The sequence below is a fragment of the Vulpes lagopus genome, chromosome 4 (assembly GCF_018345385.1).
Source record: "Vulpes lagopus strain Blue_001 chromosome 4, ASM1834538v1, whole genome shotgun sequence".
Lineage (NCBI taxonomy): Eukaryota > Metazoa > Chordata > Mammalia > Carnivora > Canidae > Vulpes > Vulpes lagopus.
This window is the reverse complement of record NC_054827.1, coordinates 68846029-68918117: the sequence shown is the minus strand read 5'-3', so window position 1 is coordinate 68918117 and position 72089 is coordinate 68846029. Positions and strand designations below refer to the sequence as shown.

Below are 72089 nucleotides of genomic sequence, written 5' to 3'. Positions count from 1 at the left end.
ACCTTTCATTCCTCAGATAAATCCCTCATGATCATGGTACATCACTCTTTGATTTGCTATTTGTGTGTGAGAGAGAGAATGTTATAGCTATGTGCATGAGAGATACTGATGTGTAGTTTTGGTGTTTTTCTCTGGCTTTGGTATCAGTGAAATACTGGCTTCAGTGAATGTCTGGAGAAGTGTACTCAATTTTCTGAAAAATATATCTAAGTATTTAATGGAATTTCCCAGTAAAGCTATTTGGACTTAGGCTTTTATTTTCTTTAAATCACTAATTCAATATTTAATGACTAATTTCAATTGTTACAGGGTTTCAGAGTTTTAAAATTTTTTCTTGTGTAACCTTTGGCAGTTTTTGTCTCAATCGAGACATCTGTCCATTTTTATCTAAGTTATCTAGTTCATTGGCATAAAATTGCTTATGATATTCTCTTATAATCATTTTAGTTTCAGTTGGGCAAAAAATAATATTCGCTCTTTCATTCTTGATTTTGGTGAATTCTCTTCACTCTTTTTTTTGTCCTGATCAGTCTAACAGAAGATGTATCAATTTTATTGATTTTTTTTGGAAGAACTAATTTTAATTACACAGAGTTTTTCTAATGTCTTTCTGTTTTCCAGGGCATTGATATCTTCCCTAATCTTTAATTTTTCTTTTCTTCTTTCTTTCATTTTAGTTTGCTCTCCTTTTTCTAATTTCTCAAGAAGGGATTTTAGGTAATTGATTTTAGACATTTTTTCCTGATGTATTCATTTAAAACTATAGATTTTTCTTTGTTCTAGTCACATCTGATAAATATGATCATGGCATATTTTTGTTTATATTCAGTTTGAAAGTTTCCTAATTATCCTTGAAATTTCTTCTTTGTTTTATTTCTAATTTTGTGGGGTTCAAGAAATTTCTTTGTATAATTTCAATCCCATTTAATTTATTGAGCCTTGTTTTATGGCGTGTAGTATCTCTCCTGGAAAACATTCTACATGTGCTCGTGAAGGCTGTATATTCAGTTGTTGAGTGAAGTAGTCTATACTTAGGTCAATGTGGTTGATACTTGATTCATGACTACTGTATTCTTGTTGATTTTTTCTAATTGTTCTATCAATTATTTTTTTTGTTCTATCAATTATTAAGAATGATGTATTGAAATTTCTATTATCTTTGTCTATTCATTCAAATCTGTCAGTTTTTACTTCATTATATTTTAGGAATATGTGTTATATGTATATGCCTTTCTACTTTCAAAGATTTAACTAATCAATATGTCTTTCTTAATATTTAGTAATGTCCTCTAGATTTGTCCAATATATGTATTAATCTTATTACAAAAATATGCATAAATGAAATTAGTATATTCGCTATGATTATATTTTATCCAATAAATAAACTTTAAACATTCATATAAATTCTCCACTTACTTGACATTTAAATATCTAACACATTACATTCTATTGCCGAGTTAATATACCTTAAAATTCCACATACATTCCATCTGTGCCCAAAATAGTGTTTTTCAGTTAGAAACTACTCAATAATCTTTGACAGGTTAATTAATGTATTACTTTATAATATATTAAACAGCAAAATAAGCATGGAATTTTATATATGAATATACTATTAATTTGTTCAAATTTTTCTATTAGTCACGTATTCTTTTTTTTTTTTATCACAAAGGCAACATAACACAATTCAGATTGGGAGCCATATAAAAAGTAAAGTCAATGTTGCTTTACATTTGTTAGTACTGGCACAGGCTATGCAAAATAAGTATTATCTCTACAAACAACTTGAAATAAAGACAAAGGATATCATATTAAAAATATTTGCAAAAGGAGGATGAGAATATATTTATTCCTATTTGAGGCAAAATATTATAACTCAGTACTACAAAACAAGACCCACTGTAGGTTCACATGAATTCATAAAACGACAGAATGATGTAACTAGCTATTTCTTAGATGGTTAACCTAAGCTAGCTAACCTATGGTAATGAGCATAAGACATAGAAGATAACCAGTGGGTTTTTATTTCCATAGTCAACACACCTAGTTTAGTCTTTTTTACCTTTCACACAAAGGAGAAATACCCAGACAGAAAAAATGTTAGAATGAGGAGAAGCTTCTTCTTATTAGTTTTCTGTCAGTAAATAAATTATAACTATTCAGTGCTTCCTGTAATGTGAATTTCCTTTTCATTAATATGAATAAGGTTTATATTCTTGTTAGAATGCATACTTTGTTCCTATACATATTCTCATATTTCTAGAATGTAATAAACACAGCATATTAAAAAGGCTAAAAATAATTAAAAACAGCAAATGAAAACAGGGTTCCTATAGCATCCTTTGCACCTACAAGATTTTTCTTACCAGCATATTTGCAATGCACTTTGCCCATAATAAATCTGATAAGCATTTAATTTTAATATCCTTATACTTTTATATTAGTCATTCAAATAAGTAAAATAGCCCAGTGTGTTTTCATATGCAAAATAAAGAAAATAACTTCCCTTAGTGGAGTAATGGAGTTGACTCAAGATTATATACTCTGAGCAATAAGAAGCGATACTTGGCTGCCTTAAACGACATCATGGATTTACTGACTCATAGGTCTTAAAAGTCCAGCAGTGTTTAGGCTTCAGGTCAGGTAAATCAGGGAACTAGATCAATAGATTGCAATTTTCTTAACTCTCCCCTTTTTCGTGTATTGATTTTATTGTACTTTCATGGTCACAAGATGGCTGCTTGTAATAAATAGCAAGAGCTACATCTTTGTGCACACCTATTGGAGGGAACACTTCCTCCCACCATCTCAAAATGAATGTTCTCAGCTTCACCTTGCTTGCACTAGTAATATATACATTTTGGTCCCTGGGAGGTCAGTGAAATGTCATCCCAGATTGGCTTAGGCCTGGGTCAGTGATCATTAGTAACACATTTACAAACAGGGAAGACTCCTGATACCTGGTTAAGTTACTAGCACTCCAACAGCATTGCTGCCAACCAAAAGGGGAGATGATATCTGGAAAAACATTTGGCTGTTATTTGGAAGAGAAGGGAATGGATTCAGAGCAGCTAAGAAATAGTTTAGTTTCCCTTACTCTTCAAATGTGTCTTATGAAGATCACGCTGCCTTCCCTGCCTCCTTATTTGACTTCCTTCACTCTCACAGCAAGAATGACACACCATAACTGTACTTCTCTACTCCAAGACCTGTTTCAATTTTTAAATGACTATCCTCATATTAAAATCCCCAAGGCTAGAAATGCAAGAATCAACTTTTATTTTTGCCTTATCTCTCATGATCACTTGGTCACAAAGTACACTGATCTGCTAAATATTTCTTGAAGGGGCGCTTCCATTCTAAACTCTTTTGCTTCTTTTGACAGGTGCAATTTCTTCATATATTGCCTAAATTAGTGCAATGGCACCATTAATGTTTTTCCTCTGTTTTCTGAGTCATGAGCTGTCTTTGTTAATCTAATTCCTTTTGTAATTTTCCTTTTCATTTCTACTAAACATATTAGACTGAAATTTTTCATAGTATGACTTCTATTAACTGCTATGGGGGACGCCTGGGTGGCTCGGCGGTTTAGAGCCTGCCTTCGACTCAGGGCGTGATCCTGGAGACCCGGGATCAAGTCCCTCTTTGGACTTTCTGCGTGGAGCCTACTTCTCCCTCTGCCTGTGTCTCTGCCTCTCTCTCTCTCTCTCTCTGCATCTCTCATGAATAAATAAAATCTTAAAAAAAAACAAACTACTATGAAACTTACAGTTATATCCCAAACTATATTCTTTATACTGTTTCTTTGTATTTTTTTTTTGATCATTGCTGCCAGAGTTGGCTTAACTTAAAAATGTTTAAAATAATTGTATTTTAAAATTTCTTCCATTTGGTTTAATATTTGCTTCTTATTTTGGAAGGTTCCTTTAGCTTTTTCTACCTTACTAAATTGAAGTGTTAGTTTCTTTTTTATAATACATACATTTGAAGCTAAACAGAACCCTCCAAATACAACTGTAACCATAGTTCACAAATTTTATTGGCAGTTATAAATACATCAAGTATAGCTCAATATAAAGATTATTCAAAAGATTATTCATAAATGCCAAAAAATATTATTTAATTCTTATGAGGTTGTTTTCCTGCAAGTTTAAGAAATTTTCTTAAGGAACTTTACTTTCCTTGTCTTTTTTTTTTTGGTCTTCTTTTCTGCTTTGTTTGAATCAATTAATTGTTCCTACACTGTCCTATATTGTCTCTTCTACTATTACCAAATTAATATTTTATTTTATTTTATTTTTCAAATTAATATTTTAAAATTCAAGAGCAGACCCGATGGCTTCGCGGTTTAGCGCCGCCTTCAGCCCGGGGTGTGATTCCTGGGGATCCGGGATCCAGTCCCACATCGGGCTCCCTGCATGGAGCCTGCTTCTCCCTCTGCCTGTGTCTCTGTCTCTGTCTCTCTCTCTCTGTGTCTGTCATTAATAACTAATAATATTAATAATAATAAAAACTTAAAATTCAAGTTACTTTTCTGGTTAAAATCCTTCAAGAGCCTGTGTTTACCTGAAAAGATGAATTTACACATACTGAAAATTCTGCTCTTGGGCAGAATCATAACTCATGGCAATAAAATGCTTTCATTATGAAAGGATCATTTTAGGTTAGTAAAAGAAAACGGACTTAATAAAATTAATTTTCTTTAAACATCTCAAAAATTTGAAGGTATTCTCACTGATATTTATGGAGCTTAAATATGTTTTAAGCACAGCAACAGTTCTTGCTAGATAGAACTTTCCAAAGTTCAAATAAGAGCTGAGAAAAGAAGCAGCTCCTAAGAAATATATAATTTCCTTCTCCACGTGTATTCAAGTAACATTTAAGGCAGATTACCTTGATTTACATGAAACAAATTCCTGAATATACTGCACAAAGCATAAATGTACATCATGTTGTAAATACACAGTAGAGAAATATATAGTTTTCAGCAATAGTGTATCTACCTGAAAATTATGTTTAAAATGGATTTATTGTTCGTAGTATAGGCTATAGTGAGAAAGCAATTGCAAACTTATAAACCTTTATCTGTATTTTAAACTATGTAGAAGAGAACCCTTCGTAATATCTTCCAGCACTAAGTGTGTTGACTGGCCATGAGTCTTCTCGGTCTCATTTCATATTTTGTCATATTCGGAACCACAAAATTCAACTTCTTCAATACAAACACATATGGAGGAATGAAGAGGAGAATGAAGAGGGAAAGAAAGAAAGAAGTTGAAGGAAAAAAAGAAAAAAAGTCCAGCCTGCATGATTACAAATTAGTCCAAATCCCAGCAGCAATGCAAAGATCCCAATCATTATGGTTGTATGTCTGCCCATATGCACCCTTGTCCTCTCTTCAGGTTCAAGTAGACAATCACACAATAGGATTGCTTCTCATATTAATTATAAAACTGAGTATAATTTTGTTTCATGCTCTTGAACCCCCTTGGGCTCAAGAAGGTAAGTGATATACATTTTATTCAGCTTCTTCCATTTATCATGATCATAATCTCAAAGCACCAATTCTTATAGATGATCTTCAGTTTTCTAGAATTCGCTGGTTCACCCACATGTAATCTTCTCCCATCCAAAACATGGGCCTTGGACTCTCTACTTTTCCTAATATGATCCAGATGGACATATTTTGCTATTAGTTTATGATTACAACAAGATTAGTATTTAGGTTATCTCAGTATCTCTTTAAAAATGTATGCCATTTGATAATATGGAAGCATTTCTCTAACTTTATTTTATTTTTTAAGGGTTTTTATTTATTCAGGAGAGATGGAAAGAGAGGCAGAGACATAGGAAGAGGAAGAAGCAGGCTCCCCAGAGGGAGCCAAATGCAGGACTTGATCCCAGGACCTTGCAAAGACACCCTGAGCCAAAGGCAGAGGTGCAACCACTGAGCCACCCAGGCATCCCATCTAACTTTATTTTAAAGAGAAATATTAAATACCTCCACCCAAAAAGGGAAAACATTTGGTCTATCTATCTATCTATCTATCTACACACAATTTAAGGGCCTCCATTATTTCAAAATAAATTTAAGCCTTCATCAAATCCATTAACTTAATGGGAAATCAAATTGGAAATGCCATAATCATGTAAGAATTTAAGAGAAGAAAGGTCCAGGTTTTAAATAAGCAGTTTTACCAAATAGTATTTCCCAAGTTTTTATCATGAACAACATAAAAAAAAATCTTTTAGAGATAAAAAAATGAAACTGTGTTAGTGTGCAGTATATAGAAATGAGGAAATGTTCTGAAGAAAACGTTAGTGAAATGGTTACATAAGTGTGACACAAAAACAGAGATATTTATATTAAGATTTATTACCACAGTCTGTCGCTGGCTGGTTTATATAATATATGAACACTTCTGTGTAGGTGAGGGCTATTACCTTCCAGCGCTGCTCACTGTTCCATTCTTCTGGGAAAGAAACAATATACAGACAGATCTAAAGCACTATTTATCTCTAATATGTATAATGCCATTGCATTGCCTTAATTCACAGATGCTTCGGAAATATTCACAGAAAGGTCATAATGTACTTTCATCTCAAATGATAGAAAGAAATTCAAGTCAAAATACAAGTTTTAAAGGGATTGTTTTCTGCTTTTAATAAAATTGGTTATTCGAGTTGTTATGTTTGCCAGAGTTTAGTTTCTAAAGTTTAGGCTCCCTGTTTGTAGTAGATGGGTGATAGAAAGTAAAACTCAGGGACACTTGGGTGGCTCAGTGGTTGAGCCTCTGCCTCTGGCTCAGGGTGTGATCCTGGCCCAGGGATCGAGTCCCTCATCAGACTCCCTGTGAGGAGCCTGCTTTTCCCATGTCTCTGCCCCTCTCTGTGTGTCTTTCATGAATAAATAAATAAAATCTTAAAAAAAAAAAAGAAAGAAACTAGAAGTCAGCTCATTTTACTTTACACCAGCTCCATACATCCAAGTAGGATTTCATAAAATAAAGATAGGGTAGGGACACTTTCCATGAAAATGGTAGCGACACATGAAAATTCACTTTTTCTCTTTGTCTCTTTCCATGTATATATATATATATTACATCACACTTAATGATAGTGAAGTACATGTAATATAAATTAACCATTTTAACTATTTTAATGTATGACATTTAGCCTTAATGACCTTCGCAACCTGTGCATCTATCACTCCTATCTAGTTCCAGAACTTTTCAATTCCCCAAGAAGATACTCAGTACCTATTAAGCAATCTCTCCCCACTCCCCCGTCTACCAGCTCTGGCAACCACTAATTTGTTTTCTGACTCTAAAGAGTTGCTTATTCTAGATATTTCATATAAATGGAATCATATAAAACATGGCTATAGAACTGGTTTCTTTCACTTAGTATAATATTTCCAAGGCTCATCCACATTGGAGAATGAATCAGTTCTTCATTTCTTTAACTGACTGAATATTCCATTGCACCAATACGCCAGATGGTGTTCATCTGTTTAGCAATCGATAGACATTTGTTGGTTTCTACCTTTCTTTTGGCTGCTGTGAACAGTGCCAGGACCAAACACTGACAAAGATGATCATGGTCTTTCAGTTCCCAGTGAGGGAGGGAAGACTGTTCAAATTAAAAGAGTACAGAAATGATGTTCTGGGAACACAGGACAGAGACCCAACATCCACAGTTTGGTGGTCAAGGGTGAATCTCAGGTGAAAAACAAATGTGTTTGGATTTGAAGGAGAATTTAGTGAATTTTATGTGGGAATGTGAATCAGATTGAGGGTTTAGATCACAGTAAAGTCAAACTCTTGGGCCACAAACCAATGGCATTTATGTAAACCTAACAGAAGCAAAGCATCTATGTGTGGGAATTGCAAAAGGTACAAGGACTGGAAATACGCAGTATGGTAAGTCCATTTCCAAATACGGACTTTAACCTAAGAGAAAGGCAGATTCTGCATTCATCTAGAAAGGAGGACTGAAAAAGTCCTAACTCGCAATGTAACAGTGAGAAAAACTGAGATTATAACTTTCTTAAATTCATTAAATAACTGAGGTCACATGGCAACCAAGTAGTGTAATATCTAAGGAAAAATTTGTCCTTCCAAAAAGAGATTGGACATAATCTGGCTCATCTGAGGCAGGGCACAGGAAGAGACAAGTCAAAGTAGGAACTGAAGGAAATGTCTTCAAGCTGATAATGTACCTGCAGTAACAGCTAGCTTTATACTTAACATTATATTTAATGGTGAAACTCACCTCTTTCCCACAAACTTTAGGGAAAAGACAATGAAGCCTGCTCTCACCACTCCTATACATCATGGTGCCGGATTTTCTATCCTGAGTTGAATCGTAAGTAGAAAGCATATAGTTTCTAAAGAAAAAAAAAAAAGGAAATATCTCCATTTGAAGAACAACATAATTATTGCATAGAAAATTTTAAATAACTAGGAAAAAAATGCTAAAACTAGTAAGTCCAGCAAAACCTTTAGATGAAATATTTTAAAGCCATCTATATTTCTACAAACTAGCAAGAGGCAATGGAAAACACAACTAACAAAACCATGTGATAGTAGTAACAAAATCATGAAATACTCCCATATAAATCTAAAAATATGTTCAGCAACTGAGTGATTAAAACTATAAAACATTGATGAAAGAAGTGAAAGAAAATCCATACAAATAGAGATACAATGTATCTCTGAGAAGCAGACCAAATTCAACAGCACGTTAATAGGATCCTATACCAGGACCAAGTGGAATTTATATGTGGGATGCAAGGATGGCACAACATTCGCAAATAAATCAATGTGAAACATTATGTCAGCAGAATGAAGGATAAAAATCACATAATCATCTCAATAGATACAGAAAATATATTTGACTTTTAATACCTGTTCACAATAAAACCCTCAGCAAACCAGGAAGAGAAGGAAATACTATCAACATAATAAAGGTCTCATATGACAAACCCACAGTTAACAAGCTGCTCAGTGGTGAAAAGCTAAAAGCTTTTTCTCAAAGATCAGCAACAAGGCAAGAATGTTCACTCTCACCAGTTTTATTCAAAATAATACTGGAAGCCCTTAACCAGGGCAGTTAAGCAAGAAGAGAAATAAAAGGCACCCAAATCAGAAAAGAAGAAGGAAACTTATCTCTGTTTGCAGAAGGCATTAATATATGTAGAAATTCTAAATACTCCATTAAAGAGCTTTTAGAACAAATAAACAGGTTTAGAAAATTTGCAGATTGGGGATCCCTGGGTGGTGCAGCGGTTTGGCGTCTCTATCATAAATAAAAAAAATTTAAAAAAAAGAAAATTTGCAGATTATAAAATCAACATATAAAATCAGTCACCTGATGTGATGAGCACTGTGTATTATATGCAACTGATGAATTACTGAACTCTACATCTGAAACTAAAGATGTACTCCCTGTTGGCTAATTGAATTTAAATAATAAAATAAAATTAGTCATGTTTTTCTACACTAACAATTAATTATACAGAAAGGTAATTAAGAAAACAATCCTATTTACAACACCATGTAAAAATAAATTACTTAGGAATAAACTTAACCAAGGAGGTGAAAAGACTTAAACAATGAAAACTACAAAATCTTGACGAAAGAAATTAAGGAAGACATAAATAAATAGAAAGACATCCCATTCTCATGGACTGGTAGATTTGATATTGTTAAAATGCCCATGTTACCCAAAGTGATAACCAATTTAATGCAGCCCCTATCAAATTTCCAGTGGCTTCTTTCTTTTACAAAAATAGAAAAAACTATACTAAAATTCATGTGAAACCATGAAAGACCCTATATAGCCAAAGCAATCTTGAGAAAAAAGAACAACCTGGAGGCATCACATTTCCTGATTTCAAAATATATTACAAAGACACAGTATTATATCGTTATGGTTCTGGCATAAAAAGGGACATATAGACCAGTGGTACAGAATAGAGTGCTCAGAAATAAACCCATGCATATATAGCCAATGGGTGGTCTTTGAAAGAGTGACCAAGAATACACAATAAGGAAAAGTCTCTACAACAAATAGTTCTGTGAAAATTGGATATCCATACACACAATAATGAAATCGCCCCTGTATCTTCCATCTTTCGCAAAAATCAACTCAAAATGGATTAAAGACTTAAATGCAAGACTAGAAACAGTAAAACCCCATAGAAGAAAGCATAGAGGAAAAACTATATGGCATTGGTTTTGGCATTGTTTTCTCAACTATGACATCAAAGGTACAAACAAAGCAAGCAAAAATAGACAAATTACACCAAACTAAAATGTTCCTGTACAGCAAAGGGAACAGTCAACAAAATGAAAAAGCAATCTACAGAATGGGAAAGAAATTTGTAAATTATATATCTGATATGAGGTTAGTTTCCAAAATAACTAAGGAACTCACACACCTCGTAGTTAAAAAAAAAAAAAAAAAAAAACCTATAATTTAAACAATGACTTGATTGAAAAATAAAGTATTTGAATAGACATTTCTCTAAAGAAGACATACAAATTGGACAATAGATATGCAAAAATAGGATCCACATCATTTATCATCAGGGAAATGCACATCAAAACTACAATGGGATACCGCCTCATACCTGTCCAATGGCTATTAGTTTATCTAAGTAAACAAAAGATAACAAGCCTTGGGAAGCATGCTGAGAATTTTGAATTCTTGTGCACTGTTGATAGGAATGCAAAATGGTGCAGCCTTTATGGAGAGTAGCACAGAGATTTCTTTTAAAAAATTATAAATAAGATTATTATATTATCCAGCCATAATATTTCTGGGTATATATCCAAAAGAACGGAAACCACATCTCAAGGAAATACCTGCACTTTATTTCATCGAAGCACTGTTCACAATAGTCAAGATATGGAAACAACCTAAATGTCCATTAACAGAGGAGTTGGTAAAGAAATTGTGGCAATGCACATACAATGGAGTATTATCCAGCAAAAAGGAAATCCTTCCAAATCAGATCATATAGATTAACCTGGAGTGCATTTTGCTATGTAAAACATTTATATTTATATTTATATGGACAAAACCACATTTTGGTCAATATAGCAATTATATATAAAATTATATGTAATTATATATAAATTATGTATTTATTCAAATCTTATTTGTAAAATTAATTTTATTTTCTTGTCACCCTTTTCTCCCTGAGTCAGGGTATTCAGGTATTTTATGTCATTCTTTTGAGTGCGATAAAGGACAGTAATTGGTATCAAAGACAATTTGATTTATAGGATTCACCAGTCATAGTTTTTATTCTCATTTTATTTTTAATTTACTGGAGTCTTTGTGTTCCGTGATTGTCTGAGTTCCACTGATGTTTGTTTTATGTAGAATTCAAGGCCATGAGGAACTTTTTCTTTCACCTGTTGATTTTCGAGGGTCTTCATATGGTCACTGCAATTCATGAACAAACGTCTGTGGTGTTAAATTGGAAGTGTGATTGTTAAGGAATCTAGAGGTGATTGTGTTCTAGGGGAATGATTCTTATTAATAAAACCTCCGTAAAAAATGATGGAAAAGAAAAGGAATAATACAATGTAGTCTTCCATCAGTTAAAATCTTCGTACGGTTTTTGTTCTGTTTACTACCTATCTCTTGCTTTTTGCCCACCATTTCTTTTCATTTCTTTTCTTTACAGTGTCTCAATTTTCTGTGGCCTCCCTGCTATTCCTCACTGTGAATTGCTTTGTTTGCAGAGGAGCTATTTCTGTGTTCCAGACCCAAAAGTAAATAATTGACCCACACCTGGCCATTAATTTAATTTTCAGTAATTTTTCAGATTTTTATAGAGATTTACCACGTAAAAAGGAGCTTTTTGGTAATGAGGTTACATTGGTATATATAATAGACAAAGACACCAATCTCATAGAGCTTATATTCAAATGTAAAATCTGTGTGTCTATATTTCTAGACTCATTGGCAAGGATGGGAACATGATTCACTCTAGGCAAATCAGAAAAGAAATCTGATTCTTTACAAAATTATTTTATATCCTTGTTTCCAGAATTCCTGGGTGAGGGTTGAGAATTTTTCCTTTTTCCTTTTTTTTTTTTCCATCTTTTTGTTTTATTCAGTTTGCCTCAAGGGCAAAATCAATTGTAATAGGGATCACAAACGTTAATTTGATTGCCTCACAGCCTGATCAATAAAATCTAAAAAATGGAAAATGTTACACAAGTTGTGGAGAGAATACCTTGGAGTTTACTGACATAGCAAGTGGAAATAATATAAATACAACAGGTGTTAACATTCAAAACAATATTCATATTCTCTTTTCTAGACAATTCTGGGTCCCTGTTGCACACCCTTCATGCATCACTGGTGATTTCCTTGAAAATTCTCACCCCATACCCAGGAATTTATTTGTCCATAATAAAATGCACCAACAGACCAGTCCCAAATGAAGACCGTTTCTTATGAAATGAGGCACACTGAAATGGAATCTTAGCAGATGTTTGGAGATGCCCAGATTCACAGGATGAAAGAAGAATAACCCCAAATGCACATACATTTAGAGCATAATAAAATATCAACAATGTTTCTTTTCAATTATGATCCTGAAATCATATGTCTGGGAAATCGGAAGGGTATTCATATGTTTCTTAAGTCTGTTCCTGAGGAAAGTGTCTCCTTTGAGTACTTTTTTATCCACATAGAGTCTTTTATCAGAATAAATATGATAAAAAACCACCATGTTTATCAAGGGTCATTTTTCATTGGTATAATGAGAATCCAATTTTTCTGAAGTAGAGAAAGAGGAAAATTTTATTTTAGGAAGAGAAACTTACATTATATTGGAAGGAGGGGTATGATATTTAAATTTATGGTCTTGTCTTCAATTAAAATGAGAGGCTTGAAATACATTATTTACTAGAGAAAGAAATATAATACAACACTTAAAATATTTCTGAATTAATAAGTGGGCTTCTAAAGAATTGGTGAACCAGGATTATTATTTGTAGTAATATTATTATTAAAGGTTGACATGTAAGTTAGTATTTCTGTTGCCTGACAAGATTATTATTAAAAGGTCATGTATATGGGGATCCCTGGGTGGCTCAGCAGTTTAGTGCTGCCTTCGGCCCAGGGTGTGATCCTGGAGACCCGGAATCGAGTCCCATGTCGGGCTCCCTGCATGGAGCCTGCTTCTCCCTCTGCCTGTGTCTCTGCCTCTCTCTCTCTCTCTCTCTCATGAATAAATAAATAAATAAATCTTTTTAAAAAATTCTAAAAAAAGGTCATGTATATGGGTACAAAGGGAAATAATAAGATTAAAAACATTCTTTTGTGCAATAGGATTAATTTTTTTTATTAAGTAAGAGTATTAGGAAATAATTGTCCTAATAGTTTCTTATGCAAAATTTTAAAATGATTCATTTTCCTGGGATCCAATGATTTGAAATGTATTTTGGATACTCTAAAATAATAACCATTTATATCTGCTGTATCAATCCATTTCATATATCCTGTATCTGTCAGCATTTCTTATTTAACATGTGAGAACATGTAGTACAAAAAGAAAGTGCACTTCTTTGACACTTGCAAAGAATGAAAACTATGCAATTATTCGCAGCTTTGCCAATTTTATTTTTTTATTAGAACTTATCTTTCCTGTATTACCTTTTTATGTTATTTGTCCAATTAGAACTACCTGGGATTCTCACTCAGCACTTGCAGTGCAGGGTTAAGAGGGTCTGTTAGGCTAAAAGTTAGCATCTGTCTATGCTCAGAGAAACTAGATCAGTTGTTCTGAGTTTATTTTTTCTTCCTCAGTAGTCTTAGTTCTTTTTTTTTTTTCTTATAGCCTCTGCTGTTCATATTTCCTTCCCATGATGTTTGATCTGAAAAGTTAGGCTTCTCATTGAAGATTGGAACAAATATGCATATTTATGCCTGCTTTCTTCAAAATGCAACAAATATGACAATAAAAAGGAATTTAAGCTATAAATCCACAAGGACCAAAACACACACACACAATGACAATGATAGGAGAAATATTTGGAAGGTAGAGAGCAAAGTCTTAAGAGTATGTTACGATTGCAAATCTCTGAAATAGCAGTGAATTTCTCTGGTGTGCTGGGAAAGTAGTTAGGGATGGTGCGACGCATAAATTAAAGAGGGAAGCCATATGTCCGAATTCAAATCCTGATTCCACTATTTGCTATGTGGCCCTGGAGAAAACTGATTTTCCTCTTCTATTTCTCAGTTTCCTGAACCGTAGCATATAGCCAACTATACTAGTACCTACTTCACAAGGCTGTTTTCAGTATTACATCAACTAATTTGAGACTTTGTACAATGTCTGGAACATTGTTATGTCTCAAAATGCTGCCAGACTAGAGTTCCCATCTGAGAAATTCGACTTACTCAAATAAATTGCCGTTCTGTATTCAAGCCTCACCCCTTCTGCACATTTGCACAGCTGCTCCCAAATTCACCGATCAATACAACGTTGACTCACAAGCTTCCCTGGTCACTTGCCAACAAACTCCCTGAAGTTGTGGTATTCCAATCCTAGCATGGTGGGTTGGACCAGAATATACTATATGAGATGCTCTGCTCAAAGCTATGGACAGAGGGGATGGGACTCAGTCCTAGAGTTCCTAAAGACTTTAGGCAATGTTGATGTCTAAGGTCCCAGGATGTGAAACTGACCAATCTGAGGCCAAGTAGTGATCCCATCTGTGTAGCTTTAGGCAAGCTACTTAGTCTCCCTACCCATATACATATTTAATGTCCCACATACAGTTAAAAGCCACCTCATAGTGACACTATAAAGCACCCAGTACGTAGTGTGGCAGAGGAGACACACTCATAAAGAACAGCTAAGACAGTGTTTTAAGAATTTAGAAAGCTCTTGAGCATTTTTCAAGTATTCTCCAAGTTTCTGTGTTAGGGCTTACCTGAGTGACTCTTTACAAGTTTCCAAGGATACACAGCAACTCTCAGGTGATAGGATCCCCCTGTTCTCAGCAAGAGAACGTGGTTCATTCTCTCTAGAGCTGAGACAATGTACGCCTTTTATTTCTCTGTATCTGCTTCTTGTGGTATACCCACTGCGTGTATATAACAGATGAACACTGATTTTACCTAAATTTATAAATACCAGATTATGGTACTGAGAGTCTTAAGTCCATGAGTCCGTTTTGTTATTTCTTAAATTTCACTGCTTAAAACTACAAGAGGTGCTTGGAAACCATGTGAACATCATATATAGACAAGGAGAATCTTTAATAAATAAAAATTTCTGCCAATGATTTACATGTTTTGCTATTGGTCTTTAAATCTGGTCTATTCTATGAAATATTTGAGTTAAGTTACATAGAAATGTATGTGTATTTGAGTCTGGAGGAAGACAGCCAAAACAAAACAGTTTCTTTTCAATGAGTGGTACTGAGATCAAGTGAATTTAATGTATCTTTTTAAATGAATAAATTTCTTTTAATCAGAGGGACAATTTAAATAATGCTTATCATTATGTTTCTTAATGTAATAGAAGTATATATTAATTGTCAAAACCAAAAGGATAATAGAAATATGAAGTACTCCTGACACATGAAATAACCATCGTTAATTATTTGGTAAGTTCCTTTTAGTATTTTTCTTTGTAAATGCTCTACAATATTAAATTTTCAAATAGAATTATGCTATATAGGCTGTCTGTATCTTACTTTGTTTCACTTGGTATTTTAATTAAGAGAGGTTCACAGTTTATTAAATAATGTTAAAAAGCATGACTATTGATGGCTACATAAAAACTCATTTATGATTATATCATAATTTATCTCCTATTTCTAGAAATCTGCCTTCATAGCTAATATGAATTATTCTTCGTATAAGGTAGTTGTATTAGCTGTGAGTCGTAGAAACCTGCCCCAAGCTGGCTTAGAAAAAAAGGGTAATTTATTCAAAGAATACTAGTGTTCTTTGGGTAAATGAAAAAAGTGTTGAAAATCCAAACCACAGGCAGATGCAGTAACGCTTCAGAACTAAATTGAATGAGGAAATCATTCAAGTCTCTCTCTGTCTCTCTCTCTCTCAGGTATAGACATGAGAGTGTATGTGACCCGTCATGTCTGCTTTTCTCTGAATGTCAGCTTCAGTTGCTTCTTTCTTTGTGTTAACTTCATTTTCATGGAATGTACACTGTCTTCCACAACTTGGCAAGAAATGGCCACTGAAAACAACCAAGCCAAACTTCTCACAGCCTCTTACACATACACACTATGCACACAGTCTGTGTGTACGCACACATACACCTCGAATGTTTTCATTCAGTTGTAATTCAAAGTATATAAGTGAAGGGTTTTAATCGATCTGCCTTCAATTAGTTCACAATCCTTTGCCCAAGGATTGGAACTCAGGAATAATGGGCAGATCCACAACAATTATGTGGGTCTGAGCTACCACGGGAGCAGTTTCTAGAAGTAGGTTGTGCTCCACAGATTACTGTATAAATAACCATTTCATTTTGGGATGTGCACCTCTGTATGTGTATCTTTCTATACATCTATTAAGTATTTTGTGATAGATTTTGAGAACAGGAACGATATTTAAGAGGGAAAGAAAATAGGCTTTTGCCATATAGTCCCATTTGTACCTATGGAAATTGGTTACCAACTTGATAACCTTGAAAAGCTAATTTAGCTGAGATCTCACTAATACCATCTTAGCGTATTTTAGTAGATGTTATGTATCTATCATGTCGTTTACATTAAAAATATACTATGAGTCAAGATTCTTAATCTGGCATATCCAATCATTAGTTATGTGATCACGGACAGATCATCTATCTGTCTTAGTATACATTTCCAATGAAAAAAGTTCTGAATTGTATAATGCGTATTTTTTTTTTTTGTCAGTGAATGAGTACTTAATATCAGAAAATCTGAATATGCTGAAGGAAATTCCTAAACAGTATATGAATGCAGTTCTTTGTTTTCTAAAATTATATACCTGTTATCTTTGAATGTGTCTAAAGAACTGGGACTATTCATCCAAAGATGAGCACTTCCATCTCAACCTACTCTTAACAAATATATCTGGAAGATCTAAATTACTTGTGTCATTTGCTACAGTTCCAAAGAGTTTTTAAGACTAAAACTTGAAAATCACTTATATGCTGTAAGTGGCAAAAAACCTTTATCACAAAGGAAATCCTTTGGTCTGACTGGTCGTGAGCAGATTGAGAAGAGATTAATAAATTAGTCAATAAGTGAAGTAAAGTGGATGTCTCAGTTGCAGACATTGGGTAGGCATCATTTCATCACATGTCATATGAAGAATTAGGCAAGAAGATGAGTGATACTCATGACAAGGAGTCAAATACCTTGGTTAGTAGAAAAGAAAGCACCCCCTAATCCAGAGATGTAATGACCTTTCCAAGACAGATTCATTTAATATTTTATATATTGAGTAAAATCATTAAACTGTGACACTGAGAATTATATGAAACATGGAAATCTGTATCAAAGCATTATTTATGCATTGGAATAAATGCTTTTTTCAACAAAGAACTTGCATGAATTTTTTGAGTCTATCTTGACATGAAATGTACATAAGAATTTTTCTTTCACAAATATTAGTATATTTTGATCAAGTGTACACTGATGCCTTTGAATAATGGATATAGCCTTGATTGTAAATTTTTTAAGATTTTATTTATTTATTTGAGAGAGACAGGGAGAGAAAAGACAAGTGGAGAAGGGGCAGAAGGAGAGGGAGAAGCAGACTCCCTACTGAGCAGGGAATCCAATGTGAGGCTCAGTCCTAGGACCCTGGGATCATGACCTGAGCCAAAGGCAGACACTTAACTGACTGAGCCACCCAGGTGCCCCTCCTTGACTATAAACCTTAACAATGCTTCTGTCCCTCTGCCTTTGTTTGTGTTGCTGTTTGCGTATGGGCAATAAATATTTGCATTAACATTGGTTACATCTACTGAGAGAAAAAAAATACCAAAATATTGTCCTAAGATTATTGAAATATAAAAGCTCTATGACTTACTATCAAAATAATGTTTGCTGTTTAAATGAAGGAGGAACCTGTATGCTCTATAAATAGAAATGGGCTTGAGTAGACACGGTCGCTGATTGGCACCACATAAAGTCACATTTCCTTCAAATAGGGTTACTATGGCTGATAGTTTATATAAATGCAAATATTTCATGGGGTGTTACTTGCATAGCTATTTTATCCTCACATATCTGCACATCTTTGTAAGACTAATCTCCATGAAGAATGAACACAATACATGTGATGTTCCTTCAGTTTTCTCTGGTAAGATACACCTAGTTGAAATTTCTGTTGTATCCCAAATACCTTGATAAATATACTCTCTGTGGACTTTGAATCAAAAATTTGCTGTGCCTTACTTTAAATTGACTGCTGGGCTCACAATATAAAACCACTGAACAATATCATACTGAATTTTTCCTTCACTTTTTGAGGAAATCAAGGAATAATATTTTATACCTGTTTCCTTCATAATCTTGTAAGACTCTAGTTTCTTTTCACACTTGACCTTTTTTGAAAGATCTAGGAGCTTACTTCTCATAACCCAGCATTTATCAGAGTGCTGTGTAGTTTGGTTTGATGAGCAAGAATATATACCATGACCCTCATATATCTTCAGGAAGAATTTGCCAGGTAAGAAGTATGATTTAGTATGTCACAGTCTACCAGTCCCTCTTGTTTTTTGAGAGAAAACATATTTAGATTGCCATGCAATTTCAAGTTTTCCAGTACATTATCATCATCACACATGAAAGCTGTGGTTTAGAAATGTTTATTTTTCAGCCAAATAGAATCCAACTAAATGCAGATGTTTTATACTCCATAAAGTAATTTAGGGAATTACTTAGCGAGCACATTTTCATCAGTGTTACAATTTGAACCATTTCATGGCAGTTGCATTTACAATTCAATGCCCATAAAAACAGCCTACCAAACCGCAAATCATTGGTCTGCTAAGTAGTACCTGAATGTGCCCATTCACTTCATGTGTTCTGTGGATTGTTGGACTGCAGGAAGCCAGGTACTCCTCTGTATTTCAGAAACTGTGCAAATAACAGGATTATGATTGTTTGTGTTTGACTTTTTGTATTTTATTGAGAGTGGAAGAAAGAAAAAGTTTGAGGAAAGAAAAAGATGCGGAAAGAAAAAGATCCTAATCCACATGAAGTAGACAGAAATATAACCAAAAAGGGGAAAAAAATCAAATCTGTGTGGCCATCCTTTCACAAAAATTTTACTAGGTTTTCCCCTGATCTCCCTCAGAACTGCCACCAGAATAATTTCTTACATTTTCTCACAAAGACAGAGAGGTTATTCTTCCCAAACTCATCCTTTACTCAAGTTTTTGGTATTACTTTACTCCATAAGTTATCATCTGCCTAAACTAAGACACTGTAAATAATGAGAGGGAAATCTCAGTGGAAGTTATTGCCACCAGTCCCTTTCTTGTGATGAACCAATCGTATGATAAGAACAAAAAGTAAATTAGACAGTCATAAACATATTTATTCAGTGCCATTTTTTGTATAACATTAAGTATTTAAAAAAAGAAGTGCCATTTTGAAATGTCTGTTACAAAATTAAAGATTAACTTTGGACAATGGTAAATAAGCTTTTCCCTGATCATAATATTCTAATTATTAGGTTGTTATTGAAACCAGACTTGGTCTATGACATTCTACAGGCCGCAGGAAATTAATGATCCAAGTCTGGGGGTAATTAGCACACCAGGAGAATCAGATTTCTCTTCAAGATATTATTCATTCAATCTCACTTGATTCTGAGGGTCACGAAAGAAGCATTTCATGTACCTGAAAGCCAGGCTATTAACTTCAGTCACCATATTACCCTACTATCGGTCCTGAACATCTTTTTTTTTTTTTCTCTGTAGCTATTTCTTGTTGATTTGGGTTCCCTTAAGCCATTACGTAGAACTGCGTAGTATAAACCTGTCACAGTTCTGCACTATATGTTATACAGAGAGTTTCTAAAAATTTTCTCATGAAAATACTTCAACTTGTGCTTTCGATAAGAGATATTACCCTTCATCTCCAGTGGCTGAATTATTTGAAGCTGATGAGTCATATAATAGTTTTCAACTCCCCAAAGCACCTTCATTATGGGAAACTACTTCTGTACTGTCATTTAGTTTGTGAAATATGAAATGGTGCCATGTGGCTTCCTCTCAGAATACCTAAGAGAAGAAAATATAGATGCCAATTGCTCACTAGATAGAAATCTTCAAAGGATGAATTGATACTGTTCATGTTAAATTTCTCAAGAGTGAAGTTTACTTATTTATTTTACTTAAACGTAGGCTTTGCAAAAAAAAAAAAGGTTTTTCAATTATATATTAATACGGTGTTTTCATACTCTCAAGTTTAGCTATTAGGAGTGAAATGCATTTTTAATATTGTTCTACTATTTCTTTATTTTGTAAATGACGTATCATAGGAAGTAAATAAAATAATAAAGTCTAGAAAAAGAAAGACAGTAATAGTGGCAGAAGTACAAACCTAGGGATAAAGTAACAAAAGTGTTTCAATTTATATTCTGGGCTAATGCTGTCTCTTCTGAATATACTTATGTTGTTTAAAATTAACATTTGCTTGTATACTTTAACAGCCCTAAAATTTTTCCCATTGCTGCATTTCTTTTGCTTAATCAGTTCTTGGGCCATTATTTATGTTGATATAGGTAAGGGATGGAGAAAAGTATGAAAAGAGAGTCCAAAATGGAAATCCATTCACCTCATCAGGTAAAGATCTGGGAAAGACAGTTAAAAGGAAGGAAATGAGAAATAAAGAAAGGGGCTCAGTCTGAGGAGGCAGTTTTGAGGAATAATTTGCAAGCCTAAGAAGGAGCTGCTGTGCCGTGTGAGGTGTTGTTAGCCACTGGGAAGATAGCATGAAAAGGCTGCACTGTTTCATAAATCTAAGTTTCCTTTATCACTTGTTTGTACAATTAAAAAATATTCCAAGAGCTTTCCAGTGGATTTGAATGTCTAACAGGATTTTTACACAAATGTGACAGATTTTAGCTGTTAGATGATAAGGTTTATGCCCAACACATACATTAGTACCATCCTATTTTTTAATGCTCCAAGCATTTAAAGAAGCATGTAATTAGGACAGACTTCACTGCTACTTAGTACTGTGAGGATTCCATAGGTTATAGAAAGAAATCAATGGGTTTGTGGGGTGCCTGGGTGGCTCCATCAGTTAAGTGACCTACTCTTGATTTTTGGCTCAGGTCATGATCACAGGATTGTGGGATGTAGCCTTGTGTCGGGCACCCTGCTCATTGGGGAGTCTGCTTAAGATTCTCTCCCTCCGTCTCTCTCTGTCCCTCTCCCATTTCAAATAAATAAATAAAATCTTTTTAAAAATTTTTGAAAAAAAAAGAAATCTATGTGTGTGTGAATCTATATAGAGTTAAAGGCAACCCTAACTTTTATTCTTTTTATTCTAGAAAGTGAGGTGTTGTTATTTTAATAGATAGGGTGAGAGGAGGCGTGAATCATAAATTCATGGAACCAAAAATTTAAATTTCTTTGATTCGCTGTAAATACCTAAGAATATTTTAAAATTCACTGATTTTGATTCTATTTAAAAGAATATAATATTCTCCTGGAGAAAACAGATAAATTCAAACCAGGAATATTTCACCAAATTGAACTGTATCAATTATATATTGTATATATTATGTTATAGTATATCATATATTTTAGGATATGTATATATAAATATCCTAAAAAAGGTGTCTCTTCTGTAGAACTGAGTAATAGCATGTAATATGTAAAGCTACAGGCCTCAGTCTGTCTTCTACGAAGAAGGGGACTTTAGCGAAGACCATAGAAAGGAGATGAAAATTACAGTTTCAAATGCCAGTAAAAGAAATCTCTTTTTTTTCCCTCCCATAAGACAAGTAATAACACCTCAGTAACAATGCCCAAAGGGATCCTGTATGTTGTGTAGATTCAAGCATTTGTGATATTATTAATATTTTCAGACCATTAAAACTCAGTAAGAAAAGACATTCATTTGTGAATACAAGTGATGACTAAGCCATGACTAAATCAGATTTTCTCTAGTGAGCAAATGACTGATTTTATTTTATATCCTCACTTACCTTTATTTTTTGTTTGTTTCTAATTGAGGAATATAAAAGATTCCTCAAGAGTGACATAGTCTCCTACCGATTCCTATCCAGCCATGGTGATATTTTCAGCAGCAGCTTGCACACTACTCTTTCATGACTTCTTCTTACCACACTTGTTTACCTCAGCTAATTCATTACAGTCTCCTGTCTATATGACCTTATAAACAAGATTTTCTGCTCCCCGCCTGCTTCTGTTGTTAAATATTCTGATTTTCTTTCCCCGCCCCCTCCACCACCACAAAGATCTTGGATAATCTGTCCACCCCATATTGCTGTTGCCAACTGCTGCCATTTCTCTTTCATTTTACTTCTTTATTCTCATCTTGAGCCTTGAATTCCGACCTATGCATTAATCAAAAACTCCTATGGCAGAAAATATGTTATCTAGAATTCTCTCCCTTGTGTTGTTTTTGTTTTTTGTTTTTTGTTTTTTTCCCCCACACCAGTAGAGGAAGTGTGCATTTTCACTCTGTGAAAGGGCTAGTTTTCCCAGCAGTGCCACCAAGAGAATTTGCCCTTGAGCAATAAAACAAGCACCATGAGCCAACATACAGTAGAATGGGGCATCCCTAATATATTCCTAGTCCTCAACGGGAAGTGTCTTGAATAAGTCTTGACAGGGAGATAGTAACACCTGACTACACATTCAATGTGGTTAGAAGTTTATTTCTTCTTTCAGTGTTCATTACTTGGGTTAAGAAAACAGATGTAGAGGACATCGGCCCCAATAATCATGGTTTTCATGTATTGCCTGGACATGAATGAATGATATTCTTATGAAAAAAACTAGGTGTTGCTGAGCTGCAGGGAAAGCTAATGAAGATAATAAGCTATTTCACGTTTCCATGAGTCACCATTTTAGTCTGTAAGGGCTGTCGTGACAAAGTGCCACACGCCGGAAATGTATCGTATTGTATTGTATTGTCTGGTGGGTGTGGAGACTAGACATCCAAGATCAGGGTGTCAGTAGGGTTGGCTCTCTCTGAGGCTGTGAGGGGCAATCTGTTCCAGGGCTCTCTTCTATGTTCTGGTGGCTTGTTGGCAGCCACTCTGCTTCTACTACCTCACGTGACCCTCCATCCATCCTTACATGGTGTTTCTCCCTCCCTCTCAAAATTTCCCCATTTAAGAAGGACACCAGTGATATTAGAGGCCCACCTACATTAGTATGACTCACCTCTTTTTTTTCTCCTTTTCCTTTTAAATGCAGTATGGTTAACACACCGTGTTCCAGTAGCGTCAGGTGTACAATATAGTGATTCAACAATTCCATACATTACCCAGTGCTCATCACAGTTAAGTGAGCTCTTAGTCCCCCTCACCTATTTCACCCATTCCCCCACCTACCTCCCCTCTGGTAACCACCAGGTTGTTTTCTAAAGTTAAGAGTAGTAAGACCTCAGGGGCACCTGGGTGGCACATTCAGTTAAGCATCTGACTATTGGTTTGGTCTCCAGTTGTGACCTCAGGGTTGAGATCAAGCCCTGTGTGGAGCTCCATGCTCAGAGCAGAGTCTGCTTGAGACTCTCTCTCCCTCTCTTTCTGCTTCTCCTGCTTGTGCACTTACTTTTTCTCTCTATCTCTCTCATTCTCTCTCTCAAATCAATAAACAAATCTTAAAAAAAAAAATAGAGTAGTATGACCTCATCTTAACTACATACCTGTGCAATGACTCATTTTCTGAATAAGGTCACAGTCTGAGGTACTGGGGTTAGAATTTTAACATATGAATTTTGTGAGGGCAAAATTCAGCACATAGCACTAGCTAATGACAGACTCAGGCATGATCTTAAAATCAAAAATTAAATTTTTGGAAAGTGGGGCCATAATTGTAATGACATGGGGGACTTTTATAAATATCTATTACTGCGCTCTAGTCTCAGAAGCTGTTCAGTTGGTCTGCAGCATGACTTGTGTATCCATATATTTTTTAAACTCCCCAGATGATTCTTAAATGCAGAAGGAATGAAAACTACTAGACTAAAAGAATCTTAGAATACCAAAGCGGCTAACAATTTAGGATTAGCAATCCATTGGTTCAAACCTGATACTATTTTCCAACATTTGGAAACTTCAATGTAAGTGCAAGGCTTCCCCTCATTTTCTGTGGAAAGCCACTGATTCATCTGGCTTTACTGAATTTTCGATTTCTTAAATTTTTAATCTTCCTCTAAATCCTATCACCTGCATGGCTTATCTCATTGATTGACATTGTATTGTTAAATATGCAAGGGTGATATTCAAAATACACATCAACTGACACAGCACAGATACTGGCCCATCAGAGTAGACACCAGACTGGTTGGAAGAGAAATGGCCATAAACACCAGGAAGCCATATGGCCATAAACACCGGCAAGCCATTTTAGTACGCGCTGGCTAAATATCAGTATTGCAAATGTGTTTTCTCCACCTGAGACTGGCTCTGGTTTCTCTATCTAGTTACTGATTTGTGAGGGAAAATATTACTGCTGGGTCACAACCAAGTATCAAGCCATTTGGTAGGTAGTTTCTGCTCTAAACCATGCTGTACAATATTTTCAAAGCAATGTTTGCCTAATTCCAATATCTCAGGAACCTCTAGTTATAAGAAGGGAAGGTCTCATTAAAATGACTTATTTGTAATGGGCGATCCTCTCCCCCTGCACAGCACTTCATCTCATAGATCCCCTCTTATATTTTTTACATAATCCAGTGGCTGGAAGGACCGAGTGGCTAATGGACAAGGTGACCATCTGTGGTTATGGCTCTACCTTCACACATAGCTGTTCACAAATTACTTCAATCGCCTCAGTTGTCATGGATATAAATTGGGTGACAATTCCAGTTGCCCTTGATGAAGTTCTTAGGTAAATCAATCAGGCAGGAGCAATCTTACAAAAACTACGAAATGGGCTAAGCTTTTCTCCTCTCGTCACGAGCTACATCATTTTCTCCTCTACCAGATCATGAAGATACATTCAAACAGATTTCTAATAAAGTATCTAAATGTGTACATGTTGGGATATGGCCAAAAGGTATCAAGGAGCTAAATTTTGTTGAGAAAATTATTATTCCCTGACGAGGAAATCTCTTCAGACTGTTGAACATTAAAATGGAGCAATCTTTCTTTAAAATAGCTATCAGGAGTAAGGGGAGGTGCAATAATATATCCTGCACCAACTCTCTGGGAAAAACAGTCCCACTTTGTCTATCAGTTCAGCTCAAGGGAATAGTTTAATGTTATTTCCACGAAAGCAGTCTACCACGAAGATTGTCAGCTCCGCAAGAACCTAGCTAAAGAAGCTGAACCTAAGTGCTTTCTTGTCGTCTAAAAAGACATTATCATGGGCAACAACCGAAGAGCTTCCTTCTCTGGTGTAAACTCTCTCCCAAAAGGTAGCAAGGTGGTCTAACACTTGGGATGTTTGGACAGTTTTTATGATTCATATAATATGCCTGAATTTTGAACTGATTTTTCTATGCAGCAATGTTTTCCTAAATTTTGCCTTGTGTGTGTGGAACATCCCAAGAATGCGGTGTGTTTCTGCATGAATTACTTCCATAAAATCGGAAAATAATATCAGTAAGAGAGAAGGAAACCTCTACTACCCACATGTCTTTTGTTTCAGAAATAAACTACATGAGAGAGAAATTTTATTTTTTTAAGATTTCTGTATTCATTTTAGAGAGCAGGGGGAGGGGCAAAGGAAGAGGGAGAGAGAAACTGGAGCAGACTTGGTGCTGATGCGTGAGGCCAGAGCCCAGAGATCATGACCTGAGTAGAAACCAAGAGTCAGACACTTAAGGGACTGAGCTACCAGGTGCCCTGAGAAATACATATTTCTGACTTTAATAGGTAGGTGGGTATTTTTTATCTCTGTAGCTCTTACTGAGCTGCTGCCAACAAACTCACAGAGCTCAATTATTATGCTGGGAGCTGAGGAGTGACCTCGTCTGTACGCCTCTGAAAGCTGTGTTCTTTTAAATAAACTGTTAAAACCAGATTAAGAAAAAAAAAAAAACAGATTAGCGCCCTAGCAGCCACCATCTTGCCATTAGGTACAGTCCCAGGCACCATATAAAAGATACTTCCCATATGCACTGAACTTTTATGAGTGTCCTTTCCGGGTTTGGGCTCTTCCAGATTTTTATTTTACATTGTTGAACTCACCTGGAGAACGTTTGTGTAGAAAAGGTCTTTCTCCCTCTATTTTGTCTCTTTGTATTAAAAAGTTTGTTCTTTTTCCTTTGTTTCTGCTATTTTAGTGTTTGTGGCTTGTTTTTTGTTTTGTTTTGTTTTTGGGTTTTTTGGTTGTTTGTGGCTTGTTTTTTGTTTTGTTTTGGGGTTTTTTGGTTGTTGTTTGTGGCTTGTTTTTTGTTTTGTTTTGTTTTGTTTTTGGGTTTTTGGTTATTGGTGGGTTTTTTGGTTTTTTTTTTAAATCTCTCATTTCAGGCCACATCCCTTCTTTTTGTAACCCTAGCTCCTGGGAAGCTGCTATCAACCTGAGGTTCTGTACTCTTGCTTGCCTGAAAGGGAGTCAGCTAACTCGGGTTTGTGAAAACTGAACATGTGCGTCCTTTCCCAACTCTGTGTTCAGTGATTTCCAAGTGAGTGGTAGCTGAGAATTGGCCACGGTGGGAATATTTACCTCAGGCATATTGGCAAATGCTGCAAATCAGGGCCTTTTCTCACATGGAGAGCAAGTATGGCCATGAAGTTTCAACTGTGAGATCTGGACTCCATCTTCCCACATTTTTCTTGTCCTCTGAGCCAAGAATAGCAATCCGAGTAACTTCTGCCTCCTGCAACACTGCCTTACTTACTAGTTTAGGGTATTATAAATATATTTTATTGTATCAAGTGCATTTGTTTTTAGCATATCAACAAAATAAATTCTAAGAAAATGGATTACAGAGTTAACAAGATGCATGAAATAAGCATTTTGATTATATTAGACGATGCCAAATTGTCCTGTATTCTAACATTTCGTACTTCTGCTAATAGAGCAGAAGAGTGTACTTTTGTTTCTCCACATTCTCACAAAGATTTGGGGTCCTCATCTATTATTTGGTCATTCTGAGAGGTGAAAAATACTTTTTCTTTGGTTTTTATTTCCTTCATTGCATGTTATGTTGACCTTGCTTATGTACGTATTGGCTGTTTCATATTTATTTCTGTTACCTTTTTCTATTTCTAGCATTTCTCTTGATTCCTTCTTAAAGCTTCCATCTCGCTACTTACATTATCCAAGCATTTTTGCATGTTGTCCACTTTTTTACATTAGAGTAGAGCTACTGCCCCATTAATCATAGTTATTTTAAGTTCCTAATCTGATAGTTTCCGTATCTCTGCCATCTGAGTGTCTGATGCTTGCTTCGTTTTTTCAGACTGTGAGGAGTTTTCTTGCTTTTGTTTTTGCTTTGTTTTGTTTTGTTTAGGCCTTTTAGAATGCCTTGTAATTTTTTGTTGAAAACCAGGCATGATGTATCAGATAAAAGGAACCTGGGTAAATTGGCCTTTAGTGTAAAGTCTTATGTTGTCTTTCGGTTTCCCTAGAGACACCTTAAATTGGGTTGAACCTTACACTTCTTTCAGCTTTAATCTCCTGTTATTATACAGAATGTCCATGGATGTGATGGTAAGATATACAGAACAAGAAACATCTACAATCCTACAAATAGGTTCCTTCTATGAGTGAACCTCTGTCCCCATGCTGTGACCTTCACAGGCGCTTCTCACCTTTTCTGTCTCCCTCACCATAGGTGACACAGGAAAGCTAAAGGGGGCTAGGGTTGGGTACGTCTCTACTCCCAATTCTGTTAGACTCTGGTAAAATCCAAACTGATTAGGCTCTGGTAAAATGGTTTTCTTTAAGGACAAACATTTTTAAAGGAGGGCGTAAGCTCAAGGTATTTCTTCTCTTCCCTCTGCTGGAAGCGTGAGGGGATCATTCTCCAGTTTTCACAGAAAGAACCTGGTGAGGTTTCTCACAGACTCATGAAAGTGTGCCAGCCCATTTATGATTGAGAACTTAGGTTTCTTCTCTTAAGCTGGTCCATATCCAGTCTCCAGCTACTAGTCTCTTACCCTTTAAGGGTTCTTACTGATACTGGCTCCAGCTGATGACATCTACTCACCTTGTAAGGTGTGATTCTCTATCTTCACCTGTCTCTTTTGTATCCAGAGCAGCAATCTGCCCTGTGAGCTCAGTTTTCTGATAGATTAAAGAAAAACTATTGAATTTCAAGCTTTTTTCTTGATGTGAAGATGGAATTGATGTCTTCCAAACTCTATACATGTCAGGCTAGCCCATTTTATATTTAATCTTTTCAGCAAACCACTCGTTAGCATGTTTAAAATAAAACCATTCTGAACTCTATTTCATTTCTCCATTGAAAGGTAAGTTTCAAGAAAGAAAGAAAGAAAGAAGAAAGAAAGAAAGAAAGAAAGAAAGAAAGAAAGAAAGAAAGAAAGAAAGAAAGAAAGAAAGAAAGAAAGAAAGAAAGAAAGAAGAAAGAGAGAGAGAGAGAGGGAGGGAGGGAGGGAGGGAGGAAGGAAGGAAGGAAGGAAGGAAGGAAGGAAGGAAGGAAGGAAGGAAAGTTTCAGCATACAGATGAGAGGCTAGGAAGTCAGATTTACATCGCACATTCCATGACTAACTATTGTATTTTCCACAAAGATCTTGGGAACACAATTCACCGGTCTTTGCATCAGTGTCTCTTCTACAAAATGAGAGCAATAATTTTCCTGTAAGATGTAGATGATTGTATTTTCCCTCCTTTGATATGTACTAGATACTTGAGTCTGGCAAACTAAGATGTGTAGTTTAAATTCAGTTCACCACCTGCCCTGATAAAATCTTATTGAAACATACTGTGCTCGTTTATTTATTATCTGTGGTTTTTTTGAATTCCAGTGATCAAGAAGATGAGCTATGACAGAGAATGTATGGACCCACAATGTCTAAAATATTTATTATCCATCCAGTTTTTTACAGAAAACTTTTGCTGACACTGATGTCCTCATTGAACATCTCCCACCACTATCCAAGTCTACTTCTTTAACTTTATCAGGCATCAGAGCCACTTGGAGAGTTTCTTATAGACTGTTGAACCCCAACTCCTGAGTTTCTGATTAAGTAGACAGAGGATGGAGCCTGAGAATTTGCAATTCTAATAAGTTGTCAGGTGATATCCCTATGCTGGTCCAGGAATCACACTTTGAGAGTCACTGACCTAAGCTATCCTACAAAAGAATCACAAATATCCTAAGAGGTTGAAATTTATATCTACTTCCTTTTCCCTGAACTCAGATAAATTTACTTTGACTGTTTCTCTCATGGGAGAAAAAAAATAAACTCAGGGACACAGCTGAGAGTGCTCAAGAGACCACCCATAGTCTCACCTGGAAGCTTTCTAGTTTCTCCCTTGTCTCCACCTGCGTAAGCCATTAAATGTGCTCAGCGTCCTCCCTCCTCTAGCATCACCACCGTGGCATCACCAGGCGGGATCTTCACCGATTCCAGCCCCTCGGAATCCGGTGCTTTTACAATCTTCTGACAGAGGTAAGAACAGCTCTTTTGTAATATTGACCTGGGATCTGTAGGTAATGATAACTGAGAGTTGGATGAGCTTTGCTTGTCAGGTAAGAGACCATTTTCTGTGGGAGGTTATTCTTTTTGACAATGTCCAAATGACACTATCATGAATTACACGTATGTTGCAGTTGCTTTGACTTTGTTGTCCAAGAAAAGTGTAGGCATTTTTACATATTAGTTGTAGGGGAATGGGCTGATCCTGCCGCTTCATTTAAAATGAAAGAAAAATGCATTTTAAATTATCAATTCTAGCTAAGTTTTCATTTCATTTTATAATTCTTTAGATTTTAAATGTTATAAAATGATAAAAATTATGGTTTTTAGACTTGAAATTTCATAAATTCAATTACACAACTGTCGTGAGCACCTGATGTATATAAGACACCGATATAAATAAGATTGGTAGTATTGACTTCCTTATATTTTTAGAAAAAGGAGTTTTATAATTAATACATAAAAAACAGTACAAAAACATTGAGGAAATTAGTGTATAAATAATAATGCAGGCTGAGATAAATGTTCTTAAAATGTGTAAACGTATGAGAGATCAAAGAAGAAGGGAAACACCTGTGGTGAGGGAGGTCTAGGCAGTTACCTGAGAATGTCGTGTTGGCTGTGGCTCTTGAACCGTGGCAGTATTTCTGGTGGTCATGTTGCATGGGGACATTTAAGAACATAGAAGCCACATGAGCAAAAGCAAGGAGTCAGGATAGGATGCATTTTTCAGGATGGTAGGTAGTTTTTGTTTGGCTGTAGATGCATAGGGCAGAAATTGGTGATGAAACAAATGAGGTTTTTGTGTGCTTTGTACTTAATTTGGATTGGGGTAAATAGCAATTTTGAGCAGGCAAAGATTTGTTCAGAGATGAAGTATAAGTTGCCAAATCTGGCAAGGAGTTTTGTGTTATGTGGGAATAAATTAAAAAATAAAATTATGAGCATCTGAAATAGGATAGCAGAAGCTACAAAAAAGGAGGTGAGAAATTCAGTATCGTTTACATGGAATATATATATATATATATATATAATATATATGATATATATAATTATATATATTATGGTATAGAGTCAGAGGTTTAATATATATATAATATATATAATATAATATATATAATTATATATATTATGGTATAGAGTCAGAGGTTTAATACGTATTATTTCAAGTATATGTGCAATTATATAGTTAGGAAAAACGAAGTATACAGATTTTTCCTATATACCTAACCTATAGTAGAAACACTGAAATTTGCATGCCAAATATGAACAATAAGGAGGCTCTCTGGGAGGTAATATCAATAATATGTTTTTCCTTTTGGCTGTTTTCTAATTATCCTGAAATACTATGGGAATTGAATTATAAAAATTCTGAAATTTATAGTTTAGAATCACATGTGTACTCAATAGTCATTGTTAATCTAGGCTAATATTTTTAAAAGTCTTCTTTCATATGTGATGATCATTTTGTTAGGTCAAAAAAAAGTATCCCAGCATAGTAATGTTTACTCATTTTTTTAACATTATTTGAGTCCTGTTCATTGCTTGATACTGTGGTGCTACATGCTATAACACTACACTATAATCCAGGATAGGCAATTTTCCCACCTAACCTTGTTATCTATCGTAGAAACTAGTAAATGTTTCCTGGGACACAAACATGAAGGGTTTAAAAATTATTAAGGATAAAGGTTTAAAAATATATTACACACTGGAGAATTTGATTTTTTTTTTTTCAGAAAAATGGAACTTGTAATATCATTAATTTTTTTGTTAAACACTCCACAAAAACAAGATTATATGCTTAAATACCCAAAAAAAGAATTCTTACAGAAGTAGAATTGGGGAGGGGGTTACAAAAAAACTAGAATTGATTGGATTACATAGGAGGAAGTGATAGAGAGAAAGCATGTTAGTGATGGATGTGACTTTTGTTGGGATTGTGGTGGTTCTATCTACTTTTCATTCAGTTTTCCTATATTCCCAAGCATTCCCTAAAAAGCATACACATAAATTTCTAAAATAATATGAAATATTCTGAGTGTGGTGGTTAATTTTACATGTAAGTCTGACTAGGCTAAGAAGTTCACAGACCTCTGGTAAACCATTTCTGCGCGTATCTGTCAAAGTGTTTCTAGGACACCTTGGCATTTGAATTAGTGAACTGAGTAAAGCACATAGCCCTCCCAAAAGGGGAATGTGCCGCATTCAGCCACTGAGGGCCCAAAGGGAACAACAACAAAAAAAAAGAGAAAAAGCTAATTTGCACTCTCTGCCTGAGCAAAGACCCGTCTTCAGCCCTCAGACATCATTGGTTCTTCTAGTTCTCAGGCTTTCATGTCCAGATCAGGATTTATACCACCAGCATCCCTTACCCACCCACCCCTATTCTCAGATTTCACACTGAGCCTGAATTACACACTAGCTTTGCTGGTTCTCCAGACACAGATCATGAAACTTCTCAGTCTCTGCAATCATGTGAACCAGTTCCTTTGATAGATAGAGCCCTCCTTCCTTTCCTCCCTTCCTTCTTTCTATTTCTCTGAAGAGCCCTGACAGCTCTTTCCTTATCATGAAAGTCATAGCTGTAGGGTTTCTATTTCTGTAAGGTTATTACTTTTGTGTGGATAGAAACTTATGGCTCTAACTTCTGATGTATAAGTGATTTCAGATATAAAACTCAGTTATTTATATAATGAAGCACACAGACCTATACACATATACACGCCCTAGTCTGAATTACTGGTGTGAATTGAGTACATGGTTGATTCTAAGATCTAGATAATACATATTCCCTGTTCTTGAATACTGTACCATATCGGAGGCTTATAGAGGGATAAGTAAAAATAAAACTGAATAAGGGTTTAATAAAGAATTACACACAATTTTATGATTAAACAGGGTAGAAAATGCCAATTACTTTCCAGGAAGTTAGGGGAGGACATAACAGAAAAATGGATATTTGAACTGCGTAATTGTTTGAAAGGGGAATAGAAAGTCAGGATAAATAGCAAAAAAAGAAAACTGTGCAAGGGAGACCTTAAATAATCTCACACACTCCCCAAATAAGATGTTTGTTATGACCGGGACATGTCGTACACTTGGACAGAGGAGAAAATGAAGCCAGATTCAACTAATACAGATGGGGTCTGATGGTAAAGTTCTGTAAGCTAAACAGTTTGAATCCTATCCTGATGTCCTAGGACTTCCTAAAGATGTTCCAAGTGAAGAATGACTTTGTTCCCTTTCCAGAAAGAGAAGTTTGGCACCGATGCATCATCATGGTGGGGAAGAGGAGAACTTTGTGATTAGAGGGGCCAATTCAGAAGCTTGGGAACTCATCAGCCTGAGCCACGTTTGCATATCTTGTTCTCTCTAGACTAGAAGATTCTTCAGAGCATACTTCTAAACACTTTGACTAGTTAGGTGATCACACTTTCTGTGTAGGGTTGTCTAGTTACTTGTGTTGCCAAGCTTGTGTGTAGGTGGTAAGCGAACCTGAATGAAAGAAAAGTGTTTGAACTTGTGGATGTCTACTATGGGTGTCTTCATCTCTATGCCCTGTTCCCAGGACGGGATCTGAGAGGGGTGGGGTGTGAGGGAGGGCAGTGGTCAGGGACTGTTTTCTCAGGGTTACCCAGCTAAATCATGCTCCCTTGATTTGTTTTTCTCTTCTGATGGAACCATTTTACTCATTCTCTAACACAAAAAAAAGTGACTTGTACAGTTTTCAACATTATGCCAAATGGTTTCATTTCTCCATAAGCTCTATGCCTGGGACTTTGAGAAATTTTTCTCAAGATGCTACAAAGCTAATCTTGACAGAGGTGGGAGGGAGGGAGCTGGGAAGGGAGGAGCATGACCAAAACAACAAAGGGTGCTTTTCGCTGCCATAACCTCCAAAAGTCTACTCTGAAATCTCCACATCAGAAACGGACTTTTCTCTGTTTATGCCTTCCTGTAGGATTAACTATTTCCTGAGGAGAATGGTTCTCTTTTTCAGCCTTTCTGAAAACCTGAGAGAGTTCTAGGAGTAAGTAACTAGAAACCCTGTCACCCAGCACAGTGATCTTCCCTAATGGGTATGGTCCTGGGCTGCATCCCTAAGGATTCCTGCCGTCGGTCACTACCTTGCATCTTGGCTTGTCACATCCTTCCTTTGGGACTCTGCAGCATTCTCTCATTGCCCTGCTCTTGTATCCCTTCCCCTCTAAAACTGTTCCTTTCTTTTAAATAAAGGGAATTTAAGTTTGGTTCTGTGGAGTTATTAGAGGAGGTAATTGGTTAGAAGGTGGTCCTCTTGGCAACTGGGATGAGAAACCGTTCTAGGTCCTTTCCAGAAAAGTAACTCCATGAACCAATTCTCTAAAGGGCTTCGATAAGAGGGTATTAAAGAATCCTAATATTTTGCACTAACCAGATCCTTAAGTATTATTAATGGACTTGGGTCACTTTCTGAAAACTTGTGATAGTCTGGTCCTGTTAAAATAAGGATAATCTAGTTATCACACATTTGCATAGTTGTACAGGAAATAATCTATGTGTTCATTTTATATTCTGCATTTTTGCAGAAATAATTGGCAAACATTCTTAACTGTACACTTTAATTACTTTCATAATGCTGATAAGTGGTTAACAATTTGACAAGATTTTTAAAACCTTTTCAGATAAGAACACTAAACAACATATCTATATTATTACATTTATCCAATAGGATAAAAATCTCACATAATCTCTGCTCGGGCCTGTTAAACATTCAGCCAATGAACAGAAGCACTTGAAAATTAAAGGCTTTAGTCATACTTCTACATAATCATCTACTCTTTTTGAAGAGGGAGATTCAAAGACCTGGTTTATTCTTCTATGTTCACAAAGGTAGTTTTTATCTAACAGAAATAACCACTTTTGGGGCACCTGGGTGGCTCAGTGGTTGGGCATCTGCCTTTGGCCCAGGTCATGACCTCAGGGTCCTGGGTTGAGTCCCACATGGAGCTCCCTGTAGGGAGCCTGCTTCCCTCTGCCTATGTCTCTGTGTCTCTCATGAATAAATCAATAAAATTAAAAAAAAAAAAAAAAAAAACAACTTTCTCTGAATGGGACTGAAAATCAACTGGACCAAATCAGAACTAAAACAAATACCCTAGAGTTTTTTATAACTCTACAATTGTAACCAATTGATACTTTTGTTGTGCTTTTAATGTTATGTAATACTAAAGTTTTGTGATTTTTTATAAGTGAATCTCTTTAAATGCAATCTGAACCTGAAATTTCCTCTAAAAATGATTATTCCATCTACATTATATATTACATAGTGTTAAATTCACTTAAATATATAATTCAGATATCTGTAGTAAGAAGTAAAATTTAGTACTTATAGGCATATAAATATTTGCCACATTTGTGGATATTTAAGCTCAAGATAATTTTGAAGAAACGGAATGAGACACCAATTGAACTGTCTAAACTAACAACTCACATATTTAATATAAACAATACATTATTCTAGATCTCCTCAGCTATATGCTTTTTTTTTTTTTTTTAAGAAAAATGACTTCTTGTAGCATTATAGTTGAAAATTCAAAGAACAACAACAGAAAAAAAAAATCTCAGGGCATGATTTAGGAGATTTTGCTTGTACCTCTTTCTGATGCTAACATAAGTCATATGTCCTACCTGGACTCAAATGTTCACTTTTATAACATCAAAACGCTGGCATAAAATATTTTTAAGGTTCTATCCAGAATTGTGTTTTGTGATTTATTTTCTTCTGTCTGGCAAAATTAAAAGAAAAAGTCTAAACACAGAACACTCCATAATGTACTTGTTATTACAGAGGCATTAGGAAAACAAGCTAGAGAAATGAGATGGCCCAGGGCCAATTGGGGGAGTGTCCCATAAAGTGACACATAAAATGACTACCTGTTACATCTCCGTTTTGCCTGCACGTTGCTTACCCTACATCTTTTCAAACTGCTCTTAGAAATTAACAGGCTAACCAACCAACTGCCCAAAAATGGTTGTTGAAAGTCCCCACTTTGAGAGAACATGCTCAGTAGAACACTACTCTTAATACTTGCCTGAGACCTTTAATTTGTTTGAAATAGACCTGGAACTCAACCAGGAGAGGAGATGTAGAAGCCATGATTTCAGCAGTTGTGCAGCTAACACTTGGTCGGGGGATGTTTGGATAAACTCCTATGAAAACCAAATGAATTTTGATTCAGAAGTTACTGTATCCTAATCGCAACCAATAATAGTGTTATTGAAGCTTACTCCAGTGTCTTGGGACTTCTGAGGTGACCTGCCACAGCAAGGACAGTGCATATCTCCAAGTTCATATAGAGCTTGTTCTTTAAAATTAATTTTTTATACACTACTAGTGATATTTCCCTTGGAATACTAACCTATAATCTAAAATACTGGGGACCACTACTTACCATGATTTTCATATTGTTAAGTCCATTTTTACCCCTCCATTTCAATTATTTAAAAACAGTTCTTTTTTGGTTTTGTTTTTTAAACCATGAAATAAAGGCTTTTTCTCCTTACCATCTGTACTCCTGAGTGAGTTCACTTGACAGCTTTGTGCAAATTGCACAATGTAGTTTCAATGGTTCACTGCCTTCTATCTACTTTTGGTTGTATCCCATGAATTCCCTTGATGGTTTTCTAGGAAGGAAGTTAAAATTTTATTATTCACCTTTTTTTTTTTTCTTTTTTTACTCAGTAAGTATAGAGAGGTCATGTCCTAGGGGACTTTGAAAAACAAAGTATATGGACTAATAAACTTGTATAGAATTTTACTATATAAATTGATGCTTCACAAAAATCAAGATAGATTAAAAGTAGCTAAAAACCAAATAATTTTTTTTAAACCAAATAATCTTTTACTGTTTTATAGTCTCACAACCTTCCTAGAAATTCCTAGTAAATACACATTTTAATCTCCTCTAACTGGAAGCACTCAAAAAAGGCTTAAGAATATATGTATGAAAACAAATACTTGTATGTAAGTATATCTATAAAGTACATTTAGTAATGATTAGTTTTTTAATTGCCAAAAACGACTGTAGAAAAGCTGGACAGTTCAGTCGATGGAACATTCAATTTCAATAAAATTATTTTGGAGATGTTTCCTAAATTATCAACCTAATCTTGTGTTAGCATCAGCTCCTACTACACTGGAGTGGTTAATCCTCACATTTTATTTCTTCATAAACACTTTAACCCAGTATTCTAATTTTCATGGCTCGTCTACAGGACCCATTCTTCACCCTTTTTGGTATCTGAGTATACCAAAAGTATACCATATCTTTTTGGTATCTTAGTTTGGTATCTGAGGCAAAGCATGGGTTTTCCAACTTCTACTATAACTCAACACAGATGGTCCTTCTCAATACCTCCATATGATAAAATCCACTAATTTTAAGTGCAGAAGGAGAGGATTTTTAGTACTTTTTACAATTGTTCAACAATTACCACAATCCAATTTTAGGGCTCTGTAATCACACCAAGTGTTTCTTTGAGCTGGTTTGCAGTTTTATTAGTCAGGGTTCTCCTGAGAAAGAAAACCAATATATAAGAGGAGACTTATTATAGGAACTGGCTCATGCTGAGAACTTCCGCCATCTGCCATCTACAAGCTGGAGACCATGGAAAGCCAGTGGTACAATTCCCTGTAAGCCTGAGCATAGAGGGCCGATGGTGCGAACCTGGGCTGACCCTGCAAGCCTGAAAACTAGGAGCTCCAGGGTTCAAAAGTGGAAGACAGGTCTGCCCTCACACAGAGAAAGTAAATCAGCCCCTCATAGGCCTTTCTGTTCTTTAAAGGTCTTTAAAGGACCTCAGTGGATTGGATGATGCCCATCCATGTTGGGAAGGGTCATCTGCTTTACTCAGTTTACCAATTCAAATGCTAACTTTCCAGACACGCTCTCACAGACACACTCAGAAATACTGTTGTACTACCGGTCTTGGATTTTCTAGGAAAGCCATATTAGTCTTTCCTAGAAATTTTATATAACAAATTATGGTCTTTTTTGTCCAGTTTCTTTTATTTTAGCATCTTTAATATTTATCCATGCTGCTGCATGTCTCTAAGGGTTTTTATTGATATGAAACTTACATATAACATTATATTAGTTTTAAGTGTTTAATGTATTGATCTCAAAATTGAGTACATTCCCCAGTGTTCACCATGGTGAGTGTAATTAATGTCATCATACAAAGTTACCACATCATTATTGCCTCTACTTCCTATGCTGTACTTTTCATCTCCATGACTTATTTTATAACTAGATATTTGTATCTCTTAATCCCCTTTACCTGTTTCACCCACTGCCCCCTCCACCTCTCCTCTGACAACTACTAGTTCTCTGTATTTAAGGGTATTTGTTTTCTTTTTAATTGGTTTGTTTATTGGTTTTGTTTTTTAAACTGTACATATAAATGAAATTATATAGTATTTGTCTCAGTGTCTGATGTATTTCACTTAGCCTAGTATCCTCTATGTCCGTTCATATTGTCCCAAGTGGCTAAAGTTCATTCTATTTATGGTTGAGGAATAAACTATCGTATGTATACACATTTTTTTATTCATCTATGGATGGACACTTGGGTTGCTTCCATAGGTTGGCTATTGTAAACAATGCTGAAATAAACATTGGGATTGTATATATCTTTTCAAACAAGTGTTTCCATTTTCTTTGGGAAAATACCCAGTAGTGGAATTACAGAATCACGTCGTATCTCTAATCAAAAATTTTTGAGGAAATGCCATACTGTTTTCCATAGTGGTTGCATCAATTTACGTTCCCCCCAACAGTGCACAAGGGTTCCCTTTTCTCCACATCCTCCCTCACCACACTTATTATTTCTTCTCTTATAGATTTTAGCCATTATGACAGGTCTGAGGCAATAACTCATAGTTTTTGATTTGCATTTGCCTGATGACTAGCAATCTTTTCATGTGTCAATTGGCCATTTGTATGTCTTCTTTGGAAAAATTTCTATTCAGGACCTCTGCACCCCTTTTTAATCAGACTGTTTTTTGGTGCTGAGAAGTTTTGTATATATTTGAGATTTTTTTTTTTTTTTGCTTTTACAGATATCCTCTCTCATTCAGTAGTTAATCATCTCAAGTTTCAAATTTAGGTTTTTGTTGTATTTTAACTTTGTTTTTGTATATGTGTTGGAAAATGCTCTAGTTAGATTATTCTATACATAGCTGTCCAATTTTTATACTACCATTTATTAAAAGGATTGTTTTTTTCCCCCATTGTATATTCTTGCTTTCTTTGGTGTAGATTAATTAACCATATAGGTTTGGGCTTATTTCTGGGCTTTCTGTCCTGTTCCATTAATCTATGTGTCTGTTTTTATGCCAGTACCATAATGTTTTTATTACTGTAGCTTTGTAGTTTTTCTTAATCTGGCATTGTGATACCTCTGGCTTTGTTCTTTTTTTAAGACTGTCTTTGCTAATTGAAGTCTTTTGGGATTCCATATACAATTTAGGATCATTTATTCTAATTTTGTGAAAAATTCTATTGGTGTTTTGATAGGAATTGCATTGAATCTGTAGATGGCTTTGGATAATATGGAAATCTTAATGATACTCTCCTAATTTATGAGCATGGATATGTCTTCCTATTTGTATCACCTTAAATTTCTCTCATCAGTGGCTTATAGTTTTCAGGGCATAGGTTTCTGACTTTCTTGGTTGAATGTATGCCTATGAATTTCACCCTTTTTGGTGCAATTGTAAATGGGATTGTTTTCTTAATTTGTCTTTCTGCTACTTCATTTTTAATATATAGAAATGCAATAGATTCCTGTAAATTCTATGTTGTGCAACTTTATCAAATTGATTTACTACCTCTAATTGTTTTTTGATGGAGTCTTTAGGATTTCCTATGCAAAATATTATGTCATCTGCAAATAGTAGCAGTTTACTTTTTCCTTAACAATACAGTGGCTTTTATTTCTGGTCTGATTGCTATGGTTGGGCTTCCGGTAATGTTTAATAAAACTGATGAAAGTAGACATCTGTCTTTTTCCTGATCTTAGAGGTAGAACTTTCAGTTTTTCAACATTTAATAGGTGTTAGATGTGGATTTTTCCATATATTGTCTTTATTGTGTTGAGCTTTGTTCCCTATAAACTCATTTTTGGTGAGTTTTTATCATAAGTAGATCTTGTATTTTGTCGAATGCTTCTTATGCATCTGTTGAGATGATCATATGATTTTTATCCTTCCTTTACTAATGTGATATATCACATAGATTAACTTGAAATATTGAACCACCCTTGTATATCTGGAAAAAATCCCACTTGCTCCTGGTGAAGGAGCTCTTTATTATTGAATAAGATTTACAAATATTTTATGGAGGATCTTTGCATCTATGTTGATCAGAGATAGTGGTCTATATAGTTTTCTCTCTCTCTCTCTCCATCTCTCTCTTCATCTCTTTTTTTTTGTAGTATCTTTGGCTTTGTTATCAGTGTAATTCTGGCCTTATATAATATATTTGAAAGTTTTCCTTTTTTATTTTCAGAATAGTTTCAAATAAATAGGTAACCCTTCTTTAAAGGTTTGGTAGAATTCACCTGTGAACCCATCTGGTCCCCATTTATTAGGAGTGTTTTGATTGGTGATTCAATTTCATCACTAGTAATCAGTCTGTTCAAATTTTTTTTTTAATTTTTTATTTATTTATGATAGTCACAGAGAGAGAGAGAGAGAGAGGCAGAGACACAGGCGGAGGGAGAAGCAGGCTCCATGCACCGGGAGCCTGATGTGGGATTCGATCCCGGGTCTCCAGGATCGCGCCCTGGGCCAAAGGCAGGCGCCAAACCGCTGCGCCACCCAGGGATCCCTCTATTTTTTTCTTGATTGACTTTTGTAAGGTTGTGGGTTTCTAGGAATTTATCCATTTCTCCTAAGTTGTCCAACTTATTGTCATATAATTTTTCTTAATCATGTCCTGTAATTTATATTCTTGTGATATTGGTTGCTACTTTGCTATTTGTTTCTGATTTTGTGTCCTTTTTTTTTTTCCTGGCTGAGTATGGTTAAAGTTTAGTCCATTTTGTGTGTGGGTTTTTTTTTGTTTGTTTGTTTGTTTGTTTTTGTAAAACCAGTTTCATGGATATTTTCTATTTTCTCTTTATTCTCTAATTTATTTCCCTTCTATAATATTTCCTTTACTAGCTTTGGCTTTATTTGTTCTTTTTCTAGTTCCTTTATATGTAATGGTAGGTTGAGTTTCTCTTTGTTGAGGTAGGCCTGTATTGCTTTAAGCTTGCATCTTAAAACTGTTCTTGCTGGGTCCCAGATATTTTGCACCATGGTATATTCATTTTCATTTGTTGCTCTGTATTTTTTAATTTCTTCCTTGATTAATTCATTGGACCATTGGTTGCTTGATAACATGCTGTTTAGCCTCCATGTATTAATGTTTTTTCCAGTGTATTTTCTTGTTCTTTATTTCTGGTTTCATACCGTCATGATCAGAAAATAGGCTTGATGTGATTTCAGTCTTAAATTTATTGAAACTTGTTTTGTGGCCTCACATGTGATTTCTCCTGGAGAAGTTCCATTTTTACTTAAAAAGAATATGTATTCTGCTGTTTTTTGGATGGAATGTTCTTTATGTATCTGTTAGGTCCATCTGGTCTAAGGTGCCATACAAAGCCACTGTTTGCATATTGATTTTTCTATCTGGGTGATGTATCCATTGATGTAAGTGGGGCTTTAAATTCTCCTATTCATGTATCACTGTCAGACTCCCCTCATGCCTACTAATGTTTGCATTATGTATTGAGGTGCTCCTACATAAGGTGCATAAATATTTAAAATTACTATATCCTCTTCTTGGATTGATCCTGTTATTGCTACCAGGATTGTTTCAAAGTTTACTTCATCCTGGTATTGCTATCCTGGCACTTGTTTGGTTTGGCTTACATTTACATGGTGTATATTTGTCTATACATTTACTTTGAGTTTGCATGTGTCTTTAGGGCTCAAATGAGTCTTCTGTAGGCAATGAATAGACACACCTTGTTTTTGTTTTTGTTTTTATCTCTCTAGTCATCCTGTGTCTTTTGATTGGAGCATTTAGTCCATTTACATTTACAGGTTACTATTAACCGTTATGTACTTATTGCCATTTTATTAATTGTTTTCTGGTTGTTTTGTACTTTTTCTCTTTTTTTTCTTTTGCTCTCTTGGTGATTGGATAGCATTCTTTAGTGTAATGCTCGGATACCTTTATTTTATTTGGGTATCTCAAAATTTTCTGATTTGTAGTTACCACTGGGTTCATATATAACATCTTATGCATTGAGTAGTCTATATTAAGTTGATGGTCACAAGTTCAAACACATTCTAATAGCACTAAATTTTTACTTCTTCCTCCACCTTTATGCATGTGATGTCAAATTTTCTTTTTTATTTTTTGTATCTCTTGGCAAATTTTTGTAAATAGAACTTATTTTAGTACTTCTGTGTGTTAACCTCTGATGGCTTTAGTCAACTAACTTTAGTATTTGCTTTAACCTCTGAATTATTTTCCTTTCACAATTTTTTAATAAATTAACTTTTATTGGTGTTCAATTTACCAACATACAGAATAACACCCAGTGCTCATCCCGTCAAGTGTCCCCCTCAGTGCCCGTCACCCATTCCCCCCCACCCCCCGCTCTCCTCCCCTTCCACCACCCCTAGTTCATTTCCCAGAGTTAGGAGTCTTTATGTTCTGTCTCCCTTCCTGATATTTCCCACACATTTCTTCTCCCTTCCTTTATATTCCCTTTCACTATCACAATTTTTAAAAACTTTTATTTCTGGCCTTTACTTTCCACTTAAAGAATTCCCCTTAACATTTCTTATGAGGCTAGTTTAGTGTTAATGATGATATCTTTATGACCATTATTTGAATTCTTTATCAGTCATATTGATTATCTCTCTTTCATTTAGATCTTCTGTGATTTTTGTCTTTTATTTGGGACAAAGTCCTCTATCTCCTTATTTTGTCTGTGTGTTTGTTTCTATAAAGGAGGTGAGCTATGTCTCCTGGTCTTGAAAGTAGTGGCCTTGTGTAGAAGATGTCCTGTAGCATCATATTGCTCAATATCCCTGAACCCCAGAACCAGGAGCTCTAAGATGCCCTATGTGTGCTGTGTGGGCTTGTTGGTGGGTGGGGTTGGCAGTCAGCCTAGAAGTTAGGCTCCTTGCCACTGCTGCTGGAGAATACAAGGTTGGGGTTTGCTCCCTGCTCAGCCAGATAAGTGTCTTCATAATTTGGCATATTGGTGTTTGGGCCTGCCTCCCCTTTCGCCCCCCAACCTGCCCACCCCCTGCCAGCACAGGAGTCACTTTGAAGTCCTACAGGTCCTATCTAAGGCTGCCTGCTGGGTGTGGTAGGATAGGAGGGTCTTTAAGGAATGCCTTCCAAGGTAGGGATTTGGATAGGGTGGGTCTGCAGGAAAATGCTGGGCTGTAGCACACAGTTCTAGAAAGGTCAATGGATAGTGTTAGCACTGGTTTTCAGAAGTGTCCAACTATCTAGGCTGGGATACAGGAAGAGAAATGGTGTCTTCCCAGAACTTGTGTTCCTGGGGAAATATGCAGATCTTTGCGTCTCCAGCACATGTTCTAAGATGAGTCAAGAAATGTTCACATATACCCCAGGTGCTCTCCAAACTGTCCCTTCTGTGTCATGTCTCTGGCAAAGAAGGCTGGCTCTTGAAAAGTGGAGATTCATTTTCCTATTAACCACTTGTCCCAGAGGGAAGCCCCACTGTTTTTCAGAGCTCTTCCCCTGGCTTTCAAAGCCAGACAATATAAGGTACTGTTTCTCAATGAAGGCCCCCAATACTAGGGGTTCTTGGTGTGGAGTCTGATCCTCCCATTTCTACCTGCTTATTAAGTCTCTCCCATGTGTGGCTAGTCACATCAGGGGTTGATCATTTAACTAAATGCTTAACTTTTTAAGAAAGAACCAAACTACTGTAAAAAGGATATTAAATTTCTACCAGCAATGTATGTGTTTGAGTTTCTCAACACTCTTGCCAACATTTGCTATTAGCCTCTCAGATTTTATCCATTCTAACAGTATATCATTTGGTTTTACTTTACAGTGCTGTAATGTTGTCTCATGGTAGCATTAATATGTGTTTCCCTAGGGTTTAATGATGAGTCTTTTATAGATCATCTTTACTGAAGTGCCTATTCAAATATTTTGCTCTAATGACGTTTGGCAATTTTATTGTTAGAGTGCTTTACATATTCTAGACGAAAACCTTTTATTAGATACATGCTTTAAAAATATTTTCACCATTTTCTAAATGATGGGTTTGAAGAGCAAACATTTTGAGTTTAATAAAATTTACTTTTTATTTATTGATCATACTTTGAGTCCTATTTAAGAACACTTGGTTTGATTAAAAATGACTAAAAATTTCTCCTATGTTTTCTAAGTTGAATTCATGGTTTTGGGTCTATAACCATTTCAACTTTATTTTTGTATAGTGTGAGCTAAGGGATGAGATTAATAATCTTATATCAATAGCTTATTTTTTTTTCTAAGACCATTTTGGAAAAAAACATTTCTTCCTTCATTCAGTCACATTGTCTTGTCAAAATGAATTGGGTGCATAGGTAAAGCTCTATTTCTGGATACCTTATATTATTCCACTGATCTAAATGTTTATCCTTGGGGATCCCTGGGTGGGTCAGTGGTTTAGCACCTGCCTTCAGCCTAGGGCATGATCCTGGAGTTGGTATCGAGTCCGACATCAGGCTCCTGCATGGGGCCTGCTTCTCCCTCTGCCTGTGTCTCTGCCTCTCTTTCTCTCTCTCTCTCTCTCCATCTCTCTTTCTCTGTGTGTGTCTCTGTGTCTGCCATGAATAAATAAAATCTTTAAAAATAAATAAATGTTTATCCTTATGCAATTAATATGCTGTCTTGAATACTTCAGCTTCACAATAAGGTTTGAAATGAAGTGAAAGTGCCCTGTTTTGGTTGGTGGGGGGGTGGTTTTTGATATTGCTTGGCTATACGAGAAATGTTCCCTATATGAATACATTTTATGACCCACTTTAGAATTTTTATAAATCTGTTAAGCTTAGATGGAGATTTTTATTAAATCTACATGTTAGGAGAGAATTGCCATATATATATATATATATTTGGTTTTCTAATACATGGATAAGGTATGTCTCCATTTATTTAGGTTTTAATTTTTACCAGCATAGTTTTTGCACACATAAGTTTACAGACTGTACTTTTTTGTTAAATTTAGTCATAAGTATCATTTTCAATACTACAAAGAATGAAAGCACATTCTTTTCAGATAGCTGCTCATGTATTAAAAATTGAACTGACTATTGAACACTGACAATGAATCTTAAGATGTTGATAAAACAATTTCTAATATATAGTGATTTTTTTTAAGTATCCTTAAGATTTTTTTTTAAAAGATATATTTATTTGAGGGAGGGAGGTGGGGATGGGCAGAGGAAGAGAAACTTCAAGCGACTCCCTGCTGAACATAAGCCCCCTTGTGGGACCCAATCTTACAACTCATGAGACCATGAGGAGCAAAAATCAGGGGTCATTCATTTAACCGAGTCAACCAGGCACCCCTCCTTAATATTTTCTATAACAAAGATTACATTGTCTGAGTAAAAACAATATTCCTCCTTTCCAGCAAGCATTTATTCTTTTTCCTTACTCCAGTGGCTAGGATTTCCAGTACATTATTGACTAAATGTGATGGAACTGGATTCCTTGTTTAGTTCTTGATCTTATAAATGTTTGGATTTTTTAGCAGTTACATATAATTGTAGCTGTATTTGCTTTGTTGGTGCTCTTCATCATGTTGAAAGAGTATTCATCATGAATGTATGTTTGAATGTATGTTTTCTGTATGAAGATAGCAATATGTTTTTTGTGTTATATTAATATATATTAAATACTCTATTTTCAGATGCTAAACCAATCTTGAAATCCTATGCTAAATATGTGGTCTTGACATATGGTCATTTTTTTTTTTATGTTGCTTGATGTGGTGTGCTAACATTTAAGAGTTTTTAGGTTCATGAGGGATCTTGGTATAAAGTTCTCTTTTTTGAGGTTTCTTTTTCTTCTGACTTTATTGTTGGGGTAATATTAGAGGTTTAGAAAGAATTGGAGGGCATATCTTCTTTATTTTTGGGAGAAAGTTTTGTAGGATTGGTACTCTTTTTTTTCTTTTTTTTTTTTAAGAAAAGGAAAAAAAAAAAAAACTTGACAGAGTAGATCTCATGTTGAATACCCTTAACACAAAAAGAAGGAACAACAACAACAACAACAAAAAAGTGTGGAAACTTGTGGAGGCAAAGTGCGTATTTACCTTAGTTGTGGTGATATTTCATGTATTCCCTTGCCCAAGTTCATCATATTTTAGACATTAAATATGTGCAGTTTTTTTATAACTCAATTATATCTCAATAAAGCTATTAAAAAAATATTTCCTAATCTTAGACTTCATTTTGAGGGAAAATTTTTAATTAAATGTTTTCACTGGTAATTGTTTCATTTAGATTGTCCATTAGTTTCTTGACTCTATTTTGGTAAATAAGAACCTAATTATTTGTCTGTTTTACATAGTTTGTCTAGTTTTTGCAGAAAGCCAAAATCATAATTCTGATAAAATTCTTAAAAATTCTGTAGCTGAGTTGTGATAGATCCTCTTTTGACCCTTACTTGTGTGTGTTTTTTTTTTTTTTTTTTCTTTCTCTCCCCCCGCCCCTGCCTCCCTCTATGTTGTTCCTGGGCCAATTTAGCTAAAGATTTAGTAGATTTGGTGGATTTTTTTTTTTTTTTGATATATCAATTTTGATGCTGCTTACCAATCAACTATTGGTTTATTTTCTCTATTTTTATTGTTTTCCTTTAAAAAAATTATTCATGAGAGGCACAGAGAGAGAGGCAGAGACACAGGCAGAGAGAGGAGCAGGCTCCATGCAGGAAGCCCGATGTGGTACTCCATCCTGGGACTCCAGGATCACGCCCTGGGCTGAAGGGAGGCGCTCAACCACTGAGCCACCCAGGCATCCCTGTTTTCCTTTATTATTTTTTTAATTTTTTCCTCTGTTTTCCTTTATTTTCTTTTTTATTTCCACTCCTTTTAGGACTTCCTTCTGCCTTTCTGCTTTTGGTTAATTTGATCTACTTATTTTTTTTTTTAATTTTGTTTACATGTTTATTTTAGCTTTAAAACCGGAGCTTTGTTTGCTAACTGGAGACATTTGAATATGAAAGTTTAAAACTATAAGCTTTCCATTAGGCACTGCTTTACCTGCATTCCACAAGTTTTGATATATTTTCAAATTAATTCAGTTCAGGATATTCTACTTTTTCTTATTAATTCTCCTTGGACCCATGGATTATTTAGAGCTGTGCAGTTTGCCAAATGATTGAGAATGTCCCAAGTTTCCTTATGTTAGTAATTTCTAACAATTCCCTGTGGTCAGAGAACATACTGTGTGTGATTGCCATATTTCTAAATTGTAGATATGCTTTAGAGCCAGAGGATCTAAGACAATGTTCCTTTGTGATTTAAAAACAAATCCTACATTCATTTGCCTTAAATGTCAATTAAATCAAGTGGTTTGATAGTGTTACTAATAACGTTCGTTACACCCTTCTGATAGTCTGTGGTTCTGTCAACTATTGAAAATGGAGTATCAAAAAGTTTAACTCTTTATTATTTTGTACTCTGGATTTTTGTCAATTTTTCTTCCTATATCTTAAGAGTCATAGGTATTAAAAAGAAATAAAAACACAGTTTTGTAAACAAAAGCTCATAGCACCTTTATTCACAGTTGGAAAAAAAGGGGGGCCTCTAGATACCACTCAAACTTAATGTGGTATAGCTTCATAACAGAAAACTGTTGAGTAATTTAAAATATACCTACTGAAAACTGCAGCATGGATTGACAGAAAAATCAGTATTCTGAGCAAAAGAAACCATACTCAAATATTTACTTTATTATTCTATTTAAATATATATTATTTATATTTAATATATATAATATAATATTCTATTATTCTAGAGTTATAAAACTCCAGAGAATGTAGAACTATAATGGCAACAAGCCACTCGGTGGTTGCCTATGTTTTGCATTCTATCTTTACAAAAATCTTCTCATGGTGATTTGCAGAAAGGATGGAAATGCTCTGACTCTTGATTGTAGTGGTAGTTCATGTGTGTATCTGAATTCTAATTGATAAAGGTTATTGTATATTATAAATATGTATACACATATTATCTCAATTCAAATGATAGCATCTGTAATATATATGGATGTCATTATCCTTAATCATGTGGGATGCTTCTCAGAAGGGTTACTTGCATAAATTTGAGACAGGTGAATACCTTCCAGTGGGGACAAAGAGGGCAGTAGAAAGACACGAGGCAAGTGTCTTTAAAACTTAAAGTTTTAAGCCTTTAGGATGCAAAATGTTAGCCTGTCTCAGACAAAAATGATCAAGTTAACCCAAATTTAACAATCTTACATAGCTTTGACTAAAATAAAATTCATTCAATATCTTTTAGAAGTACCCCCTACTCTGTTATATTTCAAAAACTAATATTGATACCATTATGGTATTAATAAGCAAACAAACCTCTATGTGGTTACAGAACTTTGGGCGAATATAAGTGATCAAAATTTTAGAGATCGTGGTTGATTTGATGATCTAACACAGAAATCAAGTCATTTGCTTTATTTTACATAATCATACAAACCAAATAGTGATTCAGAAAAGAATTGTTGAATATGTGATTTTCAAGGGTGCCTAACTTGTTTATCAACCATCTGAGTTCTTCACTCTGTTTCAGGTTCTGAGATACACATTCATTAAGTCCAATATGGTCTTTGCTCTTACTAAAGTACAATAGAAGCAGGCAACAGGAGCTCCTAGGTGGTTCAGTTGGTTAATGGTCTGCCTTTGGCTCAGGTCATGACCTTGGCATCCTTGGATTGAGCTTGCGTCAGGCTCCCTGCTCAGTGAGGAGTCTGCTTCTCCCTCTGCTTTCTCCCTGCTCCCCAGTATTCGTGCTCTCTATCAAATAAATAAAAGCTTGAAAAGAAAAAACAAAAACAGGCAAAATAACTATGTGAAGACCTTTTTTTTTTTTTTTTTTTTGGTTTTGCATATTTCTAAGAGCTTTAAAGGGAAAACAAAGTGATACAGGAGAGTAGTGTCAGGTGGTGGGTGGCTACTTAAAATTAAGTAGGTAGGTGTGAACTTCCCAAAAGAAATGCTTTTGAGGATATGATATTTGAGCTGTGACCTCAGGGTGAAAGGGAATCACTTGTATGAATATTTCCAGGAAGAACATTAGAAACACAGGTAATAGTTGGCAAATGCAAAGTGCCAGACAACAGAATGAGCTTCATAGGGAGATGAAAGAAAGGAGACCATTGAGCCTGAAGTTGGGGGATCAAGTTGGGGGTTGAAATTGGGGAAGAAATTGTGTGAAAGACAATTCATTAATTTAATCAATTGACTAAGCGGTATTGGATTTTTCAACTAAAATTTCTTATACTCTAGTTGTTGAGAAATAGTAGCTTTAACAATGAGCATGTAACACTACAGAATCGACATTTTTGGGGGAAAAACATAAAAGCTAAAATAAAATTTGAGAACATAATGGAAAAATTTTTCTTTAATCATCACTATAAAAAAAACTATAACTGTAAAATTCAGAACTACTTTAAAGTACAAGGTCAGTATTTTTCTGGCTGATTAGATACACATGTTTAGAAGTTGGAGATGTTCATTAATTGAACATAGAGCTTAAGGAACTGAATTGCAGTATGTTGTTAATCTGAAGCAAGGGTGTACATATGGACAATTTATATCCTAGGCTATTTGAAGTTCAGGAAAACAGCAGTTAGGCCACTAAAATGTCAGCAGGTTTCCTTTACTTCAAGCAGCAACTGCTCTTTTGATTAAACTTAAATCATTCAATAATTTCCCATAATTTGAGTAAATGCATGTTTAATAAAAAAAAACCTGTGTATAAATATGAAGTCTAATTTTATATTCATTGCTCAATTGACTTTGAACTGCTCATATGTTCACCTGCTTAGAAATTTCTAGTTGACTGATTTGAAAGCTTTTAACCTTTGGAATTCATTAAATAAAAATTTGATCATATGGTCCCAAATAGCAGATTTAATTAATGGTTTTAAAATATTCATTGCCTTAGTTACATTTATCTTTTAAGTTTAAGATGCCCCATCATTAGCTTCTAAGTATTTACAGTTCTACTCCAGAAGTGAGAGTTGTGATGTTGGTGATTTGTTATCTTTAACAGCAGCAGCTGTCCTCCTTCTTTGATTCAGTTTTAATGTTTCAGTCCCCTGGGATTTCCTTTAAGATGATGCTTTATAACTCAAAATCTAAAATAAATGGGTTCTTTATTGTTGTACCTATGTTTTATAGCAGAAAAAAATTATCTTTTTGAATAAAAATGAATAAACAGGTACATGAATGCATAGACAACTAACAAAAACAAAAAAAATGGTGCCATCATTTTTTTGCTAGCCATATGGCTAGATGCTGAATATGTGCTATCTTCAAAACTAAAAGCTGTTATACAGTGTTATCCCTTCATAGATGCAACACAGACATTCAGAGAAACTTGGCTGAGCTAAATGACTAAAGATTTGGAAGAAACCAGATTCAGAACTGAGTCGTTATGGTCCCAAAGCCATGGTTTTTCCTTTTGTGCCATGTTGCCACTAGAAGACTTGTCAGGAACAATGAATTAATCGATCTTATTTTTATAAGATTTTATTTATTTATTCATGAGCGATACAGAAAGAGGCAGAGACACAAGCAGAGGGAGAAGCAGGCTCCTTGCAGGGAGCCTAATGTGGGACTTGATCCTGGACCCTAGGATCACGCCCTGGGCCGAAGGCAGGCATTGAACCGCTGAGCCACCCAGGCATCCCAATTGGTTTTATATGATTAGTCTGCTTTGGTTTCATGTATTAATGGGTATTAAGTTACGATAATTTTCATGAAGTCAATAACTCAGTAATTGTCCTTGGTGAATACATACCTACTGGACTCCAAAGAGAAGTTGATTTCAGGGCTCTTTACTTAACCACAAGTCACCAAATAGCCATCCCCATTTTATTCAAGTTGAGCTGTATTGAACAAGAAGAAAAAAATAAATTGATAACACATAATTTAACATGTATTTTTTTGCCACTCATTTCCCTTCATTTTCCATCTGAAGGGGAGTTCTGTCTTTTTTCAGGTAGTACGTTCTCACTGTAAGCTTCTGAGAAGTGTCCCAGTGCTAGAAATCTTTGATGTACTGTTGAGGAAAAGTAGAGGCATAGAAACAACAAAAATAATCTTGGTTGTAAAAGCAAAAGCAGCACTATAAATTCCAGGTATATATAGGCAGGTGAGGGAGGACGAGGTGCGCTGTGCTAAGGCTGAAGCACGAAGATGGCCATGAGGACATTGGTGATGATGGGCTTCCCAAGTTTGGATAGTGAAAATCCTTGAGATTTGGGAAGTAAATAAAGAATGTATGTGTTGCTAAAAGGAGTTTTTAGTAAGTTTTATGGATTGCATACTTGGTTTCCTGGACGATGGAACACTAGCATAATACTCTGAAAGGCCCAGGCTTGGCCACTTGCTGTATGGCAACACTAAGTCCCTCTGTGAATACAGACTGGAAAACTACCTGAGGATGCCTAGCACAGTGAGGCCACACTGCACTTGAATTACTGTGGATGGCCTTGGGTATAAAAACATATATGCCACATAGTAGAATAAGGACTAGAATAAGGATCAGACTTGGATATGTATCCTAATTAGGGGTAGGGGTGCCCAGACTTCTAAAGCTATTCAAAAACCGTGATGTCCTCAGCAGAAGCAGTATCTGATAACGGCTTCTCTTTCTGAATACAATATGTCAAATACCCTTCTGTCCAGTAGAGCTGTTCTAGTTCATTCACTTTCTTATGTAAAGAACTTACTAGATAATCTACATCCTAACTAAAAGAGTGTCTCTTACTACCTTTTAAAAAGCTATCCCTAAAACGACACTCTTTGGTTTCAAAAATATATTAAAATACATGGATCTATGGCAAAACCAGTGTAGAGTTGTAGATAATGTCTACTTGAAGTAAACACCACTCCACAGTTAGACCCGATGGGTTAGGTTTATAAAGTTTACAAATAGACACTCCTTTCCTCACTTCTTTTATCTAAGTTAATGAGGAGTAGCAAGGTTGAATGAATGTAGAATAAGGATATGTGAGAGAATACTGAACAACCTAACCCAGCAAACTATCCCCTCTTACAGGAGAAAAAAAAACGAACAAACAAAAAAACTAGAACTTTCATGAATCCAAGAAATAGTACAGCAAATTATACCCATTTATTGTATTATTGTAATTTTTTTCCAACAGGCATTTATAGAGCAGATAATAAAGTATATTAGGGCATTGCATATGAAGGAAAAGTCCTTACTTCTGGAATCTTTTTTCAGAGCTATACCTGTAAGTACGACAACTCAGAGGACACTACCCCTGTCTGAGAAATCCCATGAGATATGTTGCTTAGACCAGACATAGACTTATTTTGTCTCAGCTAGTTTGGCTCACTCATTGACTGCCATAGTCATTCCCAAAACAAAATTTCTTGATGTCAGGGGAGACCTAAAGAAATAGATTGTGAACAACTTGATAAAATGGATACAGCAATATCAGCCTACTTCTAAGATGCGCTTGAAGAATACCTAATAAAGCTTTGAGTGTTAGATGACATTTTTACATAAACTAATAATTTTTCTACAGAGATACAAAATGCAGTAAGTAGAATTGTGTCTTTAGTGCATTAAAACAGCATGAGTATTCTGGTTACACTGCGTGTCCTGTATTTGGTAAATTAATCGTTACAAACTATTCCAGAAAGAAACCTGAAAGTTACTTCATTTTATTTTCATTATGCTTTAAAGGCAAAAAAACACTAGAAAGCAGTGTTTCAAAAACAAGGTTTTTAATTACTTGAGTTCTGTATCAGAAACATATTCAAAGTGCAATTACTCTGTATGTAAGATGGAGAGTTACTTCACGTGTTCAAATCTGAAACTATCAGACTTGCCAGGTGATTATTAAGTGGGAACAAATTCACCAGTTTTTTTTTTTTTTTAAGTTTTATCTGAGAGAGAGAGAGAGAGAATATCATGTGTGAGAGATCTGGGGAGGAGCCAAGGGAGAAGGAGAGAACCCTTGATTGGACTCCCAGCAGAGTGTAGAGCCTGCCCAGGACCTCAAGACCATGACCTGAGCTGAAATCCAGAGCCAGATGTTCAACCAACTGAGCCACCCAGGTGCTCCTAAAGTCACCAGTTTTTAAAAGTATTTCATTTGGGAGCTGAAGTTAATGATAACGAAAGTGAATATCTAACCATCTTGGCTGAACTGACAAATTTTTATTCTACCATTTTATTTTTTGACACAAAGACAATTTAAAAACTTAACTGCAAATATATTATTTAGGGTAATCTCTCACTATATATGTGTATCAAATCATCCTGTTGTACACTTTAAACTTAGTGTTAATTTCAACCTTATTGAGATATAATGGATGTTTAATTTTTTTTTTAATTGGTGTAGGGGTTAAATGGATGGGTAATTCAGTTGAGTGGCCAGCTCTCGATTTCAGCTCAGGTCATAATCTGATCTCAGGGTCATGGGATCAAGCCCGTTGAGATCCGTGCTTAGTGGGGAGTCTGCTTCAAACTGTCTCTCTCCCCTTCCATTTCCTCTCCCCACCCCCGTGTGTACTCACTTTCTCTCTCAAAAATCTAAATAAAATTATTTTTAAAATAAATAAAGGGTAAATATATATATATAATATCTACACTAAGGTATTTGCAACATTTCTTAGATCTAGTTAATTACCAATATCTGATTCTATCTGGAATTTCTTCTTCCAGGCAATATTTGGGGAAATAGTATGATGGGAGTTCAATTATTTGAGATATTTAATCATGAGTATCAATGGTCATGTGGGCATTTATCATTTGTTTGCAATACTTTAAAAGACTCTGGAATATTCTCTTCATGATAACACAGAATCAGGGACACTTGACGAAAAATTAGTTGTAAAATGAACCGAAATCACACCTCATTATACTTAAAAGTGTTTACCAGAATTCTGCAATTTCTCTTTGGTATCAAATAAGCCAGCTTCCCTATCACAATGAATGATAAATTCCTGCATGGGGAGTTTACTCTCCCCCTTTGTCAAAAACTGTAAAGTTTTAGAACAGCCCAATATTTGTGAATGTATATACTATTCAAATATCTTTGGGGGGAAAAAAAATACTTCAGTCTGAGACTGACATTGTAGTTGACCCTGGATAATTTTTGACCAGGTGTCAGAGATTATAGAAACTTTGTTAAAAAATTAAGGCCAGAAATGTGCCAAAAATAAGACTAAATTTTTGAGTATGGTTTTGAAAACCAAGCTGCTACTTCACTTTGCCAGTTCTGTCCAGTGACTGAATAGTGACCTCTCACCATGTATTTGATAAAATGAACTATAATTCTTTAAATATGCCTACATCCAGACCTTAACTACTCTAGAGAACTAATCCTGGACTTCCTACTCTGGAAATATTCTTCATATCTCCACAAGTCCTTCTGCCCATGAATCCTAAAGATACTCTTTTGCTATCCAAGGAAGTTTTACAGGTGTGTATTTCATAGGCCTTTCTCATCATATTACCACCAATTTCATATGTAATTTTCAAATTTCACTTGCAATCTCATTCTCCTTTGTACTCTTACTGTTCAATCTACCTGCTTTTATTGTGAAATTTCTAATCTTGTTGCATGCTTGCTTTTAAGATTTTATTCACTTATTTGAGAGAGGGAGAGAGAGAGAGAGCACACAAGCAAGGGGCAGGCAGAGAGAAGGAGAAGCAAGCTCCCAGCTCAATCCCAGGACCCTGAGATCATGACCTGAGCCAAAGGCAGACGCCTAACCAACTGAGCCACCCAGGCACCCCTTCTGCATGCTTTCTTTACATGCCTGCTACACTTTATAAGCTGTAAATCTCTCAAAGTCAGGTAGCCTATTTATGATTACAGATAACCAGTACTTAGCACAGTAGCATGCTTACTATGCATATAGCACTCAACAAAAGCTTACTGTACAAGTTGAAAAACTTTTGAGAGCCACCCAGCCCCTGACTGACTGGATGAAATAAAGTCTTCTATGTGTTTCTGCAGATTACAGCAGATCCCTAAGATGTGCTGTCTTCTCAAATTTAGTAGCTAATATACAGAACTCTGGAGGTTGGAATAGAAATAGACCCAGTTTATAACCACAGAATATCCATGGATCTCCCACTTTTCCTCCTCCACAAAGTAGGCCCAAATTATTTTGTCAAAATGTTTGTCATGTAAATTCAACTATAAAACTATGGATAGAATTGTTAGGCTTATAACTCTGTGTAAAACTAAGATATAATAAATGCAAACAAGATGGAGTAGATGGGCTCCTTGATGTCCGTTATTGGATTTCTTATTTTCTTCTGAGTCTGCAAGTGGGTCTTGGAAGTCAAGTCTCAGTTTACAGGAGAACAAGTGAGAATTCCACTGTCTTATGTGAGGGGCCTGCAACATAAGATACACTACCTTTTCTTAGCAAAAGATGTAAAAGAATAAATAATTATGAATTTAAAAAACCTATTAGTGGCTCTAAAAATGATGTGAACCAAAATTGCTGATTTAGTCCAACAGAAGCCCTATAGGTGTCAACATGCATTTTATACTCTTTGCTGGAATAAAGTAACAAACTCCATCATACGGAGAAAGGAGTGCCTACCCCCCATTCTTACTGATGGAACTTAACCAGAGATGTGCGTTTGGGAGGAGAAATCAGCCAACTCATTAGCTAAATTACTGAAAGATAAATAAAAACCTAATACAGAAAACACAATGACAACAAGCCAACTTTTCTGCTGCTTCTGACTTCAAAAAGAAAAAATAAAAATTTTAAGGGGTCAACAAAACTCATATTTTTTTTCTGCTTAAATTAATCCCACAAAATAATGGCATGAAAGAAAATAATAACCACATAAAATTGTGTACTTGGTGCTTCATCTTGATTTGCGTCCCCCCTTCCCCAATTTCCTATGTTGAAACATTAACTGCCAATATAACTATATTTGAAAATAGGTCCTGTAAGAGCTAACTTAACATTAAATGAGGTCATAAGAGTGGGGCCCTGATAAGATAGGATTAGTGTCTTTATAAAAAGAGACAGGAAAGTTTTCTTTCACTCTTTGCCCTTTTTTTTTTTTTATTTTTATTTTTTGGTACTCCGTTGTGAACTTTTTAAATTTAATTGACCTATTAATCTCAGATATGCAATGTAATGATTTGACATTGGTATATTAGCAAAATATCACCATAGTAAGTCTAGTTAATATCCATCACCACACCTAGTTATGCACATGGTACACTCAAAATAGATAATCCGGTATTAACTGTAGTCCCCATACTGGGTCTTAAATCCCCATGAGTTACCATTTTATAACTGGAAACTTGAATCTTTTGACCCTCTTTACCATTTTACTCACTCTGTACCCCCTTGCTTCGGGCAACCACCAATCTGTCCTTTATATCCATGAGCTGAGGTTTTGATTTCATTTTCCCAGATCCCACATATATGGGAGATGATATGGCATGTCTTTTTCTGAATGACTTATTTCACTTAGCATAATACTTCCAAGGTCCATACATATTGTTAATAGCTGTATAAAACTTCCTTGTGTCTACATATTACATTTTCTTTATCCCTTCATCTGTTGATAGATATTCGGGTATTTTTATGTCTTTGCTATTGTACAGAATTCTGAAAAGATCTATTTGCTAGTGTTTTCATTTTCTTTAAATTTCCATAAGTGACATGACTAGATCACACGGTAGTTGAATTTTTAATTTTTTGAGGACACTCCATACTGTTTTCTCTAGTAACCGTTTTACATTCCTACTGACCGTACATGAGGTTCCATTTTTATCCCTATCAGTTGTTTCATTGGGTGTTTTTGTGTTTATTGGTTGGTTTTGTTAGATTGGTTTTCTGATTTTGGTTTTGTTTTTTTGTGTTTTTTGTTTGTTTTGTAATTGCTATTCTAGCAGGTTTAAAGTAATAACTCATTTCAACTGTAACTTGTATTTCCCTGATGGTTATTGATGTTGAACATCTTCTTGTGCACCTGTTGGACATGTATATGGCTCAATTTGAAGATGTCTATTAAGATCTTCTATCCATTTTTAATTAGATAATTTTATGCTATTAAGTTGTAGGAGCTCTTTATCTATTTTGGATATTAGGCCCTTATTACATAAGATGTGCAAAAATTTCCTTCCATCCTATAGCTGGCCTTTATGTTTTGCTGATGGTTTCCTTGGCTGTACAGAAGCTTTTTAATTCCCTGGAATCCCAATTATTTATGCTTGTCTTGCCTTTGCTTTTAGTGTTTTACTCAAAGAGTTACCCGCAACACTGATTGCCAAGGAGCTTACTGCTATTACTATCTTATGGAAATTTTAGCGTTTCAGGTCTTAAATTCATGGTGGCTTAAAGAATTTATTTGTATGTGTAGGGTAAGGTAGTGAAGAGTATCATTCTTTGGCATGTGGTTGTCCAGTGTTCCCAGTACCATTTATTGAAAAGACTATGCCATTTCCATTGTATTTTCTTGCTGCTTTCACTGTAAACTCATTGACCATGTTTTCATGGGTTTATTCCTGGGCTGTAATTTTGATCATTTTGTCTGTTTTAATGCCAATCCCATAGTGTGTGGATTCCTACAGTTTTGTAATATAATTTAAAATCAGGCAATGTGATGCTTCCAGCTTTATTATTTCTCAAGATTGCATTGGCTCTAAGGGGTCTTCTGTGGTTCCATTAAATTTTAGAAATGTATGTTCTAGTTCTATGAAAAAAATTGCATTTATGTTCACCAGGGATACTGATCTATTACTTTCTTGTGGTGTTCAAACCTGTTTTTGTTATCAGGGTAATTCTGGCCTCATAAAAAATGAATTTGTTTCAAAAACTAGAGGAGGGAATACCTCTAATGTGAGAAGAACTGGTGTTAATTGTTCTTTGACTATTGGAAAGAATGGACTATTAAAGCGTCAGATCCTGAAATCTTATTTGTTGGGAATTTGTTGATTACGGATTACCAGTTTTTGAACTATTCAGATTTTCTACTTTCTCATGATTCAGTCGTGGAGGTCCTATGTTTTCGGGAATTTATACTTTTCTTCTAGGTTGTTCCAATTTGTTGACTATATAATTGTGGCACTTTGTTATGATCCTTTATAATTCTGTAGTATTAGTTGTTTTCATTTCTGAATTATTTTTTATGAGTCTGACTAACGGTTTTCAGTTTTATTTATCTTTTCAAAGATCAAGCTTTTGGGGGTACCTGGGCGGCTCAGCCAGTTAAGTGTCTACCTTTAACTCAGTTCATAATCCCAGTGTTCTGGGATTGAGCCTCAGATTGGGCTCCTGCCAGCCAGGAATCTACTTCTCCCTCTGCCACTTCCCCTGCTTGTGCTTGCTCTCTCTTTTAATCAAATAATAAAATTTTAAATAAAACTAAGAACTTTTTTATTTTTTAACTTTTCCATTGTCTCTTTCCTTCTACTAACTTTGGGCTTTATTCTTCTTGTGTTCTTTACTTGAGATTTTTCTAATATTTTTAAGGTAGGCTTTAACACAATGAACATCCTTTTAGAACTGCTTTTACTATATTCCATAAGTTTTGTTATATCTTATCTCCATTTACCTTTGTCTCAAGTATTTTAAAATTTAACTTTTGATTTTTTTTTCTTTAACTCATTGGCTGTTCAAACCTGTTCCTTAATAGAAATGTATTGGTGAATTTTCTATTTTTTTTTCTTGTAATTTATTTCTAGCTTCATACCAATGTATTCAGAAAAGATGCTTCATATTATTTTAATCTTAAATTTTCTAAGATTGTTTTGTGGCCTAACATATGATCTATCCTGGAGAGTGTTCCAAGAGCACTTGAGAAGAATGTGTATTTTGTGGCTTCTGGATAGTAAAGTCTTCTGGCCTGATATGTCATTTAAAGTTGATGTTTCCATATTGATTTTTCTGTCTGGATGATATCTGCATTAATGAAACTATGGTATTAAAGTCCTCTACTCTTATAGTATTGCTAGGTCTTGCTTCAGGTCTGTTAATATCTGCTTTATATATTTAGGTGCTCTTATGTTGAGTGCATAAATATTTACAGATGTTATCTCCTGACTGCTGGGTTACCTCTTCCAAGAGAATTGTACATCCTATTGAATTTTATATTTCTACTTCTCTGAATGCCATCTAAAATAGCGACTTAATTACTTGCTTGTGTCCCATCTTTTACAACTAGAAGAGAGGTTGCAAAATTAAGTGCACTACATACAACAATTGAAAACACTTAGAATATAAATGTGTGTGTTGCCTTGTGTGTATGACTAAAATTTCAGCTAAAGAGTAGTCAAAGAAATCTTTTGCAGGGGTAAAAGTTGTTTGCTTATATGTGAATAACCAGGTTATAAAACTTCTGAAACACGGCATTTGGAGTGAGCAGCTTATATTAATAGATAAAATTTTTTTGAGCTGTGTTCTCCTTTGAAAAATAAAATGAAAACTCCAACCTTAGTTTGGATGGACACTGCCAGAGAACATGCTGTTGGGCATATTCTAGTTAACTGAGATTACTTTTTTGCCCTCAGATTACTCTGACAAAGGAAAATGTGTATTGAAACAACTTGTGAGTTAATAAGGTAAAAATGGGTACAGTATTATATACTCCAATAGATACCTTTATGGAATACATGGATTCCTGTGCCATATTCAATTTAGAGACAACCCTTCTTATAATCATTTCATTATGAAAACAGTAAAAAAGCTATTGGACTTATGTTTGCCTAATACTGTATGATTTAATCACTGTCTTTCCTTTGATGGCATTTGCAACATTTTTTTAAAGTATTACTTGATTTGCTGTATGTTTGAAACTATTGAAAGTTTTTTTTTCCCCAATAAGAATTAGTACATTATGTAGCCTTGATCCTAAAGTACAAATATTTTGCCCATATCATCAGCATTATTGACCTGAGTCCCATGCATGTGGAGTTAATTGAAAATCATAAAATCTAATCTTTGTAATCTAGGAGTGTAAAAATAAAAAGATGGGCTCAGTAAACCAAAAGTTTTCATATATTCATTTCCTGCAAGTTTCCAAAGCTTTGCTAGAAAAATAAAAAATAAAGCATTACCTACAAAAAATGTTGAAGTCTATATTGGGAAAAAAAAAAGCTATACAGCAATAAGTTTAAGTTATTGTAATCTCCTTCCTTCCTCAAAGTGATATAAATCATAATGTCGATGAACCAGAGCTTCATTATTCTCTCAACATAAATAATAATGAGTTCTGGATGAGTAGGCAAGAGGATATTTATAAGACTATTTAAGTGCGTTGATTTAGAGTAGTCAGTGAGCTCATAAAAGCACAGAAGACAACTGAAGGTAAATAGCAGGAAAGAGATATGGTAATTTAACACTGGGTTATTCTTTTGATGCTTGAAGGATATATACAGCGTATGGGTAAAGAGCCAACACTGTCTCAGGAAAAGGAGGAAGTATTAGTCAAAGAGTACAGTTAGACAAGATAAATAAGTCCTAGAGATCTGTACAGAATAGCACCTCTAGTCAACATAAGAGCTACTCTTCTAGCAAACTTTTCAATATACAATATTAAGTGTTGTTACCACAATGACCAAGAATAAACATGGCAGGAGGAAACTTTTAGAGGTGATGGATATGTTAATGCATAGACTGTGGTGATGGTTTCACAGGTGGGTATTTATCTTCAAACTCCTTGAGTTGTATACATTAAATATGTACAGCTTTTTTCAAAGGTATGAATGAATGCTGAGTTGGCTAATACTTTTCAAGTCCAAGCCAGCCATCTATTAAATGGCCTGATGAATTAAACCTAGATAAGTTAATAAATTTTCTCAAATATATTTTACATATACATGAGAACAAGAGTAATTTTTGTAATTTTTTTTTTTCAAATAGAGATCCTACTAGCTTTGCGCTGTGGCAGTATCGTAGCCAATGAGGTTTACCTGAGGCGTGATTATTGCTAATTGAAAAGAGAGATCCTACTTTTGGTCTTTTTCATTCCTTCTGTAATTTCTACTCCAGATAAAGACATGACATGTTTTTGTCATAACTGTTGTTTTGTGCGACACAATATTTGTGAATTAAGGATCATAATTTATAATTTTATAGCTGAATATTTAAGAGATGAGAAACTAACCTATACATACTACTTTCTTGTTTTAAAAAAAAGAAAGCCTTCTTGAGGCTTTAAGAAATTAAGCATGGTTTCATAGTGACTGAGGAAAAAGTTGAACTTGAGCATTACTACTTTTGAATGTATGAATAAGGTCAGTTATTGAGGATTTGAATGTCCTATGGTTATTCTTCCTCAAATCCTTAAGGAAAATTTTAAAAGTTCACTTGTAATCTATAATAAATGGATCCAGAAATATCCAGAGGGGCTCCAGGGCTTTTTCAGACCACCATTTATTTCCCCAGCAAACAGTGCCTCCTATTGGGATAGGATAACTCCAGTAAAGGCTCTTCTCTCTTAGAAATGACTCTATAGACCCTTAATCATAGATTGAGTGGCTGGTTTATAATTCAGCAGTTGTTGACCTGAGGAAAAAAAAAATGCCTATATTTGAATCTAGGACCCTGCATAAGCAGTACTGGTACCTTCATGCATATCAGAAGCAAAGGTGGTGTGGCACAAATTCATGATAATGAACCTTGTATTAACAGTATATAAATAGATATGGCCAGAATTCTCTTCAGTTGACAAGTTTAAAGCATACGCATGGGGCAGCTGGGTGGCTCAGTGGTTGAGCATCTACCTTTGGCTCAGGTTGTGATCCCAGGGTCCTGGGATGGAGTCTGGCATCAGGCTCCCTGCCTGCTTCTTCCTCTGCCTATTTCTCTGTGTCTCTCTTGAATAAATAAATAAAATCATTTAAAAAAATCATAGGAAAAATATAATGGAGGCCCCATATGGAAAACTAATCTTAATAATTTAAAATGAAACATTTTTATTAATGTACATGTCTATAAATATGAAATTAATACTCCTCATCTTACAGAGAACTCAAATAAGGTTCTAAGAATCCCATGCCATATAGGCCTCTGCTGATACTAAGTTACTGGGACCACACACAATTCACTAACAAGTCATACAACCATGAAAGGGTAACTTTTTTTTTTTTCTGTAAAATAACCCAGAAGGAATTAACAGGCTGAAAGAGTATTCATAATGTGGAAAACACATCCTTAGGTATGAGAAATCAAAACTTTTTTTTTCATTGAGTAGTGAAAAAAAATCAAAAGAAAGAAAAACACAAGCAGTAAATCAAAATCTTTTTTTAAATGAATTTTCTATTACAAAGCAAATTCCTAGTCAGAATATTAAACCTACAACAAAATTACCAAGGTATTTATCAATAAGAAGTATTACCTCAAGAGCTCTGTGTTGGTTTCCTATTAGTGCTGTAACAGATTACCATAAATTAATTCTCTGGTAGTTCTGGAAGTCAGAAGTCTGAAATGGTTTACACAAGGCTAAAATATCAATGTCATTTGGTATCTATTTTTTCTGAAGGCTCCAAGGAAGAATCCATTTGCTTATCTTTTTCAACTTCTAGAGGCTGCCCTGTATTGCTGGGTTGTAGTCCCACATCAGACAAATATGTTTCCATTAGATGAATCTGATTGTGACTCTTCTGACTTTTTCTTAGAAGAACCCTGGTGATGGCACTAAGGTTAGATAATCCAGGATAGTATCCCATCTCAAGATCCTAAATGCAATCAAATTTAAAAAAAATAAATAAATAACTCTTTTGCCACGCAAGATAACATTCACAGATCTAAAGATCAGAAGTGGTCACCTTTGGGATACCATTACTCTGCCTACCACAAGCTCATCGCACTGCTTATTATGGAAAACAAAATGGTACCCTAGAGTGTTATACAGGGAAAAAGTGCTGGATCTAAGCTCTGGCTCCGCTAGTATCTACCGGACACCTTGTGACAACTTCTATACATCACTGATTCTACATGTGTCTCCTTTTTCTAAGCAGTATAATCAAATGAGGTAACCTAGTGAAAGCATTCTGCAAAGTATAACCTCATTTATAAAAAGAGGTAGGGCTTTATTCTGAGCTGCACCACTAGTATATCTGGGCCTCTTCTCGTTTTCAAATGTAGTTTGGGACTAGAACTAATAGATAATTAGGCAATCCATCCAGCTGTGAAGTTCTGTTTTTAAAATACATGAATGAGGACCATTTTTTAAATATAATCTACATTTTAAAGCTATTTGCAGTACTTCCAGTCCAAATTTGTTGCTGCTATGATTGAACATTTGCATCTGTGAATGAACACATTCAGAAGAGAGAGCCTACTACCTTCAAAGCTGTTAGCTTCATGTGTAACCCTGTCTGATTGATAAAACATTTATTTTATGTTGAACGGGCATCTGTCTTCCTGTTGCATCCCCTTGGATGTGGTGATAACATATTTTTAACAATGTCATGGGAGGTGCCCCTGGGTGGTACAGTCAAGCATTTAACTCTTGGTTTTGGTTCAGGTCAAGATCTCATGATCCTGAGGTGGAGCCCACGTTGGGTTCTGCACTCAATGTTGAGATCATCTCCTCCTTCTGCCCCTAGGCCTATTCACACATGAGTGCTCTCTCTAAAATTAAAAAAAAAATATCCTAGGAAGTTGTACAATCATTATCGTAGGCATTTTTATATATGTTCTGCAGACAGATTTTGCTCAAAAAGATAAATTTTTAAAATTGCAGTGGACATAGAAACCCATTTAATTTGTTATTGCAACTGCATTTTGATCCATTCCATTTAGATACACAAATGTTTTATGAAAGTCAACTACTTCCACTGAACTCTTCACCCTGTATTGTACCTTTTGGACCATTTTACTGAGATAAAAAAGCTTATTCTAGCAAATGAGATCACTGAGTAGGTTAGTAACAATTTTTCCTCAAATAGTTGCTTGTTTATGTAATACTTCTTGACTTGAAAATTTGTCTCTCTTTTGGTCGTTAATAAACACATTTTTTGTTCAATATTTCCTGGTTTTAACTTCAAGGATTTGATAATTGTCAAAGTTACTGTTAAAAGTATTACCTTTTATTTTATTGTTTTCACAGATAATGTTGGTCAGTATTATTACAAAATAAAAAGTAAATCCCATACACCATTTGCCAGTTCCTTCTAATGGTCACATATTGTATAAGAAGTACAGTATATTACAGCTAAAATCCACCAATTACATCAATTCTATTCAAGTTTCACAATCTTTACATGCATTCTGTGTGTATGTATATTCTGTGCAGTTTTCACATGTGTACATTTGTGTGACCAGCAGAAGAGGTTTACCTCTATTGTGCTACCCCTCGGGCTCCCCACAGGCATCATCTTGTCCTGTTCTTGCTCCCCTCTCCCTCTTCCATCTTTTTCTGACACAGTTGCCAGTGAAGAAAGGAAATATTTTCAATAAATGATGTTAGAAAAACTAGATAAACATACACCAAAAAGCAAAACAAAACAAAACCTTTATCACATACAAAATACAAATCAACTTTATTCCGAATGGATCATAGACCAAAAGATTGGAGTTAAGCTATCAAACTGCTAGAAGAAAAATGGGTTGGAAATTTACTTTTTGCCTCATAATATAAATTACAGATACTAAACATAAAATATAAAACCCTAAAAATACTAGAAAATTAAACGTTCAAAACTTTAAAGGATAAAAACCCATTTAACAAGCTAAAATATGAAGGCATCCTATAAGAACAACTATTGGACAAAAATTTAATTAAATATTAAACTTTTTTATAAAAGTAGATCAAGAACAAGTTTTTTTTTTCCAAAGTAGTAATAAACTGGGGAAAATATTTAAGACCCATGTGAGGAAAAAAATTATTTAAAAAATGGAATGAAAAAAGAATTGGAAAAGTTTTAAACAAACCATAAAAAATGTATTAAAATTACTTTTAAATATAAACAAATATTTAACCTCACATGCTATCAGGGAAATAAAAAGAAAAAAGTTTCCTCAATCACACAATAAAGGAAAAATGAAGAAAAAGATAGGTTTAAAATATTTGGTAATTCTAAGAACTGGCTAAAGTGGAAGCCTGTATCTACCCTCCCCTTTACCCATTTTGCCCGTCACCTCCTTCCCCTGACAATCATCAGTTTGTTCAATTTATGTGGATAATTCTGTTTATCTGTTCCTTAGATTTCACATGTGATTGAAATCATATGGTATGTCTTTCTCAGCCTGACTTAATTCATTTAGTGTAATAAAATCTAGGTCCACCCATATTGTCACAAATGGCACGGTCTCGTCCTTTCTATGGCTGTGTGCTTATCCACGACCTACATATCACATCTTCTTTATCTGTTAATCAATTGATGGACACTTAAGTTGCTTCCTTTTCTAGGCTACAGTAAATACTGCTGAAATAACCAGGAGTGTGTGCATCTTTTTGAATTAGTGCTTACATTTTCTTTGGGTAAATGTCCAGTAGCAGAATTACTGGATCCTATGGTATTTCCATTTATCATTTTTTGAGAAAACCCCAAACTATTTATCATAATGGTTGTATCACTTTGCAATCCCATCAACAGTAAGTACATGAGGGCTCTGTTTTCTCCATATCCTCACCAAAACTGGTTTGTCTTTGATGTTAGCCATTCTCACAGGTGTAATGTGATGTTTCCTTTTGGTTTTGATTTGCATTTCCCTGATGATGAGTGATGTTGAGCATCTTTTCGCGTTTCTGTTGGCCATCCGGGTGTCTTCCTTGGGAAAATATCCATTCGGGTCCTCTGTCCATTTTTTAATCAGATGGGATTTTGTGTGTGTGTGTATGTGTGTGTGTGTGTGTGTGTGTGTGTGTTGAGTGTGGAAGTTCTGCATGTACTTTGGAAATCAACCCCTTATGATATACATCCTTTGCATATATGTTCTCCCATTTAATAGGCTGCTTCTTTGTTTCATTGATATTTTTTTATGCTGTACAGAATGTTTTTGTTTTGACATAGTCTCAATACTTTATTTTTGCTTGTGTTTCCCTTGCTGTGGAGACACATGTAGAAATATGTTTCTAGAGTCCATGTGTCAGAAATTACTGCCTATGTTCCCTTATATGGTTTTCATGGTTTCAGGCTTTACATTTAGGCCTTTAATCCATTTTGAGTTTATTTTTATGTGTATGGCATAAGAAAATAGTCCTGTTTCATTTGTCCAGTATTCTCAGCACCATTTGTGGAAGATACTGTCTTTTTGTCATTGTATATTCTTAACTCCTATGTCATAGATTAATTGATAAGCATGAGTTTATTATTTCAGCTTTCTTAAACTTCCTGAGATGTGTGGCCTGACATGTGCTCTATTCTGGAGGTTGTTCCATGTGCATTGAAAACCATGTGTATTCTGTAGGCTTTGGGTAGAATATTCTGTATCCATCATTTTTTTGTATGTTTTTTTAATTGGAATTAGATTTGGCAACATTAGTATAACACCCAGTGGTCATCCTGTCCCCTGCCCATCACCCAGTCACCCCATCCCCCCACTCTCCTCCCCTTCCACTACCCTTGTTCATTTCCCAGAATTAGAGGAGTGTCTCATGGTTTATCACCCTCTCTGATATATCCCACTCATTTTCTCTCCTTTCCTCTATACTCCCTTTCACTATTTTTTTTATATTCCCTGTATGAGTGAAACCATGTGATGATTGCCCTTCTCTGATTGACTTACTTCACTCAGCATAATACCCTCCAGTTCCAACCACGTCAAAGCAAATGGTGGGTATTTGTCATTTTTTCATGGCTAACATTCCATTGTATACATAGACCACTTCTTCCTTATCCATTCATCTGTCGATGGACACCGGGGCTCCTTCCACAGTTTGGCTATTGTGGACATTGCTGCTATAAACATCGGGGTGCAAGTGTCCTACCGTTTCACTGCACCTGTGTCTTTGGGGTAAATCCCTAGCAGTGCAATCGCTGGGTGGTAGGGCAGATCTATTTTTAACTCTTTGAGGAACCTCCACACAGTTTTCCAGAGTGGCTGCACCAGTTCACATTCCCACCAACAGTGCAAGAGGGTTCCCCTTTCTCCACATCCTCTCTGACATTTGTTGTTTCCTGCCTTGTTAGTTTTCACCATTCTCACTGGTGTGAGGTGGGATCTCATTATGGTTTTGGTTTGTATTTCCCTGATGGCCAGTGATGCGGAGCATTTTCTCACATGCTTGCTGGCCATGTGTAGGTCTTCTCTGGTGAAATGTCTGTTCATGTCTTTTGCCCATTTCATGATTGGATTATTTGTTTCTTTGCTGTTGAGTTTAATAAGTTCTTTATAGATCTTGGATGCTAGCCCTTTATCAGGTCATTTGCAAATATCTTCTCCCATTCTGTAGGTCGTCTTTTAGTTTTGTTGACTGTTTCCCTCACTGTGCAGAAGCTTTTTATCCTAATGAAGTCCCAATAGTTCATTTTTACTTGTTTCCCTTGTCTTCATAGATGTGTCTTGAAAGAAGTTGCTGTGGCCAAGTTCAAAAAGGCTGTTGCCTGTGTCCTCCTCTAGGATTTTGATGGATTCTTGTCTCGCATTTAGATCTTTCATCCAAGTTTATCTTTGTGTGTGGTGTAAGAGAATGGTCTAGCTTCATTCTTCTGCACATGGCTGTCCAATTTTCCCAGCACCATTGATTGAAGAGACCGTCCTTTTTCCAGTGGATAATCTTTCCTGCTTTGTCAAATATTAGTTGACCATAGCGTTGAGGGCCTATTACTGGGTTCTTTTTTCTGTTCCACTGATCTATGTGTCTGTTTTTTTGTGCCAGTACCACACTGTCTTGATGATCACAGCTTTGTAGTACAACCTGAAATCTGGCATTGTAATGCCCCCGGCTCTGGTTTTCTTTTTCAATATTCCCCTAGCTATTCAGGGTCTTTTCTGATTCCATACAAATCTTGAGATTATTTGTTCCAACTCTCTGAAGAAAGTCTGTGGTATTTTGATAGGGATTGCATTGAGTGTGTAAATTGCCCTGGGTAGCATAGACATTTTCACAATATTAATTCTGCCAATCCATGAGCATGGAATATTCTTCCATCTCTTTGTGTCTTCCTCAATTTCTTTCAGAAGTTTTCTGTAGTTTTTAGGGTATAGATCCTTTACTCCTTTGGTTAGGTTTATTCCTAGGAATCTTAGGCTTTTGGTGCAATTGTAAATGGGATTAACTCCTTAACTTCTCTTTTTTTCAGTCTCATTGTTAGTGTATAGAAATGCCACTGATTTCTGGGCATTGATTTAGTATCCTGCCACACTGCCAAATTGCTGTATGAGTTCTAGCAATTTTGGGGTGGAGTCTTTTGGGTTTTCTATGTACAGTATCATGTCATCTGAGAAGAGGGAGAGTTTTTCTTCTGTGCCAATGTGAATGCCTTTTATTTCTTTTTGTTGCCTGATTGCTGAAGCTAGGACTTCTAGTACTATGTTGAATAGCAGTGGTGAGAGTGGACAATCCTGTTGTGTTCCTGATCTTAATAGGGAAACACTGGGAGCCTTTCCCCTGAGTATTATATTTGCTATGGGCTTTTCATAGATGGCTTTGAAGATGGTGAGGAATGTTCCTCTATCCTACATTCTGAAGAGTTTTGATCAGAAATGGATGATGTATTTTGCCAAATGCTTTCTCTGCATCTATTGAGAGGATCACATGGTTCTTGTTTTTTTTTCTCATTGACGTGATCTATCACACTGTTTTACAAGTGTTGAACCAGCCTGGCATCCCAGGAATAAATCCCACTTGGTCATGGTGAATAATCTTCTTAATGTACTGTTGGATCCCTTGTTGAGAATTATTGCATCTGTATTCATCAGGGATATTGGTCTATAATTCTCCTTTTTGGAGGGGTCTTTGTCTGGTTTTGGAATTAAGGTGATGCTGGCCTCATAACATCAGTTTGGAATATTTCATCTCTTTCTATCTTTTGGAGTAGCTTTAGTAGAATAGGTATTGTTTCTTTAAATGTTTGATAGAATTCCCCTGGGAAGCCATCTGGCCCTGGACTTTTGTGTCAGGAGGTTTTTGATGACTGCTTCAATTTCCTCCCTGGTTATCAGCCTGTTCAGGTTTTCTATTTCTTCCTGTTCCAGTTTCTGTAATTTGTGGATTTCCAGAAATGTATCCATTTCTCCTAGATTGCCTAGTTTATTGGCATATAGCTGCTCATAATACGTTTTTAGAATCATTTGTATTTCCTTGGTATTGGTTGTGGTCTCTCCTCTTTCATTAATGATTTTATTAATTTGTCTTTCTCTTTAAGAAGGCTGGTTAATGGTATATCTATGTTATTAATTCTTTCAAAGAACCAACTCCTGGTTTTATTGACCTGTTCTACAGTTCTTCTGGTCTCTATCTTTATTAACTCTCTTCTGCTTGGTGTAGGTTATACTTGCTGTTCTTTCTCCAGTTCCTTTAGGTGGGAGGTTAGCTTGTGTATTTGAGTTTTTTCCAATTTTTTTGAGGGAGGCTTTATTGCCATGTATTTCCCTCCCAAAGATTTTGAACGGTTGTATCTTCACTTTTATTAGTTTCCATGAATCTTTTTAATTCTTCTCTAATTTCCTGGTTGACTCATTCATCTTTTAGCAGGATGCTCTTTCACCTCCATGTGTTTGAGTTTCTTGCAAATTTCTTGTGATTGAGTTCTAATTTAAAGCATTATGGTCTGAAAATATGCAGGGGACAATCCCAACTCTTTGGTATCAGTTGAGACGTGATTTCTGACCCAGTATGTGGTGTATTGTGGAGAAAGTTCCATGTGCACTTAAGAAGAATGTATATTCAGTTGTGTTCAGATGCAAAATTCTGTATGTATCTGTGAAACCCACCTGGTCCAGTGTATTATTTAAAGCTCTTGTTTCTTTGATGACATTTTACCGAGAATATCTGTCATTTGCAGAAAGTGCCATGTTGAAGTCTCCTACACTTAAGTATTATTATCTAAGTATGTCTTTACTTTGGTTATTAATTGATATACTTGGCAACTTCTGCATTAGGGGCATAAATATTCATGATTGTTAGGTCCTCTTGTTAAATACTTTAAGTATGATACAGTATCCCTCTTCATCTCTTACTACAGTCTTTGGGAGAAACTTTAGTTTATCTGATATGAGGATTGCTACCCCTGCTTTCCTCTGAGGACCATTTGAATGGTAAATAGTTCTCCACCCTTTCATTTTCAGCCTGGAGGTGTTCCTAGGTCTAAAATGTGTCTCTTGTAGACAGCAAATAGATGGGTCTTGCTTTGGTATCCAATCCAATACCCTGCATCTTTTGATGGGATCATTTAGCCCTTTCATGCTCAGAGTTACTATAGAAAGATGCAAATTTAGTGTCCTCATAATACCTATTCAGTCCCTGTTTTTGTGGCTTATTTCTTTGGACTTTGTCTTTCTTTTACAGGGTCCCCCTTAATATTTCTTGCAGAGCTGGTTTGGTGGTCACATATTCTTTCAGTTTCTGCCTGTCTTGGAAACTCTCTCTCCTTCTATTCTGAATGAGAGCCTTGCTGGATAGAGTATTCTTGGCTGCAGGTTCATCTCATTTAGGACCCCGAATATATCCTGCCAGCCCTTTCTGGCCTGCCAGGTCTCTGTGGAAAGGTCTGATGTTAGCCTATTACTTCTCCCCATAAAGGTTAGGGATTTCTTGTCTCTTGCTCCTTTAAGGATTTTCTCTTTGTAATTTGCAAGTTTCACTACTAAATGTCGAGGTATTGAATGCTTTTTATTGATTTTTTTTTTTTGGTGGAGGGCCTCTTTATCTCCTGGATCTGAATTCCTGTTTCCCTCCCAAATTAGGGTAGTTCTCAGCTATGATTTGTTCAAATATGTTTTCTGACCCTCTGTCCCTCTTGGCATTCTCTGGAACCCCAATTATACATAGATTTTTTCCTTCTCTGGCTATCATTTATTTCCTTCAACCTTTCCTCATGGTCTCTTAACTGTTTTTTTTTTTTTTTCCTCAACTTCCTTGCCATCAACTTGTCTTGTCTTCTATGTCACTGTTTCTTCTACTTCATTAACCCCTGTCATTAGGACCTCCAGTTTGTATTGCATCTCATTTAACTGATTTTTAATTTTGGCCTAATTAGATCTAAATTCTGCAGTCATGAAGTCTCTAGAAGCCTTGATGCTTTTTTCCAGAGCTACCAGTAGCTTTATAAATGTGCTTCTGAATTGGCTTTCTGACATCAAATTGTAATTCAAATTCTGTAACTCTGTGGCAGAGAGTTTTGTTTCTGATTCTTTTGTGGTGAGTTCTTCTAGTCATTTTGCTCAGTGCAGAGTGGCTATATGAGTGGGCTGAATCAAGACTACCAACCACAATCTAAGTAAATTTCACCCTAGATGATTTTGACGAGGTCAGAGACCAGAAAGTGAAAACAAAGACCAGAACGAAATAATACAAAAGGACCACTAAAGTGAAAAATAAATTTTAAAATAAAGTAGTAAAAAAAAAAAATCGCAAAGAAGAGGAAAAAAAGGGGGAAGAAAAGAAAAGCGGGAAAAACAAGAGAAGAATGGCAAGGGGGTACTGGGAGATGGTGATGGTGAGGAAGTTATAGTGGGGGGATAGAGTAGTCTACCTGAGGGGTCCTAGAGGGCGATCCTCTTGGTTCTGAGTGTATTCAGTTCTGTATGTTAGGCGATGCTCAGTCCCAGATTTATATAAACCAGCAATACTTGTAGAGAGCCCCACCATTGGCCATCAGAACATACAGGAGATAAGAGGGGGGCAGGATGGGAAGGAAGAGCAAATATAACCTCACAGAATGAACCTGCGTGGTGTACCCCTTGGTTGTGGGTGCTGCTGGTCATGTTTTAGAAGGAATTAACTTCCCCCATTGTAGAACAAAGTGAGACAGAGAAAACAAAAACCACAAAATTATCTTGTATATCTCCCAAAATTAGGTTGAGTATGTTGAAGG

General features: G+C 35.4%; 1 pseudogene; it reads left to right on the top strand.

Moving 5' to 3' along the window:
* Positions 1 to 61033: 61033 nt before the first annotated feature.
* On the top strand, positions 61034 to 61188 carry LOC121490313 (annotated as a pseudogene).
* The last annotated feature ends 10901 nt before the right edge of the window (positions 61189 to 72089 follow it).